General features: G+C 38.3%; 1 protein-coding gene across 5 annotated transcripts; it reads right to left on the bottom strand.

The window, feature by feature from the left end:
- Positions 1 to 21415: 21415 nt before the first annotated feature.
- On the bottom strand, positions 21416 to 70437 carry C1H14orf180 (chromosome 1 C14orf180 homolog). 5 transcript variants are annotated; one of them, XM_074213224.1, is made up of 6 exons: positions 70105 to 70437; positions 58500 to 58781; positions 45167 to 45289; positions 38748 to 38874; positions 27977 to 28003; positions 21416 to 24504 (listed from the first exon to the last, which is right to left on the bottom strand). In XM_074213224.1, exons 3-6 carry the CDS (start codon positions 45182 to 45184, stop codon positions 24302 to 24304), a joined length of 375 nt encoding a protein of 124 aa, XP_074069325.1. In that variant the 5' UTR covers positions 45185 to 45289; positions 58500 to 58781; positions 70105 to 70437; the 3' UTR covers positions 21416 to 24301. The 5 variants fall into 5 exon arrangements, with proteins under 5 accessions (XP_074069325.1, XP_074069322.1, XP_074069326.1 ...); XM_074213221.1 differs by lacking the exon at positions 70105 to 70437 and adding an exon at positions 64651 to 65124; XM_074213225.1 differs by lacking the exon at positions 70105 to 70437 and adding an exon at positions 64651 to 65124 and having other exon boundaries at positions 45167 to 45280.
- Between the last annotated feature and the right edge of the window lie 1652 nt (positions 70438 to 72089).

Here is a 72089-nt window from a genome sequence, read left to right as displayed (position 1 = left end):
TACTCTATTGATTAAGCTTCCCTTTATGTGCTGAGGTATTTTATGACTCTTCCCTTATTGCTAGCATCTTTCTCTAGGAATACATGGTGAGTAAAGTCAGGTGAGAAAATGAGAGAGGCATCTCTCCATCACTCTGCTGGACTAGGAACATCCTTCAGTTAATAGACGAGGTCATTGAGTCATTGAGGACTCTCTCCTTTTTGAAAGACCTGTTGAATAGTTCCCTACTCTAGGAAGCCTCACTGGATTTACTATACTTGATTATATAGTGATTGAATCAAGTGATAGGAATCACTTGACATAACATATAATAGCATTTATGTTGAGAGTTTAATCTTTCTGCTATATCTTCATCTTCCTGATCAATCTGAGAGCCAAAGACCTCAGTGTCAAGGACTATCTCTCTGCCCCATACCTCTTCTCCCCCAATACAAAGAATCACTGAATGTTGCAAATTTTCCTCCTTGAGTGCAGAAACCCTATTCTCTGCCTCCCTCCCTCTTTTAGACCCATTCACAGATCAGGGACCTAGGGCTATTGGTGCTTCCCAGGAGACAAAAGGGCCATTAAAGGGTTGTGTTGGGTCATCCATAGAGCTATGGACTTGAGAATGAGAAAGATATTACATCACCTCAGCTTACTTCTTGTATGTAATTATTTTTATGTGTATATATATATATATATACACACACATATATATATTCATAAAAGAAATAAATATATACCTAAGTATATATTTAAAATTATATATAATATAGAATAAAATATATAATATCTTATATATTATATAAAATATATATAATATATATGCCTAAGTATATATTTAAAATTGTTTTTTTCTGAAATCAAACTCCAAAAAAATTATAGTGTTTGAAGAAAAGTATTGCCTCTTTATAGACTCTATTAGTTCTCATTGACTATTTCCATATATGCACAGTAGAACACAAAGTGGATTCTATGAGATGGTGAATTTTCATTTCATTCCACTTGCATTTTTAGATTCTTTCCATAGATTCTTTCCCCCATATATACTATTTTTAAAGTTGGAGTTTTAAGATAAGTTTATATAACAATTTAAAGATAATTTGTGAAGCAATTCAATTCATGATTACAAAGTACTTTAAAATATTATTTTATTTTTCTCCCAATTACATATAAAGATGATTTTTACATTCATTTAAAAAAATTAAGTTCCAAGTTTTCTCTCTCCCTCCTTTACCTCTCCCCTCCCTGAGACAGTAAGCAATTTGATATGATATACCATATATATTCTTAACCTGGGGTCCATGGACTTAAAAAATATTTTGATAATTGTATTTCAACAGTTTCCTTTATATTGCTATGCATTTAAAATGTTATTCTAACAAGTCCATAGGCTTCATCAGACTGCCAAAATAGTCCATGTAGGGTAGGCTGGAGCCAGTGATATTCAACTGATCAATTTTCAATGTGAGAATTTATACCTTGGAAACTGGCAAATACTACAGGACTTGATTTATTTATTTTTTTGTTGTTGATAGTCTAGATTTAAGAAAATGTTGGAGAAAATGTTAAAAATGTCCATTAGTCTCCCTAATGAAAGGGAAAATAAATTATGCTTCAGTGGAAGTAAAAAAATCAGGAGTAGCAATCCTGATCTCAGACAAAATAAAAGCAAACCTAGACCTCATTGAAAGAGATAAGAAAGGACCCAACATCTTAAAAGGCACCACAGTAAATGAAGTTATATCATTATTAAGCAGATATGCACAAAGTTGTACAGAATCCAAATTTTTAGAGGAGAAGCTAAATGAATCACAGGGAGACATAAACAGCAAAACTATAATAGTGGGGGACCTCAACTTCCCTCTCTCAGAATTAGATAAATCTAGCCACAAAATAAACAAGAAAGTTAAAAAGGTAAATAGAATCTTAGAGAACTTAGATATGATAGACCTCTGGAGAAAACTGAATGGAGGTAGAAGAGAATACACCTTTTTCTCTGTAGAACATGGCACCAATACCAAAATTCACCATGAACTAAGGTTTAAGAACCTTATAATCAAATATAGAAAGGCAGAAATAATAAATTCAGGCTTTTCAGATCATGATACAATAAAAATTTTATGTAATAGTCATGAAAAGATAGACCAAAAATTAATTGGAAACTAAATAACCTAATTTTAAAGAATGAGTGGATCAAACAATAAATTAAAGAAATGATCAACAATTTCATCCAAGAAAATGACAACAAATGAGACATCATGCCAAAGCAGTGGGATGCAGCCAAAGCAGTATTTAGGGGACATTTTATATCTCTAAATGCTTATATGAATAAAACAGAGAATGAAGAGACCAATGAGTTGGTTATGCAACTAAGAAAGCTAGAAAAAGAACAAATAAAAAAATCCTCAGTTAAATATCAAATTAAAAATTCTGACAAAGGAGATATTAATAAAATTGAAATCAAGAAAACCATTGATATAATAAATAACACTGAATTGATTTTATAAAAAAACCCCAAAAATAGATAAACCTTTAGTTAAACTCTTTTAAAAAATAAAGAAAATCAAATTACCAGCATCTAAAATGAAAAGGTGAATTCATCATCAATGAGAAGGAAATTAAAGAGATAATTTTGCCCAACTGTATGCCAATAAATTTGACAATCTGAGTGAAATGGATGAATTTTTACAAAAATATTAACTATCCAGATTAGCAGAAGAGGAAATAAAATACTTAAATAACCATTTCAGAAAAAAGAAGAAACCATCAATAAACTCCCTATTAAAAAAATCCAGTATCAGATGGATTTACAAGTGAATTTTACCAAACATTTAGGAACAATTAAGTCTAATTCTATATTACTATTTAGAAATACCTATTAAACTTACAAAAAGTGTAATGTAGAAATTTTTTTAGAGTGCTAGTTGTTAATTATTTACTAACCTACCCATGGCATGATCAAAAAATGTCAAAAATCTCTATTCTATATGTTACTTTCAAAACTGTTTATCTGAGTATCTTTCTGAACTTCTTTGCATTAAAAATTTTCCAATGATTCTTTTTTGGGGTACATAAGTATCCCCAATTGACTAAGAGAGAAAAAAACCCTTGATAATAAATATAGTTCAATGAGGTAGAACTTTACTGTACTAGTGTTAAAAATGTGTGTCTTTGCACCTTGCATCCATCTTTTCTCTTCTAGGTGGATCTATTTATTTGAGTTTACAATTTCTTAGCACTTTATTGTTTGTAAATTGCTAGTCTCACAGTACCCCCTGAGAGGTAGAAATTTTTTTAGAGAGCTGGTTGTTAAATATTTACTCATCATTCAGGGTTGTTGTGAGTTTGCAAATCTTTAAGTGATCTCTAAATATTAGTTAATATTATTCTCATTTTAGAGAGGAGGAGATTGAGACTCAAAGAAGAGGAGTGACTGATCAGAGCTGCAAGGCTAGTAGGTGTCTGGGTTCTGAAGTAGCTTAAATCATCACCATATACCCACACAGAGAGCCAGGAACACCCCACACTTAGTCCAAGGATAATTGGAGGGGAGACAACATAGCATGCCCAACACAGGCACTCCTCACCCCCATCCACCTCTGTGGATTGACAGTGCCACCCATTGGACCATTGATGAACCACCTCTATTCATCCCACCTGTCAATTCCCCTAAACTTCTCGGCTCACTAGATGCTTTGGTGTAAATTCTGACAAAAGTCAGCTCATGCCTGGGCTGAACTATTTCTGGAAGGTCTGGGGGAAGTTTCAAAAAATCAGAGATGATTAAAAGTGGAAGGGTCCTTAGAGATGCCTGATCCCCCTCATTTTACAGAGGAAGAAACGGGTTCACAGAGGAACATGCCTAAGGTCATATGGTTAGTAGTTGTTAGAATTTAGATTTGGGGAAAACAAGAAAGATGGGATCTATACTATCCATCTGGGGTTGGGGAGCACCAGGGAGAATTCAACTTGTGAGCATTCAGAGACATGAAAGTCCTGCTTTTGGTTCTTGTTGGGCTCTTTTGTAGGGAATATATTTTAGGGATAAATTATAGGGAATACCAAAGAAGAAGACACACAGTCTTGTCATTCATTCATTCAAAACCATACATCAAATACAGTTTTTGTTGAATTCCAGGAGAGATAGAAAATGAAGTGACAAGGCTCTCTGCCCTTAAGGAATTCCCATTCTAGAGAAACACATTATAGATGTGTTATAATAAGCAGGAAGATGAGCAGGAAGGTAGCAACTGGTGCCAATGTCCCTAATGAGCAAAGCTGTCTTTTTCTCCCATTAGGGCTGCCTGAAGGCAATGAGAAGAACTTGAATCTCTGAGTCAGTGTTTCCTAAATTGACCTTTATATTATGGTTGTAGCTAATTATATTGAAAGGAGAGCAATTGATTTCTGTTGTAGAACTCAGAGGCTTTGGAGATATTGGATGCTGCTGGTGGCTTTCTTTGTATTTCCTTGTTTGTGCCACCTAGAGTTATGTCTCACAGGATCAGGCAAATGGGGTTAAGTGGCTTGCCCAAGGCCACACAGCTAGGTAATTATTAAGTGTCTGAGGCTGGATTTGAACTCAGGTACTACTGACTCCAGGGCTGGTGCTCTATCCACTGCACCACCTAGTTGCCTCAAGATTTCATTTTTGACTGTGCCTTTTGGTTTTCTGCTCCCTTCCCTATTCCCTTATGCATATTTAGCTTGGAATTTACATGGGCATCAATAACTAGACTGAAAGGCAGAGAATGAGATGACTTAAGAGGAAATCAGAAGGTTATGAAAAGATCAAGGAAGGAGGTGAGGAAAGGCTTCCTGAATGTAAATCTAACATGAAGCAATCAAAGATGATATAACACTATAGGTGACCCAGGCCTAAACTGTGTAGTGCCTCCTTACTAGGAGAGAGAAATCATTGTGGGGTGAGGCGGTAGAAGCTGCATTTACATAGATGAGTCTAGTTTTTCCTTAAAGGGCAACAAAATCATCCTTTAGACAGTATTGCTCCAGGAGACTAGAACTGTTTACAAAGTTTCAGGGTTGCCTAAGTTCAAAAGCTCATTGCATGAGGAAACAGAGGCTCTATGGACTTGAGACCCATTTCTGACCTAGTGTTCCACCACAGCACATGGAGGTAGAATTGAGCTCTTAGTCGAACCAGTGCTGCATCTTTGTTGAGTGTCCTTTCTACACTATAGCTAAGTAAACTTCCTCTTATTAACTATTTTTTAAAATTTTATTTATTGAAAGCATTGGGGTTAAGGGGCTTGTCCAAGGTCACACAACTAGACACTTTTTAAGTGTCTGAGGATGGATTTGGACTCAGGTCCTCTTGTTTCCAGGATTGGTGCTCTATCCATGGTGCCACCTAGCTGCCCTCTCTTATTAACTATTAAAAGGTCTACATTCCAGTCCTAAATCTAAAATGGTGAGAAGGGAAGGCTGGTCTACATCATTTAATAAGAGTTGATAGGATCAGATAAGAATGACATTGTAGCTTATTTTATGTTTAATAGGAAGCAATGGCAATGTGCAATGAGAGGAGTCTTATATGCCTTGATAAGGAAGTCTTACACCCACTGACCACCATGCTCCTGAAGGTGCTTCTGGTTCCATACCTCGAGTTTGCTCAATGGGATAGGGAGGATAATGGGAAGATTAGAAAATTAGGAAATAAATTGTGAAACCTGACCCAGAATAGATGGAGTAGAATCTGTTCTGTTTAAGTTCTGGGTTATCTCTTTTTAAGAAAAATATTATTAAATTGAATTTCCTTAGAGAAAGATGAAGGAATGATAAAGATAAATATTAGATGGTGCAGTGGATAGAACTCTGACCCTGGAATCAGGAGGACCTGAGTTCAAATTTGGTCTCAGAGACAAAAATTACCTAGCTGTGTGACATTGGACAAGTCATTTAACCCATTGCCTTGCAACCCCCCCCCCCAAAGATAAATATTAGATAAAGGAACTGGGGGTATTTAGCATAAATAAGAAAAAAGTTGGGGCTAGAGAGATAATAATTGACAGGCTACCATGGATCAGAAACGGTAGGGTTTTTTCCCCCTCTTTTGCTTTAGAGAGCACAACAAAGAGTAATGGGTGCAAATTTTCAAGAAACTGATCTTGGTTTGCTGTAACAAACATTTTTTCTAACAAGGAGAGCTGTTCCTAAATGAAATGGAACAAGCTTTGGAGAGCACCAAGTTCCTCATCCCTGGGAATCATTAATGATAATAGCTATGATGATAATGCCTAAGACTGAATAACAACATTGTAGAGATATTGAAGAGAGATTTCTGTTAAGGTATCATTTGTTCTGAGATTGCTTCCAAGTCTCTAATGTATGACATTTTCATGAGATATGCAGCCAAGGGGAACCTTTAAATCACCCAGGTAACCAGATTCTACATCATTGTGGTGCTTTGCTGTAATTATGACTTACTAGACTCTCTTGCTCTCCTTTCTTCCAACACAGTTACATAGCCACATTATAATAGTCATCTTAGAAAAGAATGGTCAGAAGTTTGGGTTCTTTTTTTATATTTTGCTTTCAGGAAGTGTTGAGGGGAGAGGGACTGATGCCTTGATAAGGAGTTGTTGCTTTCAGACTGTCTAAGTCTTGAATACTTGGCATAGCTTTTTGCTTACTTGAGCACAAAAGTCTAGAGCATGAAGCCTCCAGGACTCCTCAGACATGGCACATGCTTCTGATTTTGTGTGACACCATGACAAATGGAAAGGCAATCAGGAGCTGCAACTCAACTGAATTGGTGCTGTATCTTTGCTGGATACCCTTTTAATTTTGCTAATTTGCTAAGCAAAAGTCCTTTCATTAAATGTTAATCTAAAAATGAAATTCCATTGAAAATAACTATAGACATTGTAATGCAATGTAATTGCATGTAATGCAATGCAAAAAATTGGGAGTCTGGTAGCCAATACACACATAGAGAGGAACCACATGAAAGCAATTATAAAATGCTCTTTTCACAAATGATAGATATAAATAATTGAGGAAATATTAATTGCCCATGAGTAGCTTAATTCAATATAATAAAATGACAATACTACCTAAATTTATTTACTTATCCTGTGCCATACCATTCCAACTACCAAAGAACTATTTTATAGAGTTCAAAAAATATTTTTAAAAAATCATCTGGAGGAAGAAAATGTCAAGAATTTCAATAGAGTCAGGGGCAGCTAGGTGGCGCAGTGGATAGAGCACCGGCCCTGGAGTTAGGGATGCCTCAGTTCAAATCCGGCCTCAGACACTTATTAAGTACCTACCTGTGTGGCCTTGGGCAAGCCACTTAACCCCATTTGCCTTTCAAAAAAAAAAGAATTTCAATAGAGTCAATGAAAAAATTATGGAAAGGAAAGGGGTCTACTGGAACCAGATCTCAAATTATCCTAACACATCTATAATCATCAAAACAATTTGGTACTAGCATAAGAAAGAGAGTGATTGGGGTGGCTAGGTGGTGCAGTGGATAGGGCACTGGTCTTGGAGTCAGGAGGTCTTGAATTCAAATCCAACCTCATTCACTTAGTAATTACCTAGCTGTGTGATCGTCGGCAAGTCACTCAACCCCATTGCCTAGCAAAAAACAACAAAAATAACAAAAAAAAAGAGAGTAGTTGATCAATGAACAGATTAGGAAGCTAACAAATAGAAGCAAATAAACATAGTAACATAATGCTTGATAAACCCAAAGATCACAGTTATTGAGATAAGAACTTTTTCTTTGACTAAAACTGCTGGGAAAACTGGAAAGCAGTCTTGAAGAAACTGGGCATAGACCAATATATAACACTATATACTAAGCTGACCTTCAAATATGTACATAATTTAAACATAATAGGTGACATCACAGACAAATTAGAGGAGAATAAAATAAATTACCTCTGAACTCTGTAGATAGAAGAAGAGTTTGTGATTAACAAGAGATAAGAAGGTTGATGGGAAGTAAAATGAATAATTTTTGAATAATAAAGAATAAAAGATTTTGCACAAACAAAACCCATGGGATTAAATTTATGGTTTTTTTTTTTAACATGGCAATGAGGTTAAATGACTTGCCCAAGGTCACACTAGGTAATTATTAAGTATCTGAGGCCAAATTTGATCTGAGGTTCTCCTGACCCTGGGCTGGTACTCTATCCACTATGCTATCTAGTTGCTCCCATGGGACTAAATTTAGAAGATAAACAGGGGATTGTAGAAAAGCTTTTGTAGCAAATATCTCTCAAAAGGGTTTTACTTATCAATATATTGGTAACTGAGACAAATTATAGAAATAAGAGTAATTTCCCCATTGATAAATGATCAAGGAATATGAACAAACACCATTCAGAGGAAGAAATCAAAACTATCAATAGTTATATGAAAAAAATATAAATCACTCATAGTGAAATGCAAATTAAAATAACTGTGAGGCCACTATGTCCTAAAAGCTATTAAACTGTACATACCCTTTGAATCAGAAATACTGCAACTGGATTTTTAAACCAAAGAGATGAAAGGACCCATATATAGAAAAATATTTATAGCAGTCCTTTTTGTGTTAGCAAAAAACTGGAAATGGAAGGAATGCTCATCAATTGGGGAATGACTGAACAATTTATCCACCACAATTCCCAAATGTATCCCAGACAGAGAACTAATGGACTTTGAGTATAAACCAAAGTATATTTTTCTCTCTCTTTTTTTCTCTCACTATCACTCGCCCCCCCTCCCCCCAATATGGCTAATGTGGAAATTTGGCTCCTATGCTTGCTTCTATGCTTCTATGGAACACTATTGGAACTATGGAACACTATAAGAACACTATAGAACACTATAAGAACACTATAGAACACTATAAGAAATCATGAGAGACGGGATTTTAGAAAAGCCTGGAAAGGCTTGCATGAATTGATGCTGAGATGAGCAGAACCAGAAGAACATTATATGTACTAACAACAACATGGGATGATGATCAGCCTTGATGGAATTCCATCAGTGCAATAATCAGGATAATTTTAGGGGATCTGTGATGGAGAATACCATCTGCATCCAGAGAAGCAACTGTGGAGTTTAAATGAAAACCAAATATTATTTTCTCAATTTTAAAAAGTTGTTTTATGCATTATCCAATTTTGTTATCTCTAACGTTTTATTTCTTTCTTTTGGATCTGGTTCTTCTGATTTTATATAATGATAAGAAGAAAAGAAAGTCCAAGGAAGTTGTAACTGAATAAGAGAAACCCTTAGAAGATCATAGGTATAGTAGCAAAAGGAAACTCAGAGGCTAGTCTAGAGCTGCTCATTTTACAGCTGAGGAAACAGACCCAGGAAATGGGGAAAATGATTTGCCCATGGTCACAAGCATAATGAATGGTAGAACCAGGTTTTGAGCCCAGGTCCTTTTATTTTAGTTTTTATGCTTGTTCCCTTGTACCATAATGCAACTCCCAAGATGACTGTACTTTGCAAGAAGCCCTGAAGGAAAAAAATGAAGAAGGGATTGAAAAGAGAAGTGCTTGATCATATTGAGATGATCTCCTATGACCTATAATCTGTCTTCTTAATGAATAATCTTAATAAAATATTCTTAATCCTAGGTGAACAGATGCCATAGTTCAGATCACAACTTAAGTAGTTAATTGGAGAATACAACAATTTAGCTTTGACACTCCCCTGATTCACCTCCTTTATATGAAGATAAAGATATTGATTTTTCAAGACATTTGGAGTGGAAATTGTCAAATGGTGAAGAAAAATAATGGATACCACAAAAAAGATAATCAAAGAGATAGTCGTAATTACTGCCCTATGTGTCCATTTTTTCATTTCCATAAAATTTTTAGTAGGAAAATAACATCTGTGCTGAGCAATGGTATCAATGAAGATAATGAGAAACATATCAGTGAGCAAAGGGATCAATTCATGGCATTATGGGAGTTAAAAATGGAAGCTACCATAGTTACTCATAGAGATATCTAGTCCAATTCCTCCATTATGAAGATGAGGAAACTGGTTTCTTGCTGGGGGAAATAACTTGCCTAGCAAGTAATAGAGCTAGTTGATAATCCTAACTCTTTTGATATAAAATCCAAATCTCTTTCTACTTCACTATGTTTGCTTTGGGGAAAGGAAGAAGATTGAATAGGAAGTGGAGTCATGGTCAAGAAATGGAGAGGAGGATGGATACACCATTTCTGCTCAGGCAGGTCTTATAATAGTCTAAGTCATTAGAGAAGAAGCTTTTTCACATAGTGGTAGAAGGTCACTGAATAGTTCCAGCTGACCTAATATTTTTCTTAACGGTGTGTCATGACTCTAATGTCCCCTCTAAAATGGTCTGAAAAATGCATCTTTAGCTCAAAGTAGTTTGTTGTCCTAATCTATGTCAGATGGCTCTGGAGAAGCCCTCCCTCATTTAAATCCAATTCACCTGTATGTCATGGCATCACCTACCTGATAACATAGTTCGTTCTACAGCAAAGGACAAACAGCAGTCTTGGTGAGTAGTAGTATGAGCTGCCCCACTGGGATTCTGCGAAGCAGCTTTTCCTTCCCTCCTCCTTTCCTTCCTCCCTCCTTCCCCCCCTCTTCCCCCCTCCCCCTCCCTCCTCCCTTTTCCCTCCCTTCCCCTCCCTCCTTCCCCTTCCCCTCCCTCTTTCCCTTCCCCCTCTCTCTTCCCCTCCCTCCTTTCTTCCCTTCCTCCCTCTCTCCTTCCTTCCTTCCTTCCTTCCTTCCTTCCTTCCTTCCTTCCTTCCTTCCTTCCTTCCTTCCTTCCTTTCCCTTCCCTCTTATACCATGGAATATCATACTGTTACCTGTGTGTGCTCTGCCCAAAGGAATGTAAAATTTGGTTGCTGAAACCTCACAAGATATCATAAGACTAGATTTCTTAAGAACAATATCTTAAACCCAAATCACTCTGGCTCTCTTTGGCCATCAATGGTGATGATGATGACTGTCATCTGTTCTTGAAGACTATGACATCTTGGAAGTGATGGAAGTGATACCATGACATGCACACGAATTGGATTTGAATGAGGGTCCAGTCACACTTTCTTTTCCAGAGTCATTTGGGTCCAGTGATCAGATATGCCTGGAGATGGCCCTAGATGTGAAATTATGTGACTTGCCCAAAGTCATACAGTATATGAGCCTGGATTTGAATACAAAACCTCTTGACTTCAGGGCTAGGATTCTACCTATTATGCCTCTCTTGGTCATTGTTTGGGTCCTGATTGGCTCAGAGGGAATCTCAGAGGGAACCAGAAACCCTGAGGGTTTTCCCCCACCAGATTGATTTAAAAACATTTTTTTTAGGGTATTTTTTGCAAGGTTAAGTGGATTGCCCAAGGCCACACAGCTAGGTTACTATTAAGTGTCTGAGGCCGGATTTGAACTCAGGTACTCCTGACTCCAGGACCAGTGCTCTATCCACTGCGCCATCTAGCCACCCCCAGATTGATTTTTTTTAACTAGCCTCATTTCTTACCTATCCTTAATCATTGAATGGACTTTGCCTCCATCAAATTGAGACCTATTAAAGACCTTAGCTTTAAAAAGGCCAAGTTCTTCCACTGCATGTAGGGCCATCTTCAGTCATCCTGATCCCTATATTGCCATGGGACCTATATGGCTCTGGAGGAGAAAGTGAGGTTGGTAGCTTTGCACAGCCCTCCCTCATTTAAATTCAATTCACTTGCATGCTGTGGCATAACCTCTCAGATGTTATGGTCCTCTCTGAGAATGAAGGACAAACAACAACAAAAAGTATGGAAGAATGGGAAGGACTGGATGTCAGGAGACCTGAGTTACAGTTTTGACCCTTTCGCTGATTCTATGACTTTGGGCAAGTCATTTCCTCTTTATAGGTCTCAATTTTTCCATCTATAAAATTAGAAAGTCAGACTAAATGATTTCCAAGTCCTATCTATATTCTAGCATTTCATGAACACATGAATCAATAATGATAATATAATCAGAAACATTCTCTCTGGATGGTTATTATTAAAGTTCACTTGTTTCCTGGGTAGGAAAAGGATATGGGTAGTGAATCTTTTCTTGTGTTCTCTCAGCCATAAAAATGAGTTCATTAAGTTTATCATTATTGTCCTGGAAAGTGTAGGCTAACTGGCTCCTGAGAAAAAGTGAGTGATAAGAGGAGCATGATCATGTTTTGAAAAGGAGGACAACTAGACATTTGTCATGGAAGATGAAGGTTGAACAAAGTGAAGGGGTTTTATAGGCACACACCAGTAGTTCAGGATACACTCAGACATCATTTTGCTTTGACTGAGACTCATCATGGTCACTGGGATGCTACTCCACTTGGGGTGGTTCTGCAATTTGTAATAAAGGAAGGGGTCTTCAATTGGACCTAATCAGTTAACCTTACAAGGACAATGGGCACAGGTCTGTTAACTGGAAACTGGTACCCAGTTTACTGTGTATTTCATGTTTGATGTCATGACTGCAAGTTCCTTTCTGATTAATAGACACATCTTTAAGTCTGAACCTCACCTCCCCCAATGCATCATAAGTATCCTCAAACCTTCCTTAGGTATTTGGTTCTTTATGTGGTTCTTTTACTAGGAAGCAAAATCTCCTAGGAATATGTCTAAACCTGACTGCTTGTTGGGTTTTTGTCATCCTTCTGCTTTCTCTATTCTCCACTTGAGTAGCTAAGCTGTTGATAAGTTATTTAGTCTTGTCTTATTCTTCTTGATCCCAAGGTCAACTGTCATGTGTTTGTTCTTTTTGGTAAAGATACTGTGGTGGTTTGTCATTTCCTTTTCCAGTATATCACCTTTTGTCAGAAATCCCCACTATGACCTATATAACTTGGGTAGCCCTGCATAGAATAAGTCATAGTTTCATTGAACCATGTAAGTCCCTCCACCATGACAAGGCATTCATGGAAGCTGAGCAGGAAAAACTAAATGGAATTTGAAATCTGGGGATTGTCCAAGGCTGCTTGGAAGTGCACAGTATAGTCCATGATCATCTACAACTACTTGATCATAAGTGATTTTCCATGATGACATATGACTTTGTTATTAACCTTAATTTCCAGTGACTGCCTCTAATTCCTCATGACTATCTACAATGAATAATCTGCAAATGTCTGAATCTATTCCTTGATTTTACTCCCTGTAACTACCTCTAATTCTATGATGCCTATGACCACTTGTAAATACCCGACAGCCTATGACTAGCCTAGGTAGCCCATGTTTAAGCCTAATTACCAATGACAGCATATGATGAACAGCTGGTAAGCATAATCTTCTGACCTATTTGCTTCTAAAGGTTGTTGGTTGTTTCTTGACTGGTCTCTGACTTGTTTTCCCTCCTGCTGACTTCAGTCTGCTCTGTCTCTTCCATCCCTAAGTCAGCCCCTTGGAGCCCTTGTTTGGGCTCACTGACCATCAAGGTCTGCTTTTGCTGGTGATTGAGAATTTTGCAAAGCATCAGATCCCTAGGGGAGCTGGGGACAGCTGGGAGTCATCTGGCTGGCCTGGTTTCTTAGAAGATGCAATACCTTCTGCATGATAAGAGAAGAACAGAAGAGTCTTCTTTTCCTTTTATTCCCTTCATAAAACCAAAGCAATTCCTTTTCCAAACCTCATTTTTTAAAAATGGGGATAATCATAGCTGCAATAATTATTCCTTAGAGCTGTTTTGAAGATCAAATGATAGGAGGAATATGAATAACTTTGTAAAACATAAAACTATTTGTTAATAGCAGCTATTTGGGGATCTATGCAAGGTTTAGGCTTCCCAAATTGCTTCTCCATCCATCTTTAATCCCCACAACAGCCATGTGAGAGGCAGAGCAAGGATTAATATAACAACTTACAAATTCAATATTTGACAATGTCAGAAAATTAGAACTTGAAGTGACCATGTTAAACATCATCTAAGTCACCTCTTTCTTCTTATAGAAGGGAGCACTGAGGTCCATAGATATAACCGGCATGTTCCAAATTAAATAAGCTATGATGGATATGGAACTCAGACCCAAGTTTTCTATCTGGGGCAGAATTTGGACCCAAGTATGTTGAACTCCTGAGCAGACATCTCTATACCAACCCATATTCTACCACAAATACAGGATTCTAAATTTGTTTCTCAGTCTACACTGATAGCAAGGTCATAAACTAATAGTATTTATAAAGAAAAGGGAATGTTGTGAATAGAATGTTGGATTTGGAGTCTGAAAGACCTGGTTTTAATTCTGCTTCAAATACTTCAAATACCTAAGGCAAGTTACTTAATATATTTCAATCTCACTTTCTCTTATCTATCAAATGAAGGAGAGGGGCTAAATGACTTCTAAGGAGTGAGCATGGGGCAGTAGCAAGAATGCTGATACAGATGGAGAAATGGGGTACAATTCCAGTTCTGCACTTCTAGTAATCTTTGTGTTCTTGGGGAAAATTGCCTTGAAAATCTTAGAAAACTGGGGCATCTAGGTGGTGCAGCAGATAGAGCACTGGCCTTGAAGTCAGGAGGATTTGAGTTCAAATCTGACTTTAGACACTTAATAATTACCTAGCTGTGTGACCTTGGGCAAGTCACTTAACTGCATTGCCTTGCAACCCCCCCCCCCCCAAATCTTAGAAAATCATAACCAAAAGTCTAGGCTCTTTTCTCCTATAGTATTGCTACAGTCAGTGTGTGATTGTGTGATTTTGTGAATGTGTGATTGTGTGTGTGTGTGTGTGTGTGTGTGTGTTGGGAGGGCAATATAGGAAGAAAGAGGTTGTCTTGTTATGGAGCAGTTGCTGTCTTTCATCTCCTTCTATGGTTTGAACTTGTAATGGTTTCTTAGTAGCCTAAGAACAAAATCCTAGTGCATAAAGAGGCTGGGACTCCTCAGCTTTGACTCATGTTTCTTGACTTGGTGTAAAACCATGGCAAATGGGAAGGCAATCAAGTGTTGTATCCATTGGAATCAATGCTCTATTCTTTCTGAATGTCCTTTCTGTGCGGTTGTTATTTCATAATCACTCTATTATTTGCTATTGTTATTTTGTTATACTGTTGTCATTTTGTTAAATGTTAGTGGGCTTTCAGTGCTTTCCTTTGCTTCACAGTTTAATTTCCTTACCTTCAGGATTGTGGTACCATAGTGTTTCACATGCTATCTCATATGATCATTTATGCAAACCTATGAGGTATGCAGCCTATTATCATTCTCCCAATCGTTGTAAAGGAGTCATGGAGACTCAAAGAGTTTAAAAGGCATAGTTCAGTTCACACAGATGGTAAGCAGAAGAGATGTGTTTTAACCAGATGAGTTTTTTCTAGCGTTAAATCTATGATTTTATGACTTATAAAATGGGGATAATAATAGTAATATTTTCTTCATGGGGTTGTTGTGAGGTGTAAATGAATTGATTTATATAAAACATTTTGCAAACATAAATATCAGTTACTATTTCTTGAGAATGGTTCAATATGTATGAGTGGAGGGTATTGAACAATTTCATTTCATCTATAGGGTTTAGAATCGAGGAGACTTCATTTAGATTGAGATCCCTGAAAAAATGGAAGTTTTGGATGATCAGTTTTATGAAATATCTTTGTAAAATTTTAAATTCTACAATGACTTCTCCATACTACTGAATATTCATTATAATTCAACAAATATCTGTTATGTGGTTACTGTCTATAAAACCCATGTTGCTGGAAGAGATACAAAGTTAAGATTTGACAAAGTCTCTGACTCCATGAAGCCCATAGTTTAGTAAAGGGATTAAAAACAGCAACATAGGTAGCTAAAATACTATAGTATAATAATTATTTGGAGCAGTCAAGTGGCAAAGTGAATAGAATGCTAGACCTTGGGTCAGGAAGACCTAAGTTCAAATTTGGCCTCAGATTCTGGGCAAGTCACATAAGCCTGTTTGTCTTATTTCCTCATCTTTTAAATAGAAAAAAGTTTTTATAAATTTTAAATTGTCATTTGCAAAAGAAGATGGCAAACCACTTCATTATCTTTGTCAAGAAAAATCCAAAAGGGGTTCACAAGAAATTGGACACAATTGATAAATGATTAAAACAACAAAAAGTAATGCTTATAATAATGTCCAAGGGATTAGCGTGAGGTCTTATTCTTTTTAAAAAAATTTTATTAACAACTTGGATAAAAGCATAGATAGTATATTTATAAAATTTTCAGATGATGCAAAGTTGGAAACTCAATATGACCAAAACTGAACTAATACCTTTTCCCTAAGTTCTCCCTGCTTCCAAATTTCCTTATTATTGTTAAAAAATACCACTATCTTCCCAGTACCCCAGGCTCACAGTTTGCAAGTTATATTCATTATCTGTTATTCCTCTGCCACCAGATCATATCCAATCTCTTGCCAAGGTTTATAGATTTCAGCTTTGTAACATCTCTCATCATAAACCCTCATCATAGCACATCTGAATTCTTGAAATAGCTTGCCAGTAGGTCCGTCTGTCATACCTTTCTCCCTATTCCAATCCACTCTCTATTTAGCCACAAAAGTGATTTCCCAAAAATTCAGGTCTGATTATGTCACTCCCCTATGCAATGAATTCTAGTTGCTCCCTATCACCTCCAGGATCAATTGAAAAATCCTCCAGTTGATATTTAAAGACCTTTCATAACCTACTACCCTTCCACTTACAGTTTTTTAATATCTTATACACTATCATCTGCTCTTTGATATAATGATATGATTCCTTACTATTGTTTGTAAAAGATATAGTATTTCTTGGCTCCAAGCATTTTTTTTTTTGTAAGGCAAACTGGGTTAAGTGGCTTGCCCAAGGCCACACAGCTAGGTAATTATTAAGTGTCTGAGACCAGATTTGAACCCAAATACTCCTGACTCCAGGGCTGGTGCTTTATCCACTATGCCACCTAGCCGCCCCTAAGCATTTTCTTTTTTAAAAATTTTTATTTGTGGCAATGGTGTTAAGTTACTTGCCCAAGGTCACAGCCAGACAGTTATTAAGTGTCTGGGGTCATATTTGAACTCAGGTCCTCTTGACTCCAGGACTGGTGCTCTATCCACTGTACCACCTAGCCACCCCTGCTCCTAGCATTTTCTCAGGTTGTAGCCCATGTCTGGAATACTCTCCCGCTTCATCTCTGCCTCATGGTTTCCTTTGATTCCTTCAGGTCCTAGGAAAAAAATCTCAACTTCTAGAACAAGAGTGGGAACCTTTTTTCTGTCAAGGGATATTTATAACATTGTTAATAGGCCATACAACATTATCAACTTAAAATTTAGCCTGTTATATTTGGTCAAACATTTAATTAACTCCCCCTAAAAATCTCCTAGATTTACTGAATTTTGAATCCAGCCTGTAATTGCTTTGGTAACACCAGACCAAATGATTTCTTAGGGTCTTATACTGCTCATGGGGCTGGACAAAGCCTTTCCCACTCTCAATTCTATTACTTTCCCTCTATTGATGATTTCCTAAATACTCTGTATAACTTATTAGTATATAATTGGTTTGCATGTTGTCTCCCCCATTAGACTGTGAGCTCTTTGAGGGGAGGGACTGCCTCTTTTTTGTATTTCTAGAGCTAGCAGAGTGCTTGGTATGGGCAACTAGGTGGTACAGTGGATAGAGCAAAAAACCTGGAGTCAGGAGGATCTCAGACACCATTTGATACTTGCTAGCTGTGTGACCTTGGGCAAGTCACTTAACTCTGATTGCCTCCCATCCTGGGCCAATTCCAGTTGTCCTGATTCATATCTGGCCACTGGACCCAAATGGCTCTAGAGGAGAAAGTGAGGCTGATGATTTAGCACAGCGCTCTATCATTCAAATCCAATTCACCTGCTTGTCATGGCTTCACTTCTATGATATCATGGTCTTCTTTGAGAATGAAGGGCAAACACCATCATAGTGCTTAACCAACTAATGAAATGGATGACAGATTCAAGATCCCCAAACACCTTGTGTATAAGATGATATCTTGGAATTGTTTTAATTTGCTCCTTTCTGTTTCTCTGATCAATGACCACTTGAAAGTTCAATCATACTTCCTTGAGCAATTACTCAGGTGGTTATTAATAATTTTTATTTTTTCTTTAATGTTCTGACTATACCTAGCCATGGTACCATTGAGGATTGTACCTTACTTATAAATGTCGGCCCGTTTCTTCTAGATTTTGAATGTCAGATTTGATCAGAAACTTATATAATGATTAGTTTTCCTCATCTGTTTCCCTTTCTTCTGGGGGAAAAACCTTTTCTATGTGCATAAGATTTTTGTTTTTACTTAATCAAATTTATCTATTTTATGTTCTATAATATCTTCTATTTATTAAACAACAAAAAATGTCTATCTCTTCACAGTGTTTTGTCCTTCATTCTCAAAGAAGTCCATGACATCAGAGAGATAATGCCATGACAAGCACGTGAATTGAATTTGAGTGAGGAGATGCTATGTCTAAGTCATCAGCTTCACTTTCTCCTCCAGAATCACCTGGATCCAGTGGCCAGATATGAATCAGAATGACTGGAGATGGCCCTGGATATGAAGCAATCAGTGTTAAGTGACTTGGCCAGGGTCACACAGCTAGTAAGTGTCAAGTATCTGAGCTCAGATTCAAATTCCTGTCCTCCTGACTCCCTTAAGGCCAGTGCTCTATCCATTGTGTCACTTAGATGCCCACTATCTCCTTACAACAGTAATAGATATAATACTTCATTATCTCACTAATCTTTATTAAATTATTTTATCTGAAGAAAATATAATACTCCTAATTTCATATGTTTCTTAATCTTATTTCAATCTTAAGACCTACTCATTCAATCTCTGTTTGTGTGTTTCTCATTCACAGTTCTTTTACTATATAATACCAACTCATTAACACCATATTGCAAAAGTGACTTCTCTTCCTCACCCTTTTGAGATATGTTGCATTACTCAGGGACTGTTCTTCTTTATGCCCCTGCCACACAATCTCTTTGCTCATCTCCTTTTCTTTTTCCTTTCATGTCCTGAAATCTTTTCCTATAATTAAATGGTTAATCAAAACAACATTATTGTTTTTTCTTTGCCTTTTATGGGGACTACAATTATAATAAACTTGTTGATTTTAGTACTATTTTTGATAATGTAACTCAGACTGTTATTTGGCTCTGCTCTTTACAAAAATTTAAATCCTTGCATATTTTTTTTTTTGCAAGGCAATGGGGGTTAAGTGGCTTGCCCAAGGTCACACAGCTAAGTAACTATTAAGTGTCTGAGGTCACATTTGAACTTAGGTCCTCCTGACTCCAGGGCTGGTGCTCTAACCACTGTGCCACCTAATTGCCCCCATCTATGCATATTCTTAAGTGACCTGTTTTTTGCCTTTGAAAAACATACTTATATTTTCTGGGATTTAGGATGAAATCTTATAATTCTTTTTGTTGTTGTTGTTAGAGACAAAAAAATATTTAGATAGCCTGTGGCTAGTAGAAGCTAAGGAAGAGAGATTAGCAGCAGTTAACAGTAACATCATGAGAGGATAAGCAGTAAGAAAGGTTATAGAGCAGGAGAGTTTATTTGATATTCCCCAAGAGGAGACTGGCTTTCCAACTTTTTAACTCTCAATTTTCAGTTTATAATAATATATTTTCTCTGGCATATCCTGTTTTCATAAAATTTTGGATAATAAAAATGGATGATTTTGGATGCTTACTTCTTGGATGTTTATTGAAACATTCTCTTGTCACTATAAGTATTGAAGTTTAACAATCATGTGTCCTTGTGAGTTTAATATGGGAATAGTTCTGTGTGAATTCTGTTGATTTGAAACCCATCCCTTTTTTGTTACTTCTTAAAAAGATTTTTGCTAGATTCCTTTGTTTCAATGGATTCAATTATTTTCTTTACCAAAGTTTTTTGGAAACTAAATGACTTAAATTTTCTCTCATATTACCTTAAGCTTTCCACTTATGAATTATCCAACAGTCTTTTGGCAAGTCATTTAACCTCCCTGTTGGCTAGTTTATACTTCCAGTATATGTAATATGATGGTGTTGGAATGGATGGCCCTGAAATTTTTTCTAGATCCAGAAGTATGATTATGATTTTCATCTGGACAGTTAATGAATTTTTCCAGATGTATAATTTTCTATGCTTTTTTTACTTTCTCTGATGTGTTCACGATTGTGTCTTCCAATTAAATTACTGTTTTTCATAGTATATTTTTTTGCTAATATTTTCTCCATATATTTCTAAACTGTTGAGCTTAATTATCTTGGCCCTGACTTTTGTTTTAGTTATATTCAAATATCTTCTTTATTTCATCTTGTGACATTTTTGCTAATTTCATGTCTATTACTTTCTTCAGTGTTATCCATTTTTTGTACCATGAGAAAATTTTAATTTTGTTTCTGGTCTTCTGGTGGTATAATTTGAGTATACTTTTTTCTAGCTTTTTTGTCTTTTGTTTTAAAATTTTGTCTTTTATTTTTAATACATATTTTTCATTTTCAGAGTCCTTTATTTATCACTGAATGTTTTTCCCCAAAACAAAAAAATTCATTTAAGAATTTCTGACAATTTTGTTTCTTTGATGGTAGGGACATTTTTATTGTTTTGTTGGGAGGTATACCAAGATGATAGGTTCCCTTATGACATATCACTATTTTTTCAGAAATCCTTGAGAAATGACTTTTTAGTGCCTGTTATTTTGCAACTATCTGTAACTTTCTTCATCTGCCTCTTTCTCAAGTTTATTCTTTTTTTAAAGGTTTTTGCAAGGCAATGGGGGTTAAGTGGCTTGTCCAAGGCCACAACAGCTAGGTAATTATTAAGTGTCTGAGGTGGGATTCGAACCCAGGTACTCCTGACTCCAGGGCAGTTGCTTTATCCACTGTGCCACCTAGCCACCCCTCACTTTTACTCTTATTTATATGAAGAAATACCAGGACAACAGATTAAGATTTAGAGAAGAAAACTTAGTCATCATTCAGTTTGATTCCTCACTTTATAACTGAGAGTGAGTTAACAGCGTTCTCAGAGAAATAAGCATCATTGACCAATTATTTTGGAAAATTCAGAATTCTGCCTTTTTCTAAGTCCTCATTTAAAAGTTAAGTCTTTTGAAGGACACTACTGATAATGAGACTGAATTAACTCTCCTCTTTGGTCTTTGGTAACACCCTATCCAACCTCCTATTCAGGTTTGAATTGGAATAAATTCTTTGACTAGATTGTCTAAGGTTGACAATTTAGAAATAAATGACATAATCAAAGTTCATTAGAATCAGCCTCACCCCTCATGGTAATATTCTTTCTCATTATTTCTTAACCAATCAGAGTTAATTGTCACCCTTTGGAACACTCATCACCTTGAGAGTGTTTGGCATTTGAGAGAGACACTCTTTTCTTTTTTTATTAAAATACTAGCAATATTAATAAAATGACTAATTGCCCAGAAATTTTATCTCTTGAACTTGTTAAATGTGACACATGATCCAGGCACCTGGAGAGAATAGGAAATACCTCAGGAAATATTCTCTTCTCCCATAAATTATCAACTATTTTGTATATATTTATACATACCTGCAAAATACTGTCTCCCTCAGAACTTTCTCACTTTTGTCTCTGAATTCCTAGTGTCTGGCACTTAGGAGGCATCTAATAAATGACTGATGATTGATATTTACATTTACATGTAAGGTTGTTTTTTTTTTACCTTCTTACTTAATTATCAGTGAAAACAACCATTTAGTGTGTTTCACTTGCTCTGATAGCATATCAGCCTTTTTGTCACTGATATTTAAAGAAACAATAGTTAAATTAATGTTTTTGGATTATGTAAAAACTGACTTTTTGGTACCCCTCTCCTTCATTTTCTGCTATTCTGCAGAACACAGAAGGGAGTCATACAAGACTAAGGACTATTTCATTTAAAAATGTTTTTCCTGGGTTTCCATGGCCCAAGAATTCATTATCTTGTGGTCAACCTGCTGTGCCTTTCCACTTAGCTAGGTAGGTCACCAGCCAGAGTGTCTGTTGCCTTGACTACACATTGGAAGCCCTCCCAGCTTGGTACAACTATGACAGCTTTCATAGCTGACATTATCTTCAAGAGCTAAGTCATGTCTGTTAACATTCATTTATTAAGGGCTTACCATGTGCCAAGCTCTGTGCTAAGCACTGGAGATACAAAAAAAGACAAAGCCATAGTTCCTCCTCTCAAGGATATCATGGTTTCACTGAGCAGGATACGTCTTTTGAATAACTGCTAAAATAATCTTCCTAAAGCATAGTTCTGACTATTTTATTCCTGTGTCAGAAAGCCTTGGGAGCTCTTAATTAACCACAGGATCAAACAAACACCTGTTAGATGGACATTTGAAGCTCTTTTTTTCCTAATCTATATTACTGTTACTCACCCACCTCCACCTTTATACATTGTTTATTTCAGACAAAATGAACTATAGCTTTCCTATGAAATGTTAGTAGACATTGACTTGCTGGTTTCATTTTGGTGTCACCCCAAAGTCTCTACCCAACCATGATCAAAATTCAAGCCTTCCTCATCTCTTTCTGTTGAGATAGTCATCTTTCTTTTTTTCTTATGAACCCCAGCTCAGGTACTGCTTCTTCCTAAACCTTTAACTGAAATTTTTCCTCTCTTCAATTTTTCCTAGAGCACTTTGTCCATCTTGTCCTTGCTGCTATAACTATTCTTGAGTCATATTTATCAACTTACAACTTGAACCTACTTCTCTCTTTCCCCGTTCCCATTATGATATAACCCTCTTAAGGGCAGGGATTATGTTTACCAGTATTTAGCACAGTGCCATATATTTTATTTTGCCCAGATGCAATTCCATAGGTGAAATTTCATTGTGAGGAGCCCTTGCACCAATGCCAACCATCAACACATCTATAACATATTCTTGAGAAGTCTTAGGGCATGGAAGATTACATTACTTGCCCATGATCAAAAGGCTAATAGTGTTAGAGAAGGACTTGGGTTCAGGTCTTCCTGACTCCAAGGCCATCTCTCTATCTACCAAACCTTTTCATGTTGTCTGTAGTTTTATTGTAGATTTATTGTATGGAATCGAGTAAAAGCAGAGAAAGGTGACAAATTTGGAAAACAGAACAAAATCTATTTGTGAATAAACAAGTGAAACTTCCTTTAATGACTGAGAAAATGATGTGCCCAAGATCTAATGTTCTGATAAAAATTATAGTAATATGAGTTGTATTTATAATTAGTGGAACAGTAGTTTAAACTGGCAGTGTCTGGGCTTCCAGGAATTCTAGTGTGTATGTGTGTATATGCATGCACACTCAGATATGTGTGAGTGGGTATGACTATACCCACTATATCATAAAAAGAGATATTTGAGATTCTTAATGGACTGACTCCAAGCTCAATATGAATCAACAGAATGACATAGTACCCAAAATGGTGAATGCAATTGGAGGTTTCAGTAAAAGAGTCCAGGATAGACTCATTAAAAATGTCCAGAATGAAGGAGGCAATGGTTTGTCTGACCTCTGCCACAGTAAGCACATAACTGGTATTAACTTCTGTGTGCCACATATTAAGAAAAACACTGAAAAACTAGAGTATGCTGAAAGGATAATGACTGAAATGTTGAAGACTGATGACCATTCTCTATGAGAAAATGTTGATAGACCTGGGAATATTTAGCCTAGAGAAGGGAAAACTCAGCTCAGTTATCAGGTCACTCTATTTAGTTACCTGAAGGAAAAACTTATGCTGTTTTGCCCAGAGGGCAGAACCAAGAGTAGCGGGTGAAAGTTAGGGAAAAGTCCCTAATGAATAAAATTGACCCAAAGCGGGGCAGTTTGCCTTTGAAAGTCTTGAGAAACTCAACACTAGAAATGTTCAGGTGGAGGGTGGCCACTTGTGGACCTGTTGTAGAAGGGATTACTCCAAGTTGAACCTGATGTTCTCTGACATCATTTCTAGGTCTGAACTTGTGTGTACGCATGTGTATGCATACATGCATATTTTAGCAGTGATAGTGAGACTTACTACTGGCCTTGGAGAACTCATTAGAGTACAGATGTCAGTGCTTTTAGCTTTCTCAGAAGACTCATTGCTTGTTTCTCCTTGAACTTGAATGGCTGATCAGTTGAACCTCAGCTTCCTGGGACTTCATGTCAGAGCACCCCATATTCCAGGTTCTGACACCATTCATTCATTGTCTTGCAGGGTGCAGGACTGTGGAAGTCACTTTCCCAAATTGCAACTGAAGAGGTCCTCCAAATGAGGAAGGCAGACTGCATCTGTACAAGTGCTGGAGTCTGTGGAAGCTCCTGTCACTGTCTCCCAAACCATTTCCAGAAGGTCATAGCCATGTGTCTTACCCGGAGCAGAAAGAGGAGGAGCCAGGCTCGGAATTCCTCCAGGGCTTTGGAGCCCATCTTGGGCTGACCACAATAGAGGGTCAGGGCTAGGCCAAACAGGATACAAAGGCAGAGGCACAGGAACAGAGAGCATCCAGATGACCACCTATCTGGAACTGCAGGCACAGTAGGAAAGAAACAGCAACAGAACAGGGTTACTGTTGGTTCATTGGAAGGTATCTCCTCACCATGTTTAGCATCAAGCAGGATGAAAACAGAACCTGGAAACTGGCACCAAAGGTTTTCTCTAGGAATGAGGTATGGTCCTTTCTTTTCTCCTCACCCATATCTTGCATATGCTTATAGAAAGTTTTGGGTTTTCCCAATAGAGCATTACTCAAAAGTTCTTGAGCACATTAGAAGTCTCCAAATATGGACTTGTATTCACTTCTCAGATGTAAGTGTAGTGATTCTTTTTCTGGTATTGGTTAGACTTGATGGTCCCTGAAGCCCTTCCTACATAGAAATTGTGAAGTTGTGGTCTATGACACTGACTCACCATAAAGGAAGTTTGTTGTCTAATTGTTGTTGTTGTCCTTTCATACTGAAGATGAACAAGAGAAGATAGGACACGGACAGAAATAATCATGTATAAAGAAATGTGTAAATGAGAAAGAATGTGGATGGGATTGACTGAGTCAATATATCACATCACCCCTTCTTAAAGTAACCAACAAAATCATGCCCTGACAACTTTGTTAGGTGAGAGCAATCAATCAATAAACCATAGGCATGAACAAGGCATGGGCATCGCTATTAAATCAATAAATCAAAATGTGAGAACTCCTTGATCAATTTAGGTGACCTTGAAAACCATTAGATGAAAGGAAATGAATTGCAACAAGAGGTTTATAAAGGTATTGATTGAAAAGATATAGTCATGTCCTAGAGACTGGTGTCCTAGAGGTTGGTAATAAAATAGGAAAGCAATTCAGAAATGGGGACACAAAATTCTGGCAGTCTCCACAAGGGGGATCCTCTAGTCAAGCTCCAGAGAAGAAATGTTTGGAGGGGAAAAGAACTCCTATATTTGAACTCTTTTTTAAAAAAATTTTTTGCAAGGCAATGGGGTTAAGTGGCTTGCCCAAGGCCATACAGCCAGGTAATTATGAAGTGTCTGAGGCCAGATTTGAACTCAGGTACTCCTGACTCCAGGGCCGGTGCTCTATCCACTGCACCACCTAGCTGCCCCTATTTGAAGTCTTGAACTTTGGAGGGCATGAACAATTAAGTTCTTTGCTTAGGGGCATATAGCTAGCATGCACTGCAAGCAGAACATTTTTTTTTGGGGAGGAGTAAGGCAATCAGGATTAAGTTACAGCAAGTGTCTAATGATGGATTTGAACTCAGGTCCCCTGATTCCAGGACTGGTGCTCTATTCATTGAGCCACCTAGCTGCCCTTGATTCCAAGATTATCTCTCTATCCACTATACCCTGGTTGTCTTTCCCTTTGTATCCTGGAAATATCCCTGGAAGAGCAACCACTAGCTCCTGGTTCTGGGGGATTAGAAGCAGCTTTGCTGATTTGATAGTTTGAGTTGGGATTGGGAAAATGACTCCTGAATGTATGTTTCAAAAAGCAAAGGAGAGGGGCAGCCAGGTGGCACAGTGGATAGAGCACCGACCCTGGAGTCAGGAAGACCTGAGTTCAAATTTGACCTCAGACAATAATTGCCTAGCTGTGTGACCTTGGTCAAGTCATTTAAACCTATTGCCTTAAATAAATAAAAATTTTAAAAAAGCAAAGGAGAGCCACTCAAGAGATATCTATGATCTTGGCATAAACTCTATGCATTTGGGGTGGAATTGATGAGAGTGCTAGGAAAGCTTTTAGAGAAAGGCATTGGAGTTGTCTCTTGAAGTAAATGTAGATGGGAGGGAGTCTATGGAGTTCTGAAACTCAAGTCATAGTTAAACATACCTGGGAGAGGGAAACCACATGGCCAACAGAGTTTAAAGGAGAAGGGGAGTCCCTGGTCAATGCCAGTCTCTTGGAGAGAGAAGATCAAACATGTAGCCCCTACAGCTTGAAGAGTGGCAAGAAACATTACAATTCATTACAGAAGAGAGTAAGAGACTTTGGTTCTGTAAGTTTTTTGAACATTATAAGTCTCTAGAAACCCCAAATCCATTTCTCTTCTGAGCAAGTCCAAGGAGAATTGCATTTACTATGATGGATTACTGTGAGTTACTCTGTTTCTGCAATTTCTGTAAATTTTTGTAAATTTAAAAAATTTTAAAAGTTTCATAATTTCTGTAAGACTATTTTCCCTCCCTTTTAACTCATTGTTATGTTGAGTGTTTGCTTACATAGTATTGGGTGTCCTTTAATTCACAACTACGGAGACCTAGACTCAGAGCTGTATTTCGAAACTTTCCCCAGAGGATTGCTAGGTGGCTTAGTGGATAGGACACTGGGTCTAAAGTTAGGAAGCTAGTTAAAATCTGGTCTCAGACACTTTCTAGTTGAGTGACTAGTTAATTTAATCTCTATTTATTACCTTTATCTATTGGAGAAGGAAATGGCAAACACTCTAGTATCTTTGTCAAGAAAACCCCATTCATTGATAACACTGGCACATTAAATTCAGTGGGGTCAAGGGGAGTTGGACATGGTGAACAACATAACCACTAGGGAACTCTGGGTGTGGACAACACAAGCCGAGGGGTGGGATCTTTTTGGAACTTCCTCCAAGCTTGAACTTGGACTTGTAGTCATAACATCTGGTAAAGGGTCTAGCAATTTGTAATTGCTGAATAGAAGTTTGTAGAATTGTGTGAAAATGTGAATTTTAGTTTGCTGTCAGGAAAACTTCTTCAAAATGAGACCCATCTGGAAGTAAATTGGAATTGTATTTCATATGGAGCCTGGACACTCACTTATTAGGGATGCAGAGGCATTGCCTGCATAGGTTTAGATTGGACTAAGAAGACCAAGGCAACTAGGTGGTGCAGAGAAGTTTGAGCCTGAGCTCAGCTAGCTGTATGATTTTGGGCAAGTCATTGAACTTCTCAATTTGCCTCAATTTCCTCAACTGTAAAATGAGGATGACAATAGTATCTACCCCACAGGACTGTTGCAAGGATCAAATGAGATGATATTTGTAAAGGGCTTACCACAGTTACTGACACATAGTAGATGTTATAGAAATGCTTATTCCCTCCCCTTCCACCTCTTTTTGAGTTCTCTGATATACTAAGGGGCTGATTTTATGATATTTCTCCTGAGCAACAAATTGTTTTGTCCCAAGGATTATAGTGGGTAAGGCATGTCTTCTCATTCCCAGGAAATATGTAGGCAAAGTCTGAATTTTTATGAATAGAAACAGAAACCTTTCAAATACTGTCTCTGCTGCTTCTTGGGTGACCTTGACTTTTACACTGTACTAGACCTCATCTAGAAAGCAAGAGGATTGGAAGAGATAGTGTCTGAGGTTTCTTATAGCTAGAAACCCTAAATTCTTCTTCTCTTTCTCTCCTATCTTCTACAGGCCTTGGTACAGATCTTAGATACAACTCTTCAGAGTTGGTTCCAGGACAAAAACAGTCAGGCAAGGAATATTACTAGTTGGGTACTGAGTACTTACCTATCGTGGTGTCCATGTAGGAGTTGTCTAGGAATTCAAACAGAAAACAGCAGTGTTAGCACATGTCCTACAACTGACCAAAAGTGGGTTGGGGCAGTAGTCTATTGGAGCCAAAATAAACACTTGATATGGAGAGAAATTGGATTGGAATTTCAGCTTTGTGACTTTCTATATGACCTTGAGGAAAGTTGCCTCTCTGATCACTCCTTTCTTTACATGGAAGATGAGGGGGTTCATTTAGATTATTTCTTAGATCTCTTTATTCTTTTGATTCCAATAATAACAACTATTCTAGTTTTTTGTATTTATAAAAAAAACTCACACTTTTCTCATAAGGACCCTGTGAGGTAGGTTTACAAATGATAATTCTCTTTTATAGGTGAGAAAATTAAGGGCTATAGTTTTGATGTGACTACCACAAGGTTATATAGCTCACAAGAGTCAGACTTGGTTGGGACTCTAGCTGGGTACCCAGCTGACTCTAAAACCAGAGGTTACTCTATCATGCTAGAGAGAATTATAATAGCAACATTAATAATGCAATATAATAAGCCATCTATTAAGCACTTGTTCTATACATAAGATTGTGTTCAAGGATGAGAAAATACAGAGGTTAGGTCAGACACAGTAGCCTTCCTTCATAGTCTAGCAAGGAGATATGACACTATCAAAAATAATGATAAGAACTCACATTTATATAGCACTTGAAAGGAGGTGGGTAATGCAGCAATATTATCCCTATTTAAAATGTAAAGCAACGCATGTGTAAATCTTTCTTTCCTGATTTTAATCAGTCATAGATAATAGGGCAGCCTTTGGGTAATTTGGGGTTGGCAACTTAGGCATTGAGTTATGATTCAGGGATAAAGACCTTAGGTACTTTGAGATGATGGAGCAGCCTATTTAATTGGTCCCTGCATGAGAAAAGCCAATGATTATTGGCACAGTTGCTATACTATTAGGGCTGGAACCTATGTTTAAATCGACTTTAGCCACTGTGTGACTGAGCAGGTCATTTAACATTGTTTGCTTCAGTGTAAAATGGGGATAACAATAACATCTACTTCTCAAGTTTGTGTAGGGATCAGAGATAATATTTATAAATATTTATCATGGTGCCTCATACACACACACACACACACATATATATATATATATATATATATATATATATATATATATATATATACAAAGCACAATAAATCAGTGGACATTTCAAAAATTATTAACTTTGTCCCTGGTGTTTTCGTCCATTGATGTTCCCTTATAGTAAATAATTCCCTTTCACTAAACTTCCTATGAGGTGAAGGAGGCATAGAACCCCTTGCCCTTCCCCAGGCTGTAGGCTTCCATGTGTCAGTCAGAGCAAAGGGATCCAGCTAGGTAAGTTTGAGCTCCTGATTGCTTTTTCTGCTTTGTATTTCCTTTCATGAGTATGGGAGGTCGAAAACCAATCTTGGGATAATTGTATTCAAGTTTGGTGATGTTGTCAGAGAAATATGGAGGTCCTTAATTCATCAGGTAGAGATGAACAGTAGCCCAGGAAGTTTCTGTATGGGAGATGAGAGAAGAGGAGAGGAGCCCAAGCTCTACCTGGCCAGAAAACATGGACAATGCAGAGACAAAATGAAATATAATAATGCCTATTGTTGCAATGCTTGCAAATAGCTTCATGTTCTCAAAAGGTTTAAGTATTAATGTGCTTGTTATAAGGATAGTGGTTATAAGTCACTGAATTCTAGGTCAAGACATTTAAGTCTGTCAATGTGTGCTTGTGAGTGTTTTGTGTTTAACATTCCTTTTATGTTTAAGAAATAAATACTCGTCCCATATCTGATTCACATGGTACAATGTAAGTACCTTTCTATTCTCTTTTTGGGGAAACTCAAGACATGAGCCAAAATTTAAGCTTTAAGTAATTTTTTTCATGAGGTAGGGATGCTACTAGGGAAAGATTGTGGGAAAAAAGGGAAGCCAAACCTTCTTATTTAGAGTGAACTGAGCCTGAACTGAGTTTAAACAATGAATGAATCCAGGGAGAGGAACCTCCAGCTCTCTGGGCTCAGTGGCAGTTATTAACATGAGATGAAGATGAAGCTAAGTAGACTGAGAGATTAAATGACTTGGCCATGATTACACATCAAACCCAAGTACACCACTCTTTCCACTGTAATAATAATTACATTTAATTTGATGCTTGTTATATGAGAAGCATTGTGCTAAGGTTTTACAATTAATATGTCATTTGATCTCATTATAACTTTAGGAAGTAGCTGCTATTATCCCTAATTTACAGATGAGGAAACTGAGAAAAACTGGGATTAAGTGATTATCTAGGATCAAATAGTTAGCAAGTGGTGGAGGCTAGACTTGAACTCAGGTGCCCTGACACCTGGCCCAGAACTCTACTGCACTATCTAGCTTCCTCTAGGTAATATTACATGATAAGTACGCTTAAGTTGAAAAAATCTCTTTGTATATACAGCACTTCATAATTTACAAAAAGCTTTACTATCCATTCTCTCATTTGTCCTCATAAAAGGATCCTGGAAGAGTTCTTCACTTTACAGATGGAGAAACGAAATACAGAGTTCAAGTCTAGTAAATGGGAAAGGTAGTTCTAGAAACTAGGCCTCTTGACCCTTGGTTCTTTCAACTTTCTACTCCATCACAATGATTCTCACAGGTTATTTGTCTATGAAAGTAAAAAAGCCTATGAGTACAAGGTTCCTGATTACTCAAGTAAACCCTAATCATTGGCAGACTAGGCAAAGTTTCTCTGATCTGTTTTAATATCTTAGATTATTCATGAGTACCTAATTCCTTGCCCTCTTTAGGCTTCTTTTCATCTGCACCATACCATGGAGGCTTATTTTGAGCTCTTAACAGCCATTCATACTTCTGTGTAGGTGAAATTATTAGTGACTTTCAGATAACTGGCAGTAACATCCATTAGATATAAGATTTTGACTAAGTTGGAATAGGAGGAAGAGATCATTTTGGTTCTTGGAGAATTATCAGGAAGAGAGAGACCTTAGTGAAGTCTAATATTGGGGTATTGGGGAGATGAGACTGTGAGCAACCAGGGGATATCAAAAGGACATAAGGATCAAGGGTGGAATCAAGTCAGAAGCAGAAAGGATCCTGGGTTATGAAGATATAAAGGTTCCTTTACTTTAGATAAGGGACTCCCTTTATTATAGATGAAGAAAATGATACCCACAGAGAAGTTAAATGATTTGACCATTGTCACACAAGGAGAAAATGATAGAACCAGTATAGAGAAGAGCATAAGGGACAATGCATACCTCACCGAGGGCTCAGATGTAATGCATGCCGATAATGGGAAATTCCTATCCATCTATGACTCTCCCATAGTGAAGTGAAGCATAGAATTCTTCATGCCCAACATATGTTTGATCAGTAATCAATTCAAAGCATTTTGAAAAATTAAAGAGATAGGAGCCAGGGAGATCAGGTAAGAGGTTATTATAAAAATCTGGATAAAAGCTGATGGGGGCCTGAACTAAGGTTGTAGAAATGAGAACAAAAAGAACAGGAATGAATGACTTGGACACTGATTGATGTGACAGGTTGGGGGATAAAAGGACTCAGAGAGTAAAATATTAGAAAAGAATAGGGGAGTTGGGGCTGGGGCATGTGATGGGTTTGGTTGGAAAATAAGCTCAATATCCCAGACTGTCCAGTTAATTGAAAGAGCTGATGCCTTATTAGGACTGGAGAATGGCAAATCTTTCTATTTTTTAGATATAAATTTTATTTTTATTTCCACTGATGGGCACCTAAATACATAAACAAATAACTAAGAAGATGCAAACAAGAAAAAATGAGAATGAAAGTTGAAATACACAAGAGATTTAACCTCACTGGTTCTATTAAAAATGTGTATGCTGTCTTTAATTCAAATTTATTTCCTTCCTGTTTTCTCAACCTTTTTTTGAACTTGTTTTTCCTTCTGTGTAAAAGTTGAATTTGTTGTTCTCCTTGTTGACTTTAATTACATAGTTGTCAATGTGTGAATTATTCTTCTGGTTCTACTTTTTTGGGGTTTATCTAAACTCCATAAAAAAGCTTTGGATATTTCTTTAAATTGCTCATTCCTTATGATACACTACTTTTTAATTTGTATTCATATACCATGTTGTTAAGAAATCCGTTGTTAAGAAATTCCACAATGGATGGATACCTAGTTTATTTCTAGAACTTTTTGCTATTTTAAATAGTGCAGCTAGCAATATTTATATACTGATAACTCTTCTCCCTACCATCAATAATCACCTTGGGGAATAGTTCCAGAAATGAAATCAATGGGTCAAAAGGGATAACATTTGTGTATCATTGTTTTACTGTATAATTTCATATTCTTTCCATAAATGTACTACAAACTTGCAATTCCAGCAGCTGTGAGAGTATGTCTGCTTTTACCTTAGCAAAGCTAGCCATAAATTTTGGTATCTTTATTATCTTTGTCATTCTGATAAATTTCAGTAGGAGTTCAGAGTTGCTAACATTTGCATTTCATTGAAAATTAGAGATTCTGGACATTTTTTCATGTTGTAAATTTTTGTTTCACCCTTTGAGGAAGTTTCTTTTGGGTACAATGATCATTTATCTATTGGAGAATGAGTTATTCTAAAACATTTTTATGAATTCCTTCCAATTTTTGAATGTTGAATTTTTATCAGAAAAGATTGATGCAAAATTATTTCCCTCCATTTGTATTTCTTCCTGATTCTTGATACACTACTTTTCATTGTGCAAAGGAATTTTATTTCTATACAATAAAATTAATTTATTTTAGCTCTTACAATTTCTTTCTACTCATAATTTAAGAATTTATTTTTATGGTTGTGAAAATATATAACATTCCCTTATTCTATAGCTTTTTTTAAAAGAAAGCTGATGCATGTTCATCTCATGAATCATCCATTTGGAATTTATTGTGATTTATGGTATAAGATGTTGCTGTGCTCCCATTGTTTTTGTACCTTTTCTCCAACATATTTAATTGAGTAATTTACAGCTAGCATTTGTAAAGTCACTTTAAGCTTTGCAAAGCAATTCACATATATTAACTCCACTGATTATCACAGTAACTTGGTGAAGTAGGTGTTATTATTTTTTCCATTTTATAGATCAGGAAACTGAGACTGAGAAAGGTTAAGTGACTTTACTAGGGGCTAGGGTCTCACAACTGGAAAATGTCTGGAGCACAATTTAAACTTAGGTCTTCCTGGGTCCAAATCCAATGCACTATCAACTGTCACCTGGCTGCATTATTTACATTAAGCTTGGATAATAGAAAATTATTAAGGTGAAGCAATTTTTAATATTTAAAAATGTAGAAAAGGATTAAAATAGTTCTGCTTAGCCTCAGAGGACAGAATAAGGAAGGATGGGGAGAAGGTGCAGAGATGTAGATTAAGTTTGATGAAGGAAAGACTAGTAGGTTCTTTCTCATGAACTGACTATGAGCAAAGGTTGAGTGATTATATGTTAGTGATAATACATGACTACATATTAGAGAGAATTCTTTTTCAGGCATAGTCTTTCTCTGCTGAAGTCTTGGGAATGGGGTAAGATGATTTAGGGAATGGAACACAGAGCCTTGGAGATAAGAAAATCTGAGTTCAAATCTGACCTCAGACAATTTTATTAGCTGTATGACTCCAAATAAATGATTTTTTTAAACTGCAAAATGTGGATCATGATAGCACCTATCTCCCAGGGTGGTTGTGATTGACACAATGATAATTGTAAAGCACTTAGCCTGGCACATAGGAGCTAGCATACAAATGCTAGCTATTATTGTTGTTATTACTTTTTATTTATTCTGAGTTCAATTCCTCCTTTTCCATTGATATTCTTAAACTTTTGTCCTCCCACATCAATTTTGTTATTATTATTATGCTTAATTCTTTATTAATTCATGTTGGTAATAGTATTATTTTAAATATACTGATTTAATTGGAATATCTTGATTTAATTGATTAAATATATTAATTTAGAAATATCACTTACACTATTCAGTCTACGAACTTTACCTCCTTAATAATAGTTCTTGTTTTACTTATATAAGTTTGTTTTATAGATGAATTTAAATAAGATATATAGATATGTATTCATTCCTTAATATTTAATATATACTTCATTTTAATTGTAAATATTTTCTATCACATTTTTCCTGATGGTTATCAGTGATATATTGAGATGCTACTGATTTTCATGAATTTGTCTTATATCCTGTTACTACTTTACTGATATTGACTTGTTATTTTGATTAAAATTGTTATTTATTTCTTTGGTTATCTAAATAAACTATCAAATTATTTGTTTTCTCTTTGCCTATGCTTATCCCTTCTTTTTAATATTATTGTCATATTTCTAGGGATTTTATTTAATAATTTGAGCCTGATGTCATGGTCTTCTTTGAGGACAAAGGACAAGCTTCCTGTGTCAGACTCAGTATTTAAAAATTATCTCATTTGATTCTTACAACAACCCTGAGAGGTAGGTGCTTTTATTATCCCTATTTTACATATGAGGAAACTGAGGCAAACAGAGATTAAGTTGATGCAGAGAACCATGGGCATGGAAAATATTGAAATCAATTGGAAACAAATTTTGTAAATCTTTTGTTTGCATTGTAAAAAAAGTTGTCTTCATTCTTCCTTTATCTCTCTGTTAAAATTTTCTCTCTTGACTTTCAGTCTTATCTTGGTCATGTTCTCTTTTGGGAAGGGGCAGCTAATTTGCACATGCACTGGAAACAACATCGGAGACCACCCATACTGGAATCCCCAAAAGGCAAACTCTCCAATGCCGGACCTGGGCAACTCTCAAGTCAGCACCTCTTCCCAAGGACCCTAAGGGGAAATTTAAGGAGATTTCGGGAGAGGCTGGGTCTCTTTTTTCCCAGACTTCTGCAGAGCCTGACAGCTGGCCTGCCAAGATTAATTAGCAACCCACATGGCTATTTCTTTAATCTCTTCTTAACTTTTCTATTATTCTTTTTTTAGTGTTGTAACTTCTTTTAATCTTTATTTTCTTTTTACACCTGCATCCCCAGGTCAAAGAGTGATTCATTACAGGTGGATAATTGAACACTAGGTAACAAAGTGACCAGCCCAGGGTCAAACAGCTAGTAAGTGTCTGAGGCTGGATTTGAACTCTCCAGACCCAGACCTCCACTTCCCCAAACCAGTTAGAACACAGACACTTTTTGTGACAAACAAAACCTTTGATAAAATTTGAATTCAGATACTAACCCCAGTTTCTGGATTAATTTATTTATCTCTATTAGTATATCCTTAAGGGTAGGGTTTCACCTTTCTAGTACTCCGGGGACTTTGAAGAGTGCTTGATCCAATAAACATTCATTTTTACTTTGTATTTTTTACATCCTCACCCCCTAAGAACTCCTTCCCCAAAACAGACACTTCAACATACACATTCACAAAGCAGTAACTCCATTTTCTGAACTAGTTCAATTGGCTGCTCCCCCCCCCCCCCTTTACTTAACACAGTATCTGTCACATGATAAGTACTCAAAAAAAAAGCTTTTTGAGTGACTTCTCTTTTTGACCTTTTCCATCTAGGGGCGATGCTTTTAAGCTTACCAAAATCCCCTCTTTTCTCTAATTTTTTAAATTTAGTATTTGTGAGCTTCATAATCAATAACTTCCTTTTTAGGAGCCTCCAATTATTTTTGTTATATTAGGCTTATAAAAACCATTTGTTGGTTAGCTTATCTCCAACACTCCCACCCTTCCCCATACCAGAAGTCCATCGGTGACCTTTAATGGTCAATCCAAGAGACCTTGCTGCTGGTATTGCATTTGCTAAGTGTGAAAAATCCTTTGTTGTTTGGATGATCCCACGTGATGTTTCAAGGTTAGGAACCATGCAGACATTCCTGTCATTCAGTTGTACTTTCTGATACTTCATCTTCCAACTACACAACTGCAGTCCTCTCTTTCTAACTGCAGAAGTGTTGCTATTTCTGTACAACATTTACATGTTCTCCTTCCTGAGCCTGTGCTCCCATCCCATGAGAGCATATCAGACTATAACAACCCTCTGAATTTTTGTTCCCTTTGAGCATGAATGATAATTTTTTCCCATCCACTTCTGTTCCTCTACCCCAAGAGATAATTTCAGGTCATAACATGACTATTGTTATTTTGCTAACCCCATATAACATTTACACAGAGTTCCCTTCTAGTGATTTACAGATTCAGATTTTTACTTCATGGTCACCAGTGATTTGCATTTCAAATGTGGTCTCTTCAGGAATTATAGTACCTGGAGGCTTGTTCCTGGATTGATTTGCATATGAAAGGCACCAGTCAATCTTTTCACTGTAGAAACTTGAAAATGTTGTGGGGAATCAAACATATGTTGTTTATCTTTGAATATTTCCCTGAATTTAGCTTAGTAGAAAATTCACAGATGAAGTCCAATTTCCTTTACTTTCTATACATCATGTTCCAGCTTTTTCTCTGTTTTCTCATGATGGGTGAATAATCCTGTGAAATTCAAATTGGGGTACCTTTGATGTTTGAGGACAATATGTGTTTGGGTGAGTTGAATCTGACTTTTCTCTCTGAGGAAGTTTCGAGAATTCTATCTATCTATAATTACCTTGAAATCTTGTTATTTCTGGGAACCTTTCTAACAGTTTTATGAAAAATACTAGTTAGATTTTATTTCTTTTCATTTTCAGGTTATCTAAGAATAAATTCCCTCTCTAAGCTGTCTCCTAGTTCCCTTTTTGCTTCAAAAATCATCAGAACTTCTTCCGGTTGAGTTATCCTTTGACCTTGTTTTGCTTCATGCTCTGCTGCTTCTAATTTGCCTTCTGGCAAGAGAATTTCATTTTCCATTGATCCCATTTCTTTATTTAAAATTTCCACTGTTTTTCCATGTAGCTGACTTTTTCTATCAATTTGTTTCATTTTTATTGATAATAGAACTCACATTACAGATAATAGATACATCTTTTATAGATACCAAAACAATTGCTAATTCCCTTTAAAATGATTATTATCCAATATTGGTTTGTTTACTTTATTTTTGATATTAGATCAAACTTCATTTCTTGGGTGGCTATTGAAGCCAATTTGTTATTTTTTTCTCTGGTGACTTCTCTTTGGGAAAGGCAATATAGTGCAATAGACAAATATCATCTGGATATGAAGGAAGATCTAGTTTTGAATCTGAATTTTATTATTTGCTATTTATGTGTCCATGGGCAAATCCTTTCAAAATCCCTTGGTTTTAGTTACCTCCTATAAAAATATTAGACTAAATGGGATTTATGAATTTATTTTTGTAACATTTTGATGACTTTATTTTCAAGATAATTAGTTTCTCTTTTTTAATCCTATGTATTTTATTTTATGCTTTAAAAATCTGATTTTGAGATGGGGATCATAGCTATGCTTCATCAGACTGCCAAAGGGTGAAGATCCCCAGTACAAGATAATCTCTAAGGTCACTTTTTGGCCCCAACTCCTAGCACCCTATGGACTAAGGCATAACATGTGTTTATCATGGATGCAGTAAGGTAGAGAAGTAGATTGAGTTCTAGGTCAGGAAGAATTGAGTTCAAATTTGATGTAGGGAAAATCATTTAGCCTCCCTGGGTTTCAATTTCCTCACTTGTAAAATGAGAGGGTTGAATTAGAAGTCTTCTAAGGGTCATTCCAGGTCTAAAAATCTATGATGATGATGATGATGAATGGGCAGTGCTCTACTTACTACCCCCACCCAGTTGCTTCTCAGAGGGCAAACACTGTGTTTTAACTATAGCACTATAGCAATTTTTTCTTAATATTTCAGATATTTTTAAAAATCACGACAGAGTCAACATTATATGTCTCTGATTTGCTATTATACAAAATGTAAACATCATTTTGAGAATCTGAACTTTCTAATTTTATTCAGAAATAGTTCAGGGTAATAAAAAGAAAATAAAAACATGGGCAGCTAAGTGGATAGAAAGTCAAACTTGAAGTCAGGAAACTGAGTTTAAATCTGACCTCGGACACTTATTAACTTTGTGACTGTGGGCAAGTTATTTTATTTATTTATTTATGTTTACCTTAGTTTCCTCATCTATAAAATGAGTGGGAGAAAAGAATGGAAAAACTGCTCCAGTATCTTTGCCAAGAAAACCCAAATGGGATCACAAAGAGTTAGACATGATTGAAAAATGAACAACAGCAAGCTCAGTATAATAAATGGAATATTAGCTTAGGTGTTGGGAATAATTGTTTTCCAGTTCTTGATCCAATGCTGGTGAGTTGTGTGACCCTGGGTAAGTTACTTCCTCTTGTTGCCCCCAGTCGCCCCATAAGATGATGATAATAATATCCATCCTGATTTTCTCTCAAAGTTATTGTAGAGAATAAATGAGAGTGTGTTTGAAAGCACTTTAAGTTATTTAGGGCTGTGCACATGGAGGATGGTGGTATTATAGGATTTGGAATAAAAATAATTTTTCTTTATTTTTGAGACTTTGGAGTGTTTAATTTTTTCAATAACATATCAATAAATTATCAAAGTAGGAGCAGATAACACAATTCATGCTGCAGATGAATTCTATGACCCCCTGTATATGAGAAAGGGAGGTGATAGAGGGGGGTGATAGAAAGAACATTAGATTTGAATCCAAAAATCTGGAGCACTTCATCCATTACCACCCACAGACCCACCCCAGTGCCTGCATCCACTCCTGCATACATACCACTCACAGCTGTTTCCTCAGGTTCTTGGAATCGGACCCGTCTCTCAGCCCTTCTTCTATCACCTACTACAGGACACTCAGGTGGTTTTCGTCTCAGGATGGAAGGTGGGCATTTACAACCACCCATCTGAGAGGGGGATAAGATTTAATCAATTAATGAATGAATATACACTTATTAATCATCAATGTGTGCCAGAAATTATGCTTGGCATTGGAGAAACAAAAATTAAAAATATTCCTTGTCTTTATAGAGTTTATATTCTATTGTGGTAGATATTTGTATGTAAATGTATGTATACAAAATAAATTCAAGGTAATTTTTTTTAGGGGGAAAATACCTTGCATCTGGGAGGGGTCAGGAGAAGCTTTCTGTAGTAGGTGGTACAAGCTGAGGTATGAAGGAAATTGGGGATTTTAAGAGACAGAGATGTATAGGTATACACTCCTGCAAAAGTGCAGGAAGAGGAGATAGATTGTTATATATGAGGTACAGCAAGACCAGTTTGGCTGAAAGATAAAGTCGCTGAAGATAAGGAAAGTTGGGCTTTGCTTGCCCAGTACTTTGATCTATTGTTAGGGAAGCACAGTTTGATGGACAATAGAAAAAGGCCTGGACTTGAAGTCAAGGGAACAGGGGTTGAATCTCACATTTAGATTATTTATTACATATTTTCGGATTAATATGATAATTTGTGCTAGTTAATTAGCACCAGTTACTATGTGGCAGTTAGATGGCAGTTAGATGATAGAGCACCAGGTCTAGAGTCTTCAAAACCTGAGTTCATATCTGGTCTCAGACTCTACTCATAGTGTAGCTCTAGGTAAGTCTCTTAAACTCTGTTTCCTCAGTTTCCTCATTTGAAAAATTAGCTAGAGAAGAAAATGGTAAACTACTCCATTATCTCTGCCAAGAAATCCCCAAAAGGGGATCACTGAAACAACCAAAGAATAACAAAAGTGTTCTAGGCAACTTGCTAAGCTCTGGGGATACAAAGAAAGGCAAGGGATGATCCCTGCCCTTGAGGAGCTTAGGGCAGACAGCATGAGAACAACTGTGTACAAATAAGCTACTAACCAGTAGGCTGTTGAAACAGTACAGGTAATTTCATTGGCAATAAGTAACTCCTGATAAGAAAACACCCACCTCCTGACAGAGATGTGATGGATTTAACATGGAGGAGATGAACATTTTTGACCGTGGCCAGTGTCAGAATTTGTCTTGATGGACATGTTATGCAGTTTTTCTTTTTAAAACTATTGGTGGGGGGGGAGCCAAAATGATGGAATGGAGGCAGGAATTCCCAGAAGCTCTACCCCAGATCTCTCCAAATGCTTTAAAATTGTGACTCTAACTGAATTTTAGAGTGGCAGAACCCATAGAAAGACTGAATGAAACAGTTTTCTAGGCCAAGACAACTCAGAAGATCCGCAGGAAGGGTATGTTTCATCCAAGTTGGAAAGACCTGCAGTGCAGCCCACCCCATGCCATCTACTGGAACAAACTGGCTCCAGCTATCCAGGAAATCCCATGGGGCACCTAGTTCCAAGCAGTCGGGGCAGTTTCCAGACCTCTCAGCCCAGGGATTGCCAAGGACAACTTGGAAAGTCAGTGGGAAAATTATGCCCCACTAGAGTGAGCAGGGGACCCAGGCCAGACAGATCTCAGTGCAGCCCTACCCAGGGAACCAGGAGCAGGCCTGCAAAGCCACACAGAAGATGCTTCCAGAGCGATTAATCCATGGACAGTAAGGGGGCTGGAGGAGACTGCAGAGGTCTCTATGCTATCTTGGAGCAGGATTCTATTGCTTTGCCCATACTCAGATTCAGATTCAGATCTCAGTCTGGGGTCCCATGACAGAGGGGAGTGCTTGTGGTCATCCATAGACCAGAGCTCTGGCCAGGACAGCGGTTGGAGCCTTGCATAAGATCTTGAAGGAACTGAGGTGGGGGGTGCTCCAAAACCTCTCAAAAGCTTGGGAAAGTGCATTAAAATCAGATCATAGGCTGGAGAAATGAGCAAACAGCAGAAGGAAAGGAATCTGACCATAGACAATCACTTTGGTCCCATGGAAGATCAAAATTCACACATAGAAGATGACAAAGTCAAGTTTCTGTATCTAAAGCCTCCAAGAAAAAATAGTAATTGGTCTCAGACTGGAAAATCTCAAAAAAGATTTTGAAAATCAAGTAAGGGAAGTAGAGGAAAAATTGGGAAGAGAAATAAAAGAGATGCTATAAGAGAAATCTATCTTACTCTAGAGGAAAAAGGAGAGAAAGGGGATGGGAGAAAGGGGACTGGGGGAGGGGGGAGGAAGGGTGTAGGGGATAGAAGAGAGGGAAGATTGTGGGAGAGGGTAGTCTGATACAATACACTTTTGAGGAGGGACAGGGTGAAAGGAGAGAGAGAATATAAATGGGCATTGGGAGGAAAAGGATGGAGGGAAATACAGCTAGCAAAAGCAACTGTGAGAAAAAAATATTGAAGTAACTTCTCTGATGGAACTATGATTGAAAAAAAAGCAATTCATCTCAGAGACAGAGCGGATGGTATCTGAACATAGACTGAAGTACACTTTGTTTTCGCTCACTTTATTTTTTCTTGAGATTTCTCTATCTTTGTGGGGGGAAGGGAGATTATATTTACTTTTACAACAAGACTATTGAGGTAATGTGAAAATAAATAAATGATTTAAATGTAAAAAAAATGAAATTGTTCAGTGGTGGTAATTGTATTTGTGGGACCAGTGGGAGGGAGTGACAATAAATTCTTGTAAAAAAATTGATTTTTTTAAGGAAATTTTTTCTTTCAATTCAGTTTAACATGTAGCCTGTAACTTGTAGTCTTAGAGAATTGCCAGGAATACTGAGAGTTATAAGAGCTGTCTAGGGTCACACAACTAGTTTATATCCAAGGAGGAACTTAAAACCAGTTTTTCCTGATTTTGAGTACTGCCTCTCTATTTATTTTTGAGCAAATCCTATAGTCTATAGTCTTTTTGGGTCTCAGTTTTTTCATATTTAAAGAGAAGGTTGGAGTAGGTGACCTCCAAATCCTACAATTTGGGGGCAAATCCCATTGTCCATAGTCTTTCTGGGCTTCAGTTTTCTTATAAAGAGGAGTTTGCCTCTTCATTGCCTTTCCTAAATGAAGAAATTCTTAATTCTCATTCCCAAACACTCCCTAAGCCCAGTCTAGCTGACTGAGACCCAGGCTGGATCCCTGAAGCATGCCAAGGGAGACCCTTCCCTTCCTACTCCAGGAGGAGTAGGCCCTAACCAGGTCATAACATCAAGTAGGGCTCATGTTCTTTTTTATGCCTGCCCCCTCACATTCCCTCCTCCTGGGTCCTCAAAAAGCCAGGACTGTACACTTAGGAGTACATAACCATAGTCCCACCCCAAGGAAGGCTCTTTTTGCTGGTTGTAACTCAGAATAGGATACCAGAACTGGAAGGGACTGCCTTGCCCAGACTTCCTCAAAGGGGATATGGGATGGGAAATCTGCCGAGGCCAATTTCATTCAGTTCAACACAAAGAAAACTTTCCCAACAATGCAAGTTTTCAAAATGTGGAATAAGCTACATTAGGAGTAGTGAGTTCCTTGTCATTTGAAGCCAGGCTTGGTAGTCACTTGCTGGAGATATTATAGAGGTAAATGCTATTCAAATCCAGTTTGGAGAGCTGTGATATCAAGAAATGAGCATTTTTATTTATAGTCACAAACCTTGAGCTCAAATCAGGACAATGTGTTTCAAGTCCTGTCCTCTAGGCAACATAGTGAAAGTGCCAGTCTCAAAATCACAAATGTGAGAGTCAGGTTCTACATTGGCTACACTGAAGTTGTTGTTCAGTTGTGTCTGACTCTTCATGACCTATTTTTGGGATTTTCTTGGGAAAGATACTGGAGTAGTTTGCCATTTCCTTCAATTCAGTTTACAGATGAACAAATTGAGGCATACAGGGTAAAATGACTTGCCCAAGGTCATGCAACTAGTAAGTATCTGAGGTCAGATTTGAACTCAAATCCTCCTGACTCCAGGCTCCTTTAATACCTGACTGCCCACCCAATGGCCACTTATTAGCCATATCATATATTTACCTTCTCTAAGATTTCAATAATGTCTTCCTTCAAGCTTTTCAATAAGTCTCTTTAAGAGCTTCAAAAATATTCATATTTTTGGAACTGTTATAAGAAACAAATAAGATGAGGTACATAAAGTGTTGTATGAATATAAGAGATAATATTAATGAGCTCTGAGGTCCCTTCTCCTGTAGGGTTGAGAGACTAGGGTGCTCCATGGGTTTTGTTTGACTTTCATCCTAGAGACTATAAAGTCTTTTCCCTATCCCTAGGCATAGATGAGAGAACTAATTAGGCATGGTAAGGTGGGAAGGGAACTGGTTCCAGAGGCTTTCCAGGATAAATGATTTAGAAATTGAAGGGGCCTTAGCATTTTCACTCTCATTTTACAATTGAGGAAATTGAGGCTTAGATGTGTAAGGAACTTGCCCCATGGTCAAATAGTTTTGAATCCATAGCTTCTGCTCTATAACAGAGAAGTGGAGGAGTAATTTTACAGAGGAGAGGAAAGGACTAGTTCAAGGTCACACACTAGTTCAAGGTCACACACAAAAAACTGAAAGAAGCCTGGCACTAAAACCCAAACCTTTGGATTCACCAGTCATGGCTTTTCTAACTGTGCTACCTTTTTTTCTGAATGATTAAGATGGACCTTCATTAACTAGGTTCAATGGAACCTAGACCATTGGAGCTGGAGAGTACCATAGAGATCATTCAGTCAGTTAATCAACAATCATTTATTAAGCTTCCATTACATGCTAAGCAGTGTAATAAGCCTCAGGGATAAAGAATTAAAAAAAAAAACTGTTCCAGAGATCTCTCCATCTAATGGGGGGAGGTAAAATGCAAATAATTATATAAACAAGATACACACTGAATCAGCTGAAATCTAGGACATCTAGTCCAGTTCTTTCATTGTTTTTAAGAAGGGGAATTAGAGGGTCACAGAAGGCAAGGGAAATAACTGAGGTCATATAGTTATTTAATGGGAGAGCTGGAGCTGAAGTTGTTTCCAGTCTGTGATTCTTCTCTTCTCCCTCTGCCTACTCTAACAATTCTGGTCAAATTCACTACACTCTATTGCTTGGGTGTCCCTATAACTCATTTCCCCTGTAATTCAAGTATAAATCACATGCCTTTGAAATTAGGATACCTCGGTATTCACCTCTGCTCCCTCTCCCTTCCTCTACCTCTCCATCCCAATTTCAACATCACTGATCTTAAATGTCAGAATGACTGAATATATGGAGCTCATAGAAGGATGACAGATCTCTCTGACAGAGTTTGTATTTCACCTCTTCTTCCTCCCCTTCTCCCATCTATCTCTATCCCTTGATGTTTAAAGCAGTCTCAGACACTGGATCCCATTATTTCAGCAATTAAGGAAAGGCTTGGCTTAAGTCTCTACAGAGATGTCACCCTTAGTGCTGGAAGGGCAACTTCAGTCAGATTTATGGTACTAGATTTTTAAAAACTCCCAAGCTGTTACTTCAGCCCAATTCTCCTCAAGTGCATTAAAGCTAACTTCTCTGCCCCAAGGCATGACTTAGCTGTCAGAGATGATTCATAGAATTATAAAATCATAGAATCCCAGAACTCAAAGGGACTTCATTGGGCACCTACTCCAAACTTCCTTAAGGGCAGAAATTGCCTTGACAAAATTCCTGACAAGAGGTCAGCCACCCTCTGTCTGAACACTTCTGGTTCCATGAAGCTCATGGCCTCCAGAAGCCACTAATTCTATTATTAGGCAGCACTGATAGGGAGTTCATGGAGCTAGCACCTTCTGACATTTTTTAGAAAGTCCTAATAGCAAAGTAATAATACTTGTTTCTATAGTCAAAGAATTTTACAGATTAGAAACTCAGGTACCACCAGGCTTTGTGGCTTACTCTAGTTCACACAAGTTAATAAAAAAACTGAGCTGAGATTTGAACCTGGATCCTCTATATTTGTTTTTGGCACTACTCTTTCTATCATACTATACTATTTTTCTGAAAGCCTTAAAATTTCTTCCGTATTTAGGAAGACCACTATGGTATCTTCATTAAGTCCTGACCTTTTTCATCTTAGTTGTATTCCTTTATTAAGGGGCTGGGAAGCTTGATTTCTGATTTTGAGTCTTTGTTTATTCTGGTCCTTTTGTTTGGAATTTCATCTTTTTACCTTTTACTTGATGAAATTGCACCTATACTTTCCAGTTGGAGGCTAGTACCCACTTGTTGATATTGCAGAGAGAATGGTTGCTCAAGTAAAGGTTGGACTAGCTACCTTCTGAGGTCCCTTCCAGCCTAGAGATTTTGTGACGATTTGGATGACAATGGCCTGGCTTCCTTACCTGTTCTTTTCCATGCATTGGTGTAACTGAATCTTGTGTATTCTCATGCTGTCCCAAGTTAATGCCGTGACTTGGACCTGGATCTTTGCCAGGTCTGCTCCTGAAAGTTCCAGGCTGTGAGACCTCACAAAGTGGAAAAGGAGAAAAGGAGAAGGTTGTATTTTTAATTTCCTTTATATCAGTGTTTCTCAATTTCAAATATCTCTCTCCCAAGACCCCAAACTAAGGAATAGTCCTTGGTAAAGGATGAGTTCCACAGTTACCCCAGGGATGCCATGAAATTGGATGATGCCACACTAGGAGAGGCACAAGTAGATATATGGAGAGAACTATTAGAACCCTTCTCCCTCCCCCAAATCCCACCACCTTCTACTTCTCTGAAAAGCAGAAGTAGTTTCCGTCTACTCAAGATAGAGTGTGGCGGGGAAACAAGGGAATTTCCTCTTCTTCGATTTCTTTACTCTCTGGACTCAAGTATTTTCACTAACTTTCTCCTTGACCAGAACTCTTACTTCTTTTATCTTATTTCATTTCTTATATCTTTTCTCATTTCCCTTAATTCTAGTGCCTACCTTCTGAGATTATATACAATATGGGAAGGACATATATCTAGAAGGCCAATATCACCTACTGTATCAGACCCACATCAAAAGACCTATTTCCTATACTATCAGGCCATAGGTCAATTCAGTTCTGGAAGAGGTAGTGAGGATGTCTTTGTACAATATTCCCCTCATTTTAATCAACATAGTGTGCATGGTATGTCATCATTCGCTTGATATCATGATTTGATTATGAAGGACAACAATCAAACAACAACAGATCATATATATATATACTGTATATATAATTGCTTGCTTGTTATCTCCCCCATTTGACTGTGAACTCTTCCAGAACAGGGGTTATATTTCTCTTTTCTTTGTAGCTCCAACATTTAGCACAGTGACTGACATAAAGTAGATGCTTAATAAATTCTAGTCTACTGACTGACTACTCAGGAAGAAAAATTTCCACTTCATAACAGGAGGCTATATAGGCTGTTCTCAGATCTAAAGTGAAAGGCAGAGCATTTCATAGTCCAACAATTTTGATCATTAGGAATACTAAGAATCCATCATACTTGTGCAAAGAAGGCTATGCAAATATCAATTTCCTCATTTTACAAATGGGGAAACTGAGGCAAGGAAGGTTAAGGGGACAAGTCCTAGGTTTTTATTATTCTGTCCTTTTTTATTTGCATGTGAGTCTTGGTGTCAATATTTGGAGTTTTCTTGATTAAAATACTGGAGCGGTTCTCCAGGTCATTTACAGACAGGGAAACTGAAGCAAAGTTAAGTGATTTGCTCAGGGTCAGACAGCTACTAAGTGTCTGAGGCCAAATTTGGACTCAGATCTTTCTGACTCAGGCCCAGCTCTCTCTCTCCACACCTCATCTAGCTGCTCTCTTAATTTCCTTAGTAAATGTTTATTGAGAAACTGGACTGACTACTAAAGTATATATATAGTTCTGTAGGTCAAAATTTTGCCTCATTCCCAGGTGGTTGGATGAAATCCATGGGAAAGACTGGGAAGGAAGACTGGTGAGGGTTTTTCAGAGCTCTCTTGATTGGGTCTCCATTAGTTTCTTTCTGCCTAGCCATGTAATCTCCCAAAAATTGCCCAGAGGCCTGGCTATCAAATTCCTTGGATAGCATCAAGGTTAAAATGTATGAATTGGGGGTTCTAAAATCTTGGTTAAGATGAAAGAAGGCTAATAGAATCTAGGATCAGGATGCCTAAGAAAGGTAAGGAAGCAATTCTCAGATTCAAACCTGAGGGACAGAATCAGTGTTTTCACTTAATTGCTATGAGACTCTAGTGTAGTTTCATTGTCTCAGTTCTTTGATCTAAGTAGAATATAAGTTCTTTGAGAGCAGGCTCTATTAAATTTTTGATTTTGTGTCTCCAGGGTCGGGCACATGGCAGATGCTTAATAAATGTTTGTTTATTGACTGAGTTAGCTGTCAAAGGGGCAGCTAGATGATGCAGTGGAGAGAATGCTGGACCTGGAGTCATGTTCCTGAGTTGAAATCTGGTCTCAGACATTTAATAGCTCTGTGACCCTGGGCAAGTCACTTAACCCTGTTTTCCTCATTTTCCTCATATGTAAAATGAGTTGGAGAAGGATATGGCAAACCATTCCTGTATCTCTGCCAAGAAAATCTCAAATGGAGCCAGAAAGAGTTGAACAGGACTGAAAAACAATTCAATAATTATCTATCAAAGAGGTATAACCTGTGTTACTATTTCACAAAATTTATAAAGTTAAATTAAATAATGAGAGTATGTGAAGAGGACTATCCAAAGAATCTGCTCTTGCCCTTGTGCTTTTGAAGAGATCTATTAATTACTTGGATAGTGAGATAATAATAATAATAATAATAATAATAGCCAACAGTCATAAAATACTTCATGCCAGACACTATGTGAAATAATCCACAATTATTATCTCATTTGTTCCTCACAACAATCTTGGGAGGTAGGTGTTATTATATTCTCATTTTACTGATAAGAAAAGTTTAAGTGACTTGTCCAGGGTAACACAGCTAGTAAGTATCTGAGGTAGGATTTGAACTCAGGTCTTCTTGACTCCAGACCCAGGGTGACTTTAATTATCAAATTTCCAGATAAAAGAAAACTGGAAGGAATAGCTAATACACTGACTTAAAGAGACAGGAATCAAAACAATTTCATAGGCTAAGATATAAGGCTAAATTTATTTAACAAGATGGATTTAATTAGAATAAATATGTAATCTAGGTTAAAAAAGTCATCTTCACAAGCATAAGATGGAGGAGGTACAGCTAGATAGCAATTAATCTGAAGATGATCTGGGGATCTTACTGGGATGCAAGCTCAATATAAGTCAACAATACATTAGCCAAAAAAGAATCCACTATAATTAGGTTTGTACTGAGGGATATTGTATACAGAATGAGATGATGCCCATTCCTATATTATGTTTTGGTAAGATCTCATCTGGAGTATTGTCTTCAGTTCAAGAGATCTTATTTTAAAAAGGATGATAATAAGACAGAGAACACTGAGAGGCGAATAACCAGGATGATGATGGGTCTCAAGTTCATGACATTTGCTGATGGAATTACTATTTAACTTTAGCATATGAAAGTCTTAAATGGGTAAATTTAAACTTTAGGTGAGAAAAGACTTCTTGCCAATTGTCACAATCCAAAAATAGGAGAGATGCTTTGGAACTTTTTATCACCCCAAAGCTCCTATTCCAATACTAAGGCCCCCTTCTCTCAGTCATCAAGCCTCTGTTTCTTTGTCTGTGAAATACAGTTAATAATCCTAATGGTGGAGAGTTAAACTTTTATAAGTAAAGCTTAAATTTTAGCAGGTCTTCAAACAAAGACTGGTTGATCATTTGTAGGGGGTCTAAGTATAGGTCTGTTCAGATTCAGTTTGACTCAGCAAGTCCCTTGGGTCCCACTGAATGTTGAGATTTCAACTTCCCCAAGCTACCCAGAAGGGACTTAAAACTGAATCAAGAGCTTTCTGCTACTTCTTAGACATGACTACAACTGGATAAAAATGTTTGGGGACTGGAGGAAGTAGAAAACCCCAAAAGATCTAGCATCACTCTCCTGATGACCTTTAATTGGCTTGTGGAGAGAAATAGGTAATTTGCATAATAATCTTTTTTTTAAAAAATATATTTTATTCCCCCATTAGATGTTAAAACAATTTAAAAACTTTTTCAATTGTAAAAAAATCTTTTATTAAGAGCTTAGCTTCCTACCATCAGGAGTCCTGTTTCACAGATGAAAAAGGCTTTATGTCTGAGGATAGGGGACTTAGGATCAGGGAAGGAGCTGTTGGGGTGACCAAAAAACCCCTAGAGAGTCAGTGGCTTGTCCAATATCACCAAATAGGAAGCATCATAATTGATATTCAATTCTAACTGTCCTAATTCTAAGACCAGCATTGTATCATTCTGTCTAAGAGAAGAAGGGGTGATGGAAGAGAGGAATAATATAATTTAGGAGGCTGGGTGGTAGTATAGGAGTCAGCAAAAGTATTAGTGGGGAGGGTGAGGGAAGGGAATAAACATTTATATAACATCTACTATGTGACTATTCTAAGCCCTTTACAAATATTATCTCTTTTGATTATCACAGCAACCCTGGGAAGTAGGTACTGTTGTTATCCCACTTTACAGTTGTGGAAACTGAGGTAAACAGAACAGTTATCAAGAGTCTGAGGCTGGATTTGAATTCAGATCTTTCTGACTTTAAGCCCAGGGTTCTATTCACTGTGTCACATGGTTGCTCAAAGTAATAGATCCTATGCCTACAGAACTCTAAGGGTCAAGTTAATAAGCCTTTATGGAGTACCTAGAAGGCACTGGGGGAATACAAAGGTAAATATACTTTGATTTTTACCCTTTTAGTGTTTACTCTTAGTAGTTTACAGGTTTATTTTCACTTATACTAGGAGTTATTATTTCCCTTTATTAAGAGGAAACTGAGGGGCAGTTACATGGCACAGAAGATAGGGCACCAGCCCTGGAGTCAGGAGGACCTGAGTTCAAATCAGACAATTAATAATTAACTTAGCTGTGTGAACTTGGGCAAGTCACTTAACCCCATTGCCTTAAATAAAAAAATTAAAACAAAAAGAGGAAACTGAGATGTTGAGAGGGAGGCGTTTAGTCTGTGTTCCAAGGCTAGTAAGTTGGAGAAAGGCAGGATTTGAAAACAGGTCTCAGCTTCAAAATATATGTATTCATGCTATGTACAGAAAGAGTCCAGGCTTTGGACCTCTGGAGGTTTAAATCCTCTCTCAGTTGTTTATTACCTAAGTGACCTTGAGCAATTCACTTCACCTTGCTAGACATCAATTTACTCAATTTAAAAGGAGAGAGTTGATCTAGATGGTCTTAAATTCCCTTCATGCTCTAGTTTTATAATCTTATGAAGTGTGAGTTATTGGAAGCTCTGTACAGCAATATGGCACTGTTCTATGGCAAGAGCATTGTCTGTGGGGTAGAAAGACCTGGGTTTTATATCATCTCTGTCACTGACTGTGGGGCCTTTAGCAAGTCATAGCCCCTTTGAGCCTCAGTTTTCTCATCTGTAAAATGAGGTAGTTAGACTAGATTGTCCCTTCCAGCCCTAAGTCCCACGAATTCTATTATTATCTTCACCCTTGGCCTGTTTGAGAAGGGAACAGACGCCTTTGAGAAGTGAGAGCTGGAAAGTGGGGGTGGCAAGTTGCTCCCCGGTGAGGACACTAGATAGAGAATGGTGCGTGGGGCCATAAAACAATTTTACGCCTGGGAGATAACAGGGTGGGTGACTGTTCATGTTGCCTCAGGAATAAATATTGCAGATGAGCAAAGTATTCGGTTAATGATGCCTCTGTGCAGATCTGTCCTGGCTGGTTCAATTATCCCGAAACCAAGCAATTTTCTCATATCACTGAATCTGGTTTTATTGCAAATAGGGTTATAGCTGGAGCCAGCCATCAGGACTGATGGGGAATGTGGTTTATCTCAGCTCTCACACTTCACACAGGGTTTGCCCACCACATGTGTCTGAGCTCTTCCACCCACAGGCAGATTAATAACAAGAGATCTGGGTCTTTCTAGTACAATTCAGATCAAGCTGGGGGGCCCCTGTGTAACTGGAGGTGATAGTGGTGAACTTGAGAATAGCAGGTGACTGATGCATAAGTGATGAAGAAACCGCCACCTTTGTTGCCTTGACAGAGAAAAAACAGGACTAGAATCAAACTTTGTTGCATCTAAGTTTTGCCTAAGGTTGGCACTCAAAGTAGTCAGGGAGGTATACAAACTTATATAGCTGCACAGATACAGTCTCATGGCTACGCATGCTTTTAATACAATCTCACAGGGATTACACATATCTTCCCAATTGCACAGATGCTCACACTTTCAAAGCTGAAATCCCATATACTCACATTTTGTAAATTTTAAGGTTTTGTAGAAATGTGAAATCATAGAACATTTTGTTTAATATATTCATTTTACTGAATTGTGCTTTCAATGTTAAATCAGTAGAATGCAAGCTCTTGACGGCAGAGTTGATTTTATTTTTGCCTCTGTATGTCCATGACTTAGCAAAATGACATTTTTTTTTAGTTTTTTTTTTTTTTTGCAAGGCAATGGGGTTAAGTGGCTTGCCCAAGGCCTCACAGCTAAGTAATTATTGAGTGTCTGAGGCTGGATTGGAACTCAGGTACTCCTGACTCAAGGCCAGTGCTCTATCCACTGTGCCACTTAGCTGCCCCCAAAATGACATTTTTAATAAATTCTTTTTCAATTAAATTTGAAGCTAGAAGGAAGGGGAAGGAAATGGTAAAGCATTCCAGTACCTCTGTCCTGAAAACCCAAATGGGGTCATGAAGACATGACTAAAGTACCTGAACAAGAAAAGGGACCCTAAGGATCTAGACCAAGTCTCCATTTTACAAAGGAGGAAACCAAAATTCTGATGAATCAAATAACTTACCCATTGTTACAGAAGCAATAAGGGGCAGATCAGAATTTTGTGTCCTAGACCCTCTCACTCCAAAATCCATAGCCCTTTTCCATCATGATGCTCTCTCCTCAAGGCTTATAAAGGCATTGATCACAATATTTCCATCAAACAGGAATGGGTAAGAATGATCATCCTTTTTACATACATAGAAACTCAGGTCAAGAGAAGAGAGGACCCTTAGCTTAGGTCAAATCAGATAGTAAGAGTCAGAGACCAAATTTAAATGCAGGTCTACTGAGACTGCTTTTATTATAGCATAAGGATCCCTGGAGACTTAGTTTTCAAATATAATATTATTTAAGTTTTATTATAGTTTTATTTATCAGGTTAAATAATTTTCAATTTTACTTTTTTGTTCTTCAATGTTATATTTTTCTAAGTTACATGTAAAAACAGTTTTCATATTTTTTTAAAATTTTGGGTTACAAGTTTTCTTTCTCCCTCTCCTGCATCTATTGAGAATCCAATTACATTTTAAACTGGTTAAGACTACACTTGGGAGTGTTGTAAATTGCATGCAAATATGTATGATACCTTTATAGGGCTGAAGGGAACTTAGAAGTCATCTTATTTTCCAGAAGATAAAATTGGGGTTTAGGCAACTTAAATGACTTATCCATGAGAAAATGCAGATTATAAATGGTATAGGTGGGGATAAAACCTAAATATCAGCACTCTTTCCACTGTACCACTGAGGCAGTTAGCTGGCAGTGAATAAAACCCCAGACCTGGAGACATGAAGAACTGACTTCAAATCTAGACTCTGATACTTAATAGCTTTGTGACTATGGTTTGGTTTCTTCATTTGTAAAATGGGGATAATGATAACCCTGAAATGTTAAGAAAAACAAACTAACAAAATAAGGTTAGGCATCTCAGGTTAAGAAGCCTTGAACTGGAACTCTAGTAGAGGAGTGATATGGTGAAACCCATGCTTTATGAATATCTGATTGACAACTGTGTGAAAGGTGGATTGGAGAGGATGGGTTGGAGGCAGGGAGACCAATTAGGAGACTTCTGCAAGAGCCAGCTTGAGAGGTGATAACTATTTGAATTAAGGTGTTGGCTATATGAATCAAGAGAAGAGTACAGATTGGTGGTAGTGACAGAATAGACAAGACCTGGTAACTGATTGGATGAAATATGGTGAAGAAGGGTGAGGAGAGGAAGACTCTTAGGTCATTGACATGAATAACTAAAAGGAAGTCAGAGCCATTAACAGAAAGGGAGAAGTTAAGAAGTAGGGAAGATAATGAGTTTTGTTTAGGATATTTTAAGTATTGAGATGATACATCCTTTGTGAAATACCCACCAATGAGTTGGTTTATCAAGATTGGAGCCCAGGGGAAAGACTGGGTCAGGATATATAAATCTAGGAGTCATCTATGTAGATGTCATAGGACTAGTGTTCTCGAGCTAAAAAGGACCTTAGTGTCCATTTACTCCAACTCCCTTTATTTTACAGATGAAGAAACTGAGGCATAACATAAGGCAGTTAGGTAATGTGCCTGTGATGACAGAGTTGATGATGATGAGTAAACTCATGGGAGATGGTGAAATCACCAAAAGAGAGAGTACAGCAAGAGAAGGGGGTCATAGGAAACAAGAGCTTGTATACACATATAGAGAAGAAGAATATAATAAAGGGTACTGAAGAGTAGATATCAGACATTAAGAGAATTAGGAGAATATAGGAGAGAATGTCTGGAAGGATATTAAGACCCTTAATGTCAAAAGCTATAGAGAGGTAAAGAAGGATGCCTGAAAAGAGGCCTTCAGATTTGTCAATTAAGAAGTAAACTTAGAGAGAGCAGTGACAGTTGAGTGATGAGACAGGGTAGACTGTAAGGGACTGAAAAGCAAGAGGACAGGAAGTGAAGGCAATCTATTTCAAGTTCTTTATCACACAGTGGAAATCTGCCTCCTTTTTTCTCTTGGTCACAGTTCTGTCTTCTGGGGATACACAGAACAAATCTCATCTGTTAGGGTTGAGGACCTGGGGAAATGAATCAGCTCAGTCCATAGGAAGGGTAGGAGACTATGAGAATGTGATATAAGTGGAGTGCATAGGACCCTCATTTTAGAATGGAGTTCTTTGCAGAATAGGTCCGAAGTATGTAAATGGGGTGTTAAAGGAGTACTTGTACCTCTGCTGTTAGGACTTTCCAAATCCTTTTTAGGATTGCTCATTCACTTTGGTGTCTACCTTCTCCCAACTGTCACCTGTGACCAATGCACATTGGCCACACCCTGGCTAAATTTGTTTGGCAGATGGACTAAAAGAGAGTGAGGATAAACAATAGATCTCAAATTCTTCAGATTGACCCAAGAGGAACAATTTTTTTTCAATGACCACAAAGAAACAGGCACAACAGAGGGCTTATTAAAGCTTGGTCAGACAGCAAAGATCCCAGATACACTGCATCTTGAGCCACTGACAGTTGTCTTGACTTTTGTCCTGCCATTGAACTTTGATGAGTTAGGGAGAGAAAGTAAGTCTGATGATTTTGTGCAATTCATTACCATAAATTCAATTCATGCCCAAGTCAAGACCTATGATGCCTTTGAAAATGAAGGATGAACAGTATAATGTGCATTGAATTTGTCCCAAAGTATTTCCCACTACCATCCCAGTCTATCATAATGCCTATCAATTATACAATGGAAACATCAGGGTCAATATTTGAAAAGAGTTTTTCTGACTCCCAGCCCAATACTCTTATCTACCATACTACAGCTGCCCCCATACAGAATTCCTATGGTCCCTCCCAACATTGATATCTTGTGAATCTGTGAGGCTATGACAGTTACATAGACAGTTAAAAGACAAAGCAGAATGTGCTAAGGAAAGGAGGAATGAACCATTTCTGGACTATAAGTCTGTATTTAAAGTGATAGACAATACTATTCAAAAGGCAATTAGGTGACCCAGTAGATAAAACACTGAGCCTGAAGTCAGGAAGACTCATCTTCCCAAGTTCAAATCTAGTCTCAGGCACACATTAACTATGTGATCCTGGGCAAGTCACTTAACCAACTCTGCTTATCTCATCTGTAAAATGAAAGAGAGAAGGAAATAGAAAGCCATTCCAGTATCTTTGTCAAGAAAACTGCAAGTAGGGTCATGAAGAGTCAGAACTGGAAAAAACTCAACAACACTCAGCAAGCGGAGAGGCATAATTTTATATGAGGTCCAATGGGAGAAGGTCATTTTGAAAAGAGGGTTCCCAGAAGGCTTCAAGAAAGAGGTGACATTGGGGCGGCTAGGTGGTGCAGTGGATAGAGCACTGGCCTTGGAGTCAGGAATACCTGGTTGAAATCCGACCTCAGACACTTAATAATGACCTAGCTGTGTGGCCTTGGGCAAGCCACTTAACCCCATTGCCTTGTAAAAACTAGAAAAAAAAAAGAGGTGACATATTTGTGACTTTAAAAGACGGGATGAGAATTCACCAGATTAATGTGAGGATGGTATTCCAGGTACAGGGAATAGTATGAAGCATAAAGAAGAGAGAGCATCTTTGGAACAAGGACAAAAACAGTTCGGCTGGACTGTAGATTTTGTGAAGTGGGTAATGTGAGGTAAAATTAGAAAAGATCACAGGATAATAAAACTAAAACTAGAAGAACCTTTGAGGAAAGCACAGTGCCTCAGTGGATAGAGGGCTAGGTTTGGAGTCAGAAAGATCTGAGTTCAAATTTAGCCCCAGACAATTACTAGCTTTGTGATCCTGGACAAGTCACTTAAACTTCTGCTTGTCTCAGGTTTTGAAAGCTATAAATTGGAGATACTAACAGCATTTACCTTGAAGAATTGCTGTGAGGATCAAATGAAATAATATGTATAAAGTGCCTGGCACATAGTAAATGCCGTACAAATGCTGATATTAAGGATACTACTAATATTGGTAGTGCTAGTACCACCCTTCATTTTAAAGAAACTGAAGTCCAGAGAAACCAAATAACTTGTCCAAGGTCACACAGACCTTGTTGGGGAGCTGAGAATGAAACTCAGGTTCTGGGACTAGATTCTTTGTGGTGCCAGATGGTTGAGTGCATTGAATATTATGATTAGAAATCTGAATTTAGAAGGAAATAGGAAGTCTCCAGATGTTTTTGAACAGAATACTCATGAATAAACTAAATACAAAACACTAAACTCATGAATGAGAAAGATTTCTAGGCTTCCTTATTTGGTAGTAAGCTCCCTATAAATGGGAGTGTACAAGAAGAGACTCAAAGGTGAGCCCCTGCAAGAGATGCAACAGGTAGGACAGAAGGAATTTTTGGCATTAGCTGAGAAGCATACCTTCAGAGGGGCAGGGATAAGGTAAATTATTTGTCATTTGTTTAGACTCAGAGTGATCTATGGTATGGACTGAAATAGAACTTTGTACAATAAGCCAGACTTGGAAACCAGGGGCCTATAGCTGAGCTGAGGGCCTAAAGGTGGAACATGGTATCTAAATCAGAAGAGTCAGTATTAGGTTCAAAAGTAGAGGCTGAGGGGATTGAACAAAGAGATAGGAGATTGCAAGTTTTAGAGCTAGAATGGACTCTAGAGATCCTGTAGCTAAACCCTTTCATTTTATATTTGAGGGACATGGGACCCAGAGAAGGGGAAATGACTTGTTGAAGATCTCACAGGTAGAAAGTCCCAGAGGTAGGATCTGAATCCAAGACTTCTGGCTCTAAGATTAGCATTCTCTCTATTACTCCAATGCCAGATTATAAAATTCAGTCCTGAGATTAAACAGGGACTGGAATTTCACAAATAATTTTTGCAATTAACATTCAGTTGTCCAAGCACCACCATATCTTAATGCTTGTGTGTGGCAAATCTGCCTTTTGATCCCCTTCAATCTGATGTAGCTAGACATGTCCTGTCATCTATAATCCCTACAATTGCTCATCATGGATAAGATTATCCATTTTTAGTTAGCAATAAATAGAAGGTTGGACTGCATCAGCTCACATAGAAATGGGAGCCACTAAACCGTATTTAAAGCTTCCTCTGTATCACATATTGATTTAGGTTTTTCTTTTTGTTTGTTTTTGATGAGGCAATTGGAGTTAAGTGACTTCCCCAGGGTCACACAGCTAATAAGGGTCAAGTGTCTGAGGTCAGATTTGAACTTTGGTCCTCTTAACTCCAGAGCTGGTACTCTATCCTCTGCACCACCTAGCTGCCCCTTGATTTAGTATTAAAATGTAATGTTATCTATGTCTCATTGTATTTTTGTTCATTTTTGTTAAATATTTCACAATTCCACAGACTGTATGTTTGACACCTCTGGGTTACAGGAATTCTAAAGTCTCTCTGAATAATTTCAAATCACCAGATATATCAAGCTCCTACTGTGCATGATGCCCTGTGTTTGGTGCTGGGGTTAGAGAAATGAAAAAATGATGCCCTATCTGACCTCAAAAGGTAATAAGAAGAATGAAGACATGCACACAAGTGACAAATGAGACAAAGGACAGTTGGATAAGTTGGACTCATCTCGGAGATGGGGGTCATCATGTGGGGCGGGGGGGTGGGGGGGTGGGTGGAGGGATCCAGACAAAATGTTCTGAGATTTCTAGTATCTTTTGATCACCTATTCCAGAATTCCATAGTATTCCAGAGTTCAATCACCCAGTAAGTCAACTAGCATTGATTAACTACCTACTATGCACTAAAATTGTTGCTAAGTGCCTGTGCACACATACATACAAATACATCTCTGCTCTCAAGGAGTTCAGTTTCCATTTATTCTTTTTAGGTTTTTGCAAGGCAAATGGGGTTAAGTGGCTTGCCCAAGGCCACACAGCTAGGTAATTATTAAATGTCTGAGACCGGATTTGAACCCAATCCTGACTCCAAGGCCGGTGCTTTATCCACTACACCACCTAGCCGCTCCCAGTTTCCATTTCTTTAAGCCTTAGTTTTTCCCAAGCCAAGTTTGGCTAATATTCTTTTCTCCCCTCTGTCTTTCTTGGGGACAGAGACATGCTTGTGGAAACCCCTCCCTCCTATCTCAGATATTGACTAAGAACTGGATGTTAAGTTACTCAGGGCCATTGATTTCAGAGAGAGAAGAAATCCTTTCATTTTATAGAGAGGAGATCTTGACACTTGAGATGAAGGGACAAGCCTGGTCTTCCATGAGCAGTGAGTGGCAGAAGCATAGACTGAAAACTGGGAGGAGACCCCAAAAGCCATCCAATTAGCTCATTTTACAGTTGAGAAAACTGAGATCCAGGGAAGTTAATGACTTCCTTAGTGACATTTTTTTTTTTGCAAGGCAATGGGGTTAAGTGGCTTGCCCAAGGCCACACAGCTAGGTTATTATTAAGTGTCTGAGGCTCTGATTCCAGGGCTGATGCTCTATCCACTCACCACCTAGCCACCCCTTGCTTAGTGACTTTTGTAATAAACCAAAGCCACATATTGCAATTAGACATGTGGTCTTACATTCTCTAAAATAAACCTTGAGGCTCCAGGAATATGTGGAAAGACTTGTCCAAGCTTACAAAGGTACCAAGAAGCAGAGTTGAAATTTGCACCCAGGCTATCAAAAGATGTCTAATATAGTAACCTTCTAAACTATTTTATTGTGTCTCTCCCCCCGCTCCCCACCTCTCCCCCCCAATCCGATTTTGTCTCTTCATCTGTCTCTGTCACTGTTTGTCTCTATCTTCCTTTTCTCTTACACATCCTGGAACATGAGAATTCCTCACAAGATTCTTCACTTCTATGACAATGCACCATGTTTCTGGCTTACCTGTGACTTTGGACGAGATGTCCCAGGAACATCTCCTTGCTGGTCTGGAGGAACTGCCAGTTTCTTCCAGCAAGAGCAGCGTCAGCAAAGCAAATCCCCTGTTGAGCCTGGTCAAGCCCTTTTCTGGACTGTTGTTTTTGAGATCAGACTAGGTTATCAGAAACAGCTTCCCCAAGGCCACATCGGGAACCAGATCTCAAGAGAGAGCATCTGGCTACACTAGTCAAGTTCAAAACCAACTCTAAAGTTTCCATTCAAGAGGCAAAAAGGAAGCCACGACTGCTGGAAAAAAATTAGAAGGAGTCATTAGGAACACAAGGTTGTTCACTCACTGTAGCACTCTGAGGAATCCTGCCAGCTTAAGGGGCAACCTGGGAGCCAACACCCCCTGGAAGGAGGCCAGAAGCCCTGCTATGAGCTCAGCAAGGAGTTGTCTATTCTAGTGACTCCAGGAACAAGATACATATTTTAGTCTAAAGTCTACCCTACAGGGATATGTTTTATTACTACATCAAATATAAAAGCATATAAAGTAATAAAGTGGACCATTTTATTTACTTTGTATATCCTTCTCTTTGTACATAGTTTCCTCAGATGGAATGTTAGTTCCTTGAAAGCAAAGACTTATGTTTTGTATGTCTACTTCTAGCTCAGTACTAAGTGTTAAGCACATAGTAGATGCTTAATAAATAATTGCTAATTTACTAATTTATCCCAACCCATGACAGTGTTGTATTTATAATGAGAAAATATAATTCTGTACCTAAGAGTTAGGCAAACTGGAGTTCAAATTCTGTTTCAGACAATTACTTTTGGGTGATCCTGGGTAAATCATTCAATCCCTGTGAACTTTAGTTTCCTCATCTGTAAAATCCATGGGGATAGCTCCTACACTTCAATGTATTGTTGTGAGAACCAAACAAATTAACATACATAGGGGCTGCTAGGTGGCTCTGTGGATAGAGCACCTGCCCTGGAGTCAGGAATACCTGAGTTCAAATCCGACCTCAGACACTTAATAATTACCTAGCTGTGTGGCCTTGGGCAAGCCATTTAACCCCATTTGCCTTGCAAAAACCTTAACCCCCCCCCCCCCAACAAACATACATAAAGGGCTTTACAAAACCTTAGAGTATATATGAAGCTAGTTGTTATTATGAAAGGAATGTTTTGAAAAATATATTATGAAAACAGCAACTCTCATTTTCATGGTGCTTTTAGGTTCACACAAAGCACTTTTCTCATACAATTCAGGGAAGTCCCCCTTTTAAAGTACATGGAAGTTTGGTAAGTTTTAGAGATCTGATTTGAGGGGGGACTAATGGGTTGCCTGCTATTGTTGTTCAGTTATTTCAGTCATGTCTAGCCCTTTATGAACCCATTTAGGGTTTTCTTGGCCAACTGGAGTAGTGAAGAAAAAGCAACTAGACTCTTCTTGACCTCAGAGGGCAAAACTAGGGAAAACATTGGTGTAGGGTTGGTGATGATGGTGGTGGTAGAGAGAGGTAGATTTTTGGTTGAAGGGAAAACCTTAGTACAAATGGAGTTGCCCCTAAGTGTAACAGACTTAGCAGGAAGGAAGCTTTATATCCTCACACCTCTTTAGGTGGCAGATGGCTGAAGGACTTCCGTTCAGGTAGGAATTGGACTAGGCTCTGTTTCTCCATGAGTTCCCTTTCAAACTCATCCCACGTCTGCCAGTTCACTGCCCTTACTACTATACCATACTGTCTCTTTTAAAAAGACAAAAAGTCATGTGAGGCCTCAGTTTGCTTTTTATTCTGTGGTAAATAAAGCAACATAAGGGGTGCCATAGATTGTTTTGGGGGGAAAGGGGTAAAGTCAGTTTATAATGGATGCTGATGATGAAGGGATCTTAGCTAGCTTTACTCAATGGCAGCCAGGAATGACTGATGTGACTTGAGTAAATCCTTTCCCTAATATGGAACTCAGTTTTCTCCTCAGTAAAATAAGGCTAGATGGGCTCTCAGGGTCCTGTCAGTAGTAACGATGAGAAGCACTGTGGTGTTGGGGGTAGCATACTAATTCTAGAGAAAGGAAACTTGTCAGTGATGTGCTGAAAAATGTCTAACAACCAGCTCTCTGTAACTAAAAGCCCACAAGATGCTTTTAAGTTTGATCTGTGTCATTACTATTTTTTCCACTATTTTTTAAGGCTACATGATTAATCAAACATTAATTCAAGCTCCGATTTATAGTATTTTTAGTATAGCTGATTTCTAATGCTTACAATAATATTTCATGAGAAGATCAAGAGCTGGTTCCAGCACACTCTTGCCTGTGTTCAAAAGTCCTTACTCTCAGACACTGTAAATACATCTCTTTCCTTATCTAAAAAATGGAGATAACCTACCTATTTCATAGTTATTGACAGGTTCAAATGAGAAAACATATAACAAGTGTTTTGTGAATTTTAAATTGTGAAATATAAAGGTGCTGTATAAATAATAATTATCATTATTTTGTTCTAAGGTTTTTTTCTAGAGACAGTAATAGACCTGAAATCAGGAAAACTCATCTTCCTGAGTTCAAAGCTAAGATACTTATTAGCTATGTGACCCTGGGCAAGTCACTTAACCTTGTTTGCCTGAGTTTTCTCATTTGTAAAATGAGTTAAAAGAAGGAAATGGCAAACCACTTGGAGTTCCTTTTCAAGAAATGGGGTCACAGAGAGTTGGAAACAACTAAAAAAATGACTGAACAACAAAACTTCTCTTTCAGTCTTCTCTATAGTCTAAGGTGCCCTTCTAATTCTGACATTCCAAAGAAATATTTAAGACTTGCTGAGCCCCAAGCAGACTTTAACATACAGTGAGTTGTTGGGGATTGTTAACTTATCTCTATCTATATCAAATATATATCTATATATAGATATATATCTCTATATATATACCTCTATTTATATTTATACATACACACAGATACACACAGACACACACATATAAATAAGGTCATGATACTTTCAATTCATGACTACAAAGACAATAATAATAATTCCTTAAATATTATGGGGAATCACAGTTTCCAAATCATGATCCCATCAATTACCAACATGGACCTTAATAACAGTTCTGAGAGGAAAACAGGAAAAGTATTACCATTTCCAGTTTAGAAGGGAGAAATTAAAATCAAGACAAGGGGAAACTCCCAAGGTCATGTGGCCAGAATTTTAATCCTACTGACCCCCAAATACAATGCTAGCTAAAACATATTGTATTTCTCACAAATTAGATAATTGAAACAAGCTTAGTTTTTTTTGGGGGGAAGACTTGGATCATCTGAATATATTTATTTATAATCATGATCACAGATGAAGTACTATACAAAGTAAAGTACCTTATTTCACCTTGGCAACAACCTTGAGTGGTAGGTCAGGCAAATATTATTCTCTCTTTTGTAGAAGAGGAAATTAGGGTTCAGAGAAATGATGTTATTTATCCTTGGTTGCCCAACAAATAAGTAGAGGAACCCTGGTCTTTTGACTCCAAGTCCTGTGCTCTTTCCATCATATAAGCTGCATCTGCCAGGATGTGTGTTCATTTATTTTTTAAGGATAAAGATCTATAAAATGAGGAGATTGGACTAGATGACCTCCAGTTCTAAATCTATGATTGTAAGATTATTGCTGTGATTAATCAACTAATTCACTTATCTTTTAAGACACTACTAACTTACATGTCAATAGTTCATGTAAACAGCAGGTTGAGAAAAATGTCATTTACTACTGAATGTTTCCTCAACCTTCCAGATCCTTTTTCCTTTTGTCCCTTTCTTGCATCCTCTGCCTACATCTCCTTTTGCCGTTTCTCTTTCCCTTTCTTCTTTTGCCATTCTTTCTTCTCCCTATCTCTAATCCAAAAAAGTGATTGATTTCAAAAAAGGTTAAATTTTACAAAATGATTATGGCCTCAGTGGAGTGGTGCAGGGAATAGGCTAAGTGCCTGGAGAGTTCAAATCAGGCTTCATATACTTTCTGGCTGTATGATTCTGGGCAAGTCATTTAACATTGATTGCCTCAGTTTCCTTATCTGGAAAATGAGCTGGATAAGGAAATTGTAAACCAATTCAGTATTTGCCAAGAAAATCCTAAATGAGGTCATGGAAAGTTACACATGACTGAACAACAAGAAAAGGTGTTAAATTATTGACTGAAGTCTTAACATTATGTTCTAAACCTAAAATCAGGTGAATTTAACCTTTCTATCTTGGTTATTTCTTTTAAGCAATACTAAAAAATGTAGTCATATTCCCTCATTTTTACAGATGAGAAATTGAAACTTGCAGCAGTTAAATGTGGTACCTATGGTCACATAACTATCAGAACTGGAATTTGAACCAAAATTCTCATAACACAGTCTAGTGTACCCTAAATTACTATTATCCTACCCCATTGAGGATCATCTTTTTATTGTTTTTGATTTTTGCAAGGCAATAGGGTTAAGTGGCTTGCCCAAGGCCACACAGCTAGGTAATTATTAAGTGTCTGAGGCTGGATTTGAACTCAGGTACTCCTGACTCCAGGGCCAGTGCTCTATCCACTGTACCACCTAGCTGCCCTGGATCATCTTTTTAAAATATAAATCTTTACTCCCTCAGGAGAGGTGGGTCTTTCAAGAGAAGTTTGCTCCAGAATATTGATTAACCAGAAAACACAAGTCTAGTTTCTATTTCACTAAATGAGTCATTAAGTTTTAGCCTAGTTTTCTGGACCATCCAATAGTCCCAGGGGCCTGCTTTGGCAGTCATAGTCCTCTCAGAAAATGAAATGGATGTCTAAAAATACAGACTTTAATTATCAGCTGATTTTGAATAGAGAAAACTTCCTGATGACTTTAATCTTTGACTCCCCTCAGGGAGTCTAGAGTAAGAGTAATTATCTTATTAGGTATAGAGAATGGAAACTCCAGTAAACAGGAGAGAGAAGAAGCCAGAAGGAAACTCAAGTGTCATTTTCTGCTTTTGACTGCAGTCTGTTATCAAGTGAAAGATGATTCATGGAAACCATTCAAAAGCATTGAAGCAATTCAGTCAAGGGGAGAAAGATTGCTCACACCTTCATGGTAAACTGAAAACTGATGCCAAACTTTGTCTAGAATTGGAATTGAAGGAAGGAGGAAATGGGGCACCAGGGTCCTGGACCCAGCTTGGGTCCTAATTTATGGTGTGACACTAAACAAATCACTTCAACACATCTCTGAAATATCCCTTCCAGCGTTGACAAATAGGAAAGGCAGATCTGAGACTTAAAACAATAAGGAAGGAGAGAAGGAAGCAGAGTAGATCTATGTTGAGCTTAAATGCCCAATCCAAATTATGCAAAGAAAGAAAAATTAGAAATCGGAAAACTAGGCTTTCCCAGAATTAAAAAAATAGAAGAGACTTCAGAGACATCTAACCCAACCTCTATCTGACTAGGAAGCCTGCCTATACTATTTATATTTATCCTTCAATTAACAACTTTAAGGGACAGAGAGATTACTATTCCTTTTCTACTTTCTGTTAGGATTGTCAGAAAGTTTATATGTTGAAATGAAATCTACTTCCCTTGTAATTCCTCTCTGTCTCTGTCTCTCCCATTTGTCTCTTCTAGGCTCACACCGAACAAGACAAGAATTTCCATACTTGTACAGAGGATTATGTCTGGTCTTTGGGCTTTCATTTTCTCTTTTAGAAAACAAGAAGGATGGACCAGATGATCCCTAAGAGTTTTTCCCAGGCTTGCTACTTTTGATCAACTTTCCAAGCTCATTCTTTGTGAGTCTTACTCACCTCAGTTAACAAATAAAGAACCTGAGACTTCACCACCACCACCACCTTTCCCCTAAACTGTTCGTGATCACACTGCATGGTCGAGCTGAGGTTAGTTCTTATGACTCCCTGATCAGTCATCTTTCCACAACTTTTACTTAGCTAATTTAATTTTCGGATAAGAGGTGTCTTAGGTTTTCCATCTATAAAATAAGAGGGTTGGATGAGATCCCCTAGATCGTTCCTAGCTCTTAACTCCTGTGGTCGCTAAGGTCCCTTTTAGTTCTAAGCCCTGTTTTGTAAACTGTGCCGTGTATTTTTCGCCCCCCAAATTCAAAGGAAGCCATAGACTGATCCCGCCCTGTTCTCTTTGATGTCTTACCTGAATCTCTCTAGCTGCAGATGCAGCTGCTGCACCGCGAAAGGGAAAGTCAGCGTGGGGGATGGGGATGGCGAGAAGGTGAAGGGAGGGGTTGGCTGCTTAGCCCCAATCTTTCTGGGGGGGGCGGGGTACAGCTGCTTAGGAAGGAGCGTTGAAGCCCGGGGTACCCCAACTCTTTGCCGCTGGGGTCCCGAAATCCTCTCTGGGTCCGGTTCTCCCAGGCCAAGGCCTGTCTCCTCCCTGGCGGATCCTGTAGCCTATTTGGGGGGGGGGGGAGGGGGAAAGGGAAGGCAGATTTCAACTGTCTCGAGCAGGGGACCAGTCCTCCACTTTTCTCCTCTCCTTTATGCCTCCCCCTCCTCTCCGACTCTGTCAGGTTCTGGGGAAGTAGCCCCGAGGAGGAAGCACCTCCGAGCTCGAGCCCTGTTAGGGAGTATTTTGCAAATAAAACCTATCCCTCCTCTCGGTCCCCCCCCCCCCCCCCCCGCCTCTCCTTCTCCTTTCTGCCCCCTTCCCGCCCCCAGCCCACCCCAAATCTCTTTGGAGAAGGTTCCCGGAATTGGAATTTCAGAGCCGGGATGGGGAGAGGGAGGGGAAGGAAGGGGAAGGGCGGGGGAGATGACTTTTAGGGAAAGGGGGGGGGGGAGGAGATGAGGGAGTCGGGAGAGGGAGAAAACTGGAAGAATATAGGGCCAGGAGGAAGAGAGGGAGGGGCAGCGGATAGGGATGTGAGAGAATGGGGATGAAGATAGCAGGAAAGGAAAGGAAAGGGCCCTTTTCATCCGCCTGCTTTGCTAAAGAGTGTCTGCATATAAACTGCAGCAGATTCTGTGGTGAATCCCCACCCCCTCCAAAGAAGAGCAGGGCAGGATGGACCAGGGGCGGGGGGGGGGGGGGGGGGGGGGGGGGCGGGGAAGAGTCCCTGGTTCACCTAGTGGTCTTGGTGTTTCATAGAAGCGTTCAGGCACTATCTTCTAGGGAGTGAAAACATCAGCCAGTTTCAGACTCCTCCCCGTTGTCCCCTCTGGGTTAGCTGATGGGGCGGGGAGGGTAAAATGAACCCAGAAACACAAATCCTAGAGACTACCTAATCCAGCCCCTAATTTTACCAAAAGGGAACTGAGGACAGAAAGGGGAAAGGTCTCACCTTTGTGTGGAACCCATGAGTCTGTGAGTGACAGAGCTAGAACAAGCAAAATGGAACCTGAGCTGGAAGTTCAGAATATATTAGGGATGGAATCCCCTTGACAATGAGCCATCATCCAAGCTCCACTGGCAGTTTGAACACTTAATATGGGAAAATTTTTCTACCTGCCAATTTAATTTTAGGCAACTAATTTTAAGGGAATTTCTCTAGAATCCAGCCTAAATCTTCTCTGGAACTTCTATCCCAAGATCTTGTTTTTGCCTAATAGGGCCAAACAGAACAGTTCTAAACCACATGAAAGCTCCTCAGTCGACAGATATCAATCATCTACCCTGATCAAATTTAGCTCAGACATCTAGTGCCAAGAACGCAGGCATTCTTTCTCAGATCTGGACTAGCCGCCCACCGTTCTGCTTTTTTAAAAAACACCTTTAGCTTCCCCCTCTCCCCTCAGATAGTCTGTTCCCTCCCCTTTCCTCCTATCCCCAGTACAGGACACATAGTAGGTGAGATATGAAAATCTGATGATTGACTTACTTCTTTCTCTTCTGAGAAGTGTTAAAGTAAGGAAACTACTAATAAGAAATACACTCCCTAGGAATAATAAAACAGCATAGAGGGAGGAGGGCTGGACCTAGGTTTTAATCCTTTTACTGTCATATTAGTTTGACAAATCACTTCTCTCTAGGACTCCATTCCTTCATCTGTAAAATGGGACAATAATTCATACCATATGCATTATATTCTGGGTAGTTGTGATGGAAGCTAAATGGGAATTATTACTACCATAGCCTCGAGAGTTCTCTTAGCACCTTGTCAGAGGTGTCATAAGATACTCATCATGGAAGAAGTCTAGTTTTAAGAGGTCAAGTGTAGATTGGACACTGACAATGACCTGGACTTACATTTTCTAATCATTTCATAATCAGCCTTTCATTCTCTAATCAGTCACGTTTTAAAAGTCTCTTTCCCAATGAAAACAACAATCACTAAATATCAGAACTGGTAGGGGCATTTGAGATCATACCTTTCAATTTCCTACTTTGACAGGGTTGAGTGACTGAGATCTAGGAGTGGGAAAATGACTAAATGGACAGAAGTCACAGAAGGAAATTGAAAAGAAGCTGATTTGGGTACTATGTAAGGAAAAATTTCCTAACAATGAATGTTGTCCTAAAGTGGAATAGTCTTCTTGGGTGGAAGAGTTCCCTATCCTAGAGGTGTCTTAGGTGTTTAGGTTTTTCCATCTATAAAATAAGAGGGTTGGATGAGATCCCCTAGATCGTTCCTAGCTCTTAACTCCTGTGGTCGCTAAGGTCCCTTTTAGTTCTAAGCCCTGTTTTGTAAACTGTGCCGTGTATTTTTCGCCCCCCAAATTCAAAGGAAGCCATAGACTGATCCCGCCCTGTTCTCTTTGATGTCTTACCTGAATCTCTCTAGCTGCAGATGCAGCTGCTGCACCGCGAAAGGGAAAGTCAGCGTGGGGGATGGGGATGGCGAGAAGGTGAAGGGAGGGGTTGGCTGCTTAGCCCCAATCTTTTTTGGGGGGCGGGGTACAGCTGCTTAGGAAGGAGCGTTGAAGCCCGGGGTACCCCAACTCTTTGCCGCTGGGGTCCCGAAATCCTCTCTGGGTCCGGTTCTCCCAGGCCAAGGCCTGTCTCCTCCCTGGCGGATCCTGTAGCCTATTTGGGGGGGGAGGGGGAAAGGGAAGGCAGATTTCAACTGTCTCGAGCAGGGGACCAGTCCTCCACTTTTCTCCTCTCCTTTATGCCTCCCCCTCCTCTCCGACTCTGTCAGGTTCTGGGGAAGTAGCCCCGAGGAGGAAGCACCTCCGAGCTCGAGCCCTGTTAGGGAGTATTTTGCAAATAAAACCTATCCCTCCTCTCGGTCCCCCCCCCTCCCCCGCCTCTCCTTCTCCTTTCTGCCCCCTTCCCGCCCCCAGCCCACCCCAAATCTCTTTGGAGAAGGTTCTCGGAATTGGAATTTCAGAGCCGGGATGGGGAGAGGGAGGGGAAGGAAGGGGAAGGGCGGGGGAGATGACTTTTAGGGAAAGGGGGGGGGGGGGAGACGAGGGAGTCGGGAGAGGGAGAAAACTGGAAGAATATAAGGCCAGGAGGAAGAGAGGGAGGGGCAGCGGATAGGGATGTGAGAGAATGGGGATGAAGATAGCAGGAAAGGAAAGGGCCCTTTTCATCCGCCTGCTTTGCTAAAGAGTGTCTGCATATAAACTGCAGCAGATTCTGTGGTGAATCCCCACCCCCTCCAAAGAAGAGCAGGGCAGGATGGACCAGGGGCGGGGGGGGGGGGGGGGGGCGGGGAAGAGTCCCTGGTTCACCTAGTGGTCTTGGTGTTTCATAGAAGCGTTCAGGCACTATCTTCTAGGGAGTGAAAACATCAGCCAGTTTCAGACTCCTCCCCGTTGTCCCCTCTGGGTTAGCTGATGGGGCGGGGAGGGTAAAATGAACCCAGAAACACAAATCCTAGAGACTACCTAATCCAGCCCCTAATTTTACCAAAAGGGAACTGAGGACAGAAAGGGAAAGGTCTCACCTTTGTGTGGAACCCATGAGTCTGTGAGTGACAGAGCTAGAACAAGCAAAATGGAACCTGAGCTGAAAGTTCAGAATATATTAGGGATGGAATCCCCTTGACAATGAGCCATCATCCAAGCTCCACTGGCAGTTTGAACACTTAATATGGGAAAATTTTTCTACCTACCAATTTAATTTTAGGCAACAAATTTTAAGGGAATTTCTCTTGAATCCAGCCTAAATCTTCTCTGGAACTTCTATCCCAAGATTTTGTTTTTGCCTAATAGGGCCAAACAGAACAGTTCTAAACCACATGAAAGCTCCTCAGTCGACAGATATCAATCATCTACCCTGATCAAATTTAGCTCAGACATCTAGTGCCAGAAAGCAGGCATTCTTTCTCAGATCTGGACTAGCCGCCCCACCGTTCTGCTTTTTTAAAAAACACCTTTAGCTTCCCCCCTCTCCCCTCAGATAGTCTGTTCCCTCCCCTTTCCTCCTATCCCCAGTACAGGACACATAGTAGGTGAGATATGAAAATCTGATGATTGACTTACTTCTTTCTCTTCTGAGAAGTGTTAAAGTAAGGAAACTACTAATAAGAAATACACTCCCTAGGAATAATAAAACAGCATAGAGGGAGGAGGGCTGGACCTAGGTTTTAATCCTTTTACTGTCATATTAGTTTGACAAATCACTTCTCTCTAGGACTCCATTCCTTCATCTGTAAAATGGGATAATAATTCATACCATATGCATTATATTCTGGGTAGTTGTGATGGAAGCTAAATGGGAATTATTACTACCATAGCCTCGAGAGTTCTCTTAGCACCTTGTCAGAGGTGTCATAAGATACTCATCATGGAAGAAGTCTAGTTTGAAGAGGTCAAGTGTAGATTGGACACTGACAATGACCTGGACTTACATTTTCTAATCATTTCATAATCAGCCTTTCATTCTCTAATCAGTCACGTTTTAAAAGTCTCTTTCCCAATGAAAACAACAATCACTAAATATCAGAACTGGTAGGGGCATTTGAGATCATACCTTTCAATTTCCTACTTTGACAGGGTTGAGTGACTGAGATCTAGGAGTGGGAAAATGACTAAATGGACAGAAGTCACAGAAGGAAATTGAAAAGAGGCTGATTTGGGTACTATGTAAGGAAAAATTTCCTAACAATGAATGTTGTCCTAAAGTGGAATAGTCTTCTTGGGTGGAAGAGTTCCCTATCCTAGAATGTAAAAGAGGGAATCTCTTGACTGAGGTGCTTTTCAGGTTAGAAATTCTGTGACTTGCTCAAGGTAAATCTGGAAAGTGATCAAGAGTCTTCTGACTGTGAATACAGGATTCCATCTCTTTTTATAGTTCCTCTCACTCTAAAAATGGTTTAGTAATTTATTTTCCTCAGTCACATGTAAAAATTTTTAAAATTCATTTTTAAAACTTTGAGTTCCAAATTCTCTTACTTTGATCCATCCTCTCCCACACTCCCTTAAATTAAGCAACCATGACCTTGGAGTCAGGAGTACTTGAGTTCAAATCTGACCTCAGACACTTAACAATTACCTAGCTGTGTAACCTTGGGCATGCCACTTAACCTCATTTCCTTAAATAAATAAAATTAAAAAAAAAAGAAAGCAACCAGTTTGATATAGGTTGTAAATAGTCATGCAAAACATTTCTAAAGTAGTCCTGTTATGAAATCAAACATAGGAATCCCCATTCCTAGAAAGAAACCTCAAGAAAAATAAAGTATAAAAAATATACTCCAACCTGTATTCAGATATCATCCATTCTTTTTCTGGGGATGTATAACATTCTTCATCATAAATCCTCAGTTGTCTTGGGTCATATCATTGCTGTCACTTTCCACTTTTTAAAGTGATAGACATTCAGTCAGGAATATTGGGCATTTGTCCTTGTTTTGTCACCAACTCAATATGTGAACTTGGGCAAGTTCCTCCCATTCTTCTGAACCTCAGGTTCCACATTTATAAAATAAAGGAGTTTCTCAAAGGACTTTCTCAACTCTAATGTCTTAGCTATTTATTAGGACAGAATTTCCATTTTTCTTTAAAATACATTAGTGCAAGGTGAGTAGGGGAGCCTGGTGGGGTAAAGTGACCCAAATGAAAGCTGGCAGGAGACATTTAAAGGGTGAGTAACCTAATCAGTGCATGTTTACGGAGCACATAGTAACCCAATAAGGAGACCTAGAAAAGTCAAACCCAAATGTGAAGTATCTAATAAAGCCCAAGTAATGGCTTTCTGATAAGATTTCCCCGGTGGCTAATCTTATTCTCTATGGATAATAGTTAGTCACAAAACCCTCTGTGAGCAGTCACAGAATCATAGTAGTTCTGTGTTGGAAGGAATCTCAGAGGTCAAGTAGTCTAACCCTACCTAAACATGAATCCCTTCTACAATATCTCCAATAAGCAATCATTCATAATTGAGCCAAAGACTGAATTTCTCAGAGCTTAAGAATAAACTAGGAAGGAAAAGTGTGAGCTTCTGCCTGGGTGAATTCATTCAAAGGTGACTCTTGTGCTTTGTGAAGTTGTTCTGTGAGAAATACCAGAAACCAGAGGCCAGATATGTTAGTATGAAGGGTAGGAGGGAGGAGGGGAGAAATCTGATTCACTGACAAGTGGGATTGCTTGAAAGAGTATCTTTACTTACAAAGTGTTAACTCATGGATCATAGGTTTTAGATCTGGGAGTCAACAACAAGTCTTAGAATAGAATATGGAATCTTTTGTCCTTAGAAGGGTCCTTAGACTGTAATACTATAAAGAATCCTAGAACTGGGTTGAATCTTAGAATTGAAAGATTCAGAATTGTAAAAAGTCTTATAAACATAGGATTTTAGAACCGAAAAAGTGCTTAGCAAACATCTAGGTCAAGAGGTTTTTTTCTGTTTTTTTTTTTTTGTTTTAAAGGTAATTAGGGGTTAAACAATTTGCATAGAGTCACATAGTTACTAAGGGTCTGAAGCTGAATTTTAGTCAGGTTCTCCTGAATCCAGGGCTAGTGCTTTATCCACTGCATCACTCCTTAATCTAGGAGTTCTTAACTTGGGGTCCATGAACTTAAAATGTTTTTTTTTTTTTGATAACTGTATTTCAATATTCAATTGGTTTCCTTTGTAATCTTTTGCATTTTAGCTCATGTATTTTAAAACATTATTCTAAGAAAGGTTTATAGTCTTCCTCAGACTGCCATTAGACTTAATGATACAAAAATGATTAAGAATTCCCATTCCAACCCAATGTCTTCATTTTACACATCAGTTTTTCTTTAACTCTTGAAGCTTTTAAGGGTCTAGGTTTCTTACACATTATAGTGAGACATCAGAGGATGATTTTACTTCCTTCTTTTCTCCCCTCCATCCCTCAGTATGGTTAGATGAGATGGTCTCTAAACTTCTGACATTTTGTTTTCATAATCTGAATTTCTAACTGTACTTAGAACATTTCGTGTTTTAATATATAGAATGAAACATGAATCCTAATTGGTGAGAGAATTCTGAAGCAATGCTGCTTACATGCATAAAGGATAGAATTGGTTTTAGAGTTTCTTGGGAGAGTAAAAGGAGTGGTTCCAGAGACATTTTAGGAGAGACACACAGAGAGAGGTGGCACTGTGTATTCGTTGATGTTTAGCTTGGAGTCACAAAGAAGTGAGTCCAAATCTGTCCTCAGACTCTTCTTAGTTGTGTCACCCTACTCAAGTTACTCAAATTCCATCTATCTCGTT

Source organism: Macrotis lagotis, chromosome 1 (genome assembly GCF_037893015.1).
Source record: "Macrotis lagotis isolate mMagLag1 chromosome 1, bilby.v1.9.chrom.fasta, whole genome shotgun sequence".
Taxonomy (NCBI): Eukaryota; Metazoa; Chordata; class Mammalia; order Peramelemorphia; family Peramelidae; genus Macrotis; species Macrotis lagotis.
The sequence above is the reverse complement of the archived record's forward strand: the minus strand, read 5'-3'. Positions and strand labels throughout refer to the sequence as shown.

Coding starts and splice junctions, on each gene's coding strand:
- C1H14orf180 (XM_074213224.1), bottom strand. Junction 28,004..38,747: donor TGAGGAAACAGCTGTGAGTG/GTATGTATGCAG, acceptor TTGAATTCCTAG/ACAACTCCTACATGGACACC. Junction 24,505..27,976: donor CTACATGGACACCACGATAG/GTAAGTACTCAG, acceptor CTGTGCCTGCAG/TTCCAGATAGGTGGTCATCT.